Raw genomic sequence first — 62,030 nt, 5'->3', positions numbered from 1 at the left:
ACACACACACACACACACACACACACACACACACACACACACGTGCAGGGTGAGAAAAATGAGAGGTTCCCCACAGCTAGTGAAGAAGAGCGAATTCAGAGCAAGCGGATGCCCCGAAAGCAGGCTCTGTCCCTTTAAACTGGTTGTAGCGGTGGGGGAGGGGAACTGGCCGGAGCTGGCATTGTCCAGTTTGAACTGAGCACCGGAAGTGAAGGGGCAGGGCCAGGGCCGTGCACTGAGCCCCGGGCCATTGTCCATCTCCGACCAGGGCAGTAACCACCCCCCTGGCTGACCCTCTTTATTTCCTAGGAGGGCAGGCTGCCCCTTCAAATTAGGAGACTTCTTACTCCAGTTCCCCCACTAACCCCTCTATGGGGAAGGGAGTGCAGTTTAGGATGGTGACTCAGGAACCTAAGAGTGTCAAGAGTACTGGAGGAAGCGCTTCCACCCACCTCCCCACCCAGTCCCTCTCCCAGCAATGGGTGGGGTGGGGGTGGGGGTGGGGGCAGAATGAGAAGGCAGATGGAGGAGAGGGGAACACATTTTAAGCCTCTTTGGGGTCCTCCTACTCTCCCGGGGAACTCTACCTGGGGCCAACTTTAGACAGATTTGTAATGAAGGATTCTTTACATGGAATCAATTAGGAGCACTTCTGTCTTCTAATCGAGAGAGATCCAGAAAATATCTGAGTCGGAAACTCAGAGGCAGAGACATTCAATATAGTCGGAGGCTGCACACAGAGTTTTCAGAGATAGTGCCTCAGTCAGTACTGGAGGTTGGCTCTGCCCAGTCTCTAGCCTCTCCCTGCTCCCCTATCCAGGTTTCCTAGTGTCCCGAACTCCAGGTCTATCTAAGCACACGGGGGTGGGGGGTGAGAGCAGGTCAGCGCGAAGCAGCCGGGTCAGCTCAAAGGCCTGAGGGGGAAGGGAGGGGGAGGAGCGCTCAGGGGCTGAGGGAGGGGGAGGGCTCATCCATTTCTCCCTTGACAGGTGGTTTGTGTCTCTGATTGGCCAGCACCGCCAGGCTCACACCTCCCTCCCCCAACTCTCTGGAATGTATAATTATCTGCGAGGGGGGTGGGGGTGGTGTGTGAGTGTATGTGGGAGCAGTCACGTGGTTTTAAAACTACCCCCCCAGGCCCCCCACCTGTATGCTGCTTTGGGGACCCCCACTGTGTCTAAAGTGCAGGATCCCAAATTCCAGGGTACCCAAGACTTCTAGGGCAGAAGGTCCCCATCTCCAGATGAGCGTGCGGGGAGGGGGTGTCAAACCTCAAGGTTCTGAGAAGGGACACCCCAGAGGTGTCAGAGATCGGAGTTGTGGGGGGAGGGCCGGAGCTGGAGCCGGAGGGAAAGGGAGGGGAAAGGAGAGAGGGGAGGGGAGGGGGCTGCCCGCGGGGGGTTGGGTCATTGTCTTTTAGAATTTGGGAGCCTTTGAAAAGCCGTGGGCCCTCCCACCGCTATTGTGCCGGGGAAGATGTAGCTGCCTCTTCTCCGAGCCACCCCTTTGCCTCCGGACTTCTCTGGGGCCAGCAGCCGCCCGACCAGGGGCCCGGCCCGCGGGCTCAGCCGACGAACATGGGCTCCGTGTCCAACCAGCAGTTTGCAGGTTCGAGCTCGGAACTTAGGGGGAACACGTTAGGCTGCGAGGGCGCCCAGGAGCCACATAGGAGAGAAGTGGGGAAGTGTCCTCCCAGGCTGCCCAGAGGACCCCAAGTCGGTGCGGCCTCACGCTTCAGGGGACTGTTTCTGGAGCAAGGAACCCTGGTGTCCCAGCGGCGTGTGCGCCGAGGCTACCGGGGAAGGGGGAAAGAGGAGGAGGGACCTGTCTCGCTGTCTGTCCCTGGGCAACGTGTAGTGGGAAGAGGAGAAAAACTTTCGGGGCACCACCGGTCTCCGTGTAGGCTTAGGGAGTGCGGGAGGCGGCCGGGACAGGTCTCTTCTCGCGGGCTGCTTGTTGGGTGCAGGCTCCTGGGGTCCACCCGCGAGACGCTCGAATCTCCCTGTCCCGTCTCTGCGAGGGCCCTCTGATTCCGTGGCCCTCAACTGAGCGCCAGGTTCCCTCTCCATCACCAGGTGGCTGCGCCAAGGCGGCGGAGGAGGCGCCGGAGGACGCGGCCCGAGCAGTAGAGGAGCCGCAGCTGCTGCACGGTGCCGGCATCTGTAAGTGGTTCAACGTGCGCATGGGGTTCGGCTTCCTGTCCATGACCGCCCGCGCCGGGGTCGCGCTCGACCCCCCGGTGGACGTCTTTGTGCACCAGGTGAGACTCATTCGGTAACTTTGCCGGGGGTGGGAGGAGGTGTAGGCGCGCATATCCCTGGGTGGGCGGAGGGACTCGGCTGTTGGATTGAGATCGGAGCCCCTCATTGTGTGTACCCATCTTTGCCGTGGCACCCCGATTCTGCGTCCCCGTTTACTCCAATGGGGCAGGAGTGGGGGGCAGGGCCGATTATCAACATCTCCCCACCCCCTTCCGGGAACCCCTCTGGCTCACCACGTGTCTGTTACCTCTTTCCCCTGGGAAGGGGGCAGAGGGCAGGGAGGTGACCCCATGTGGCAGAAACTAAGGTTGTATTGTGCTTGCCGGTGGGGGGAGGGCGAGCGGCCGGCCAGGAAAGCACATGCCGGGGCCCGGCAGGCGCTGAGCGCCCAGCGCCTTTCACTAACCTCTGAAAGGAGCTGGGAGGGCGGGAGAGAGGGAGGGAAACCGGCTCCCAGACCCAGCCGGCGTGTTTAATACAGACCTCAGCCAGGTGGTCACTCAAACTCAGGCCTTGGGGCCGGATGGGTTTGGCAGATCCCTGAAGGATCCATTTGGGGCCTTGAAAGCTCCTCTACAGGAACCATCTCAGACATGGTTCAGGGATGAGGGCCTTTGCTGTCCAGTTAACACCCGGAAGAAAAACCTAAGGCATCTAGCCTTAGATTCCTGGGCCGGGCTGGGAGGGAGTTAGGTCGCAACCCAAGTTCTCAGTTAAAGTAAGGCAGCATAGTAGGAGTGAAATTCAGTGTCGCAGAGCAGGGGCTGGAGTGAGGCTGGCCTCCGGACCTATTCTCCTAGGCCTGGCATTTATGGCCCCAGACAGCCGTTGATTGCTGTCCTAACATTCCTGGCCTCAAACAAGGAGCCAAGGACTTCAGGTCCCCCTCCTCCTCCCTGGCCGCTTCCTCTCACCCCTTCCTGAATATTCTAGAGGTGTTTCCGTGGTCCTGGGATACCAGCCACCCATAACACCCATGTAAAGAAAGTTGGCTGCATGGATACCTTCCACCTTAGCAGGTTTGGAGCTGGACCTGGGGAGAAGAGATTTCTAATCCCAGGCTCTGGAGGTTGACACCCAGGCCGGGCAGGGAGGGGTTACTACAGGGAGGTTGGCCCTAGGAGCTATGGGGGAGGGGAAAGGAGGATGTAGGGATTAAGGGTTGGAGCCTGAGGGATGGTATTCTGGAGGGGGAGGGGCAGGCAAGGGAGATGCTGCGTGGACTGGTTGGAGGCAGTGGGGAGGTCTTCAAGCAGGGCCCTCACCATGGAGGTTGAGGGTGAGATGAAGGGGGAGATCCAGGGAGATGAGGACCTGCCAGTTAAAGTTGGGTCCCTGGGTCACAGAGCTACTTGAACACCTGCCAGGAGGCCTGCAGTAGGATGCTTAACTACATCTTTGCAGCAACACCCCCCACCCCATCAGACAATTATTTTCAAGCTAGTGGATTTGTCCCCCTCTTGTCTCATTTACATATGTGAATGATAACCCACAGGAAGTAATTGTGGGAGAAAGAAGGGAATTGGCCTCTTTAGATCTATTAAATCACTTTATTGCAGGAACCTGCTTTGAATGGCCCTCCTCAGCAGGGTGGCAAGCCTCCCCCACTCTCCCCTTTATCTGATCACAAAGAGATTAAAATCTCTTCTGGTCTGGAGACAGACTGGACAGCTTCCCCAATTTGGGGAGGCTGGAATAAAAGAGTCAGACCCAATATTTTCTTGTCTCCCCTCCAAAGGCTGCTATTTAGGGAGGGGCTGAGGGCCATGTATCCCCTCATCTTATGGGGTTCTGTAGTGATATCCAAATTTCAAGGAAGGTTCGGATCTATGCTTCAGCCGACCTAACCTTTGGGATCAAATGCAATTGGAAAATTATTGGATGGCATCACTTGTGATGGAAAGGAAGGATGGCCATCAGGCTTTTGGAGTGGAGTCCACTCCATGCTGTTTCAGAGGGGTTAGCAGGGAGATACTCTGGACTTAGGTCCTGGGATGTCCAGTGCCCACTTCTGTCTCTGGAAAAGGAGCTGAATAAGTTAGGAGGGAGAAGAGCTTGGAATAAAAAATCAAGAACTTATCTCCCCAACACCCACCCCTTCAATCAAAGAGGACAATAAACTGATAGAAATTCCTTGAGCCTTACCTGCTGGCTCTGTCTTTATCAATGCATGATCCTGGCTGGGCCCTGGTTAGGTCCTAAAACCCCACCCAGTAAGTATGCTAGACTAGTGGTTCCAATCCCTGCACTTGAGAAGTTTGAATATCTCTGGGAATTTAATGTAGAAGACAATGATGGAAGAATTTTTGTTTGTTAGTGGGAAAGTGTTCCCAAAGTGGAGAGAAGAGTGAAAGAAAATTCTCTTTAACAAATCTCCCCATTCTTTGACTGCTGCTGGTGATGGGGTGGTAAGAATTGCCCTAAAATAACATCTGCTCGGGAAGGGGAGCAGGGAGCCCCTTTCCAAGGAAAGGGGAAAACAAGCAATTTAACAACATTTTCTTTTCCCTTCCAAGGTTGGCCCTATTAGGTTCCTGACACTCTGTTAACTACTGTTCTTAAGCTCCTTCCCAAACATCCCAAACATTTTATGCCTCCCAAGAGTGGGTGGATGGGAGAGAAAACCCATCTTCAGCCTCAAAAAACACAAAACCTTCAAACTATATCCTCATCCAGAAGCCTATAAAGCAGAGATTTCTATAACAACTCATTTGCTTAGCCACATGTCTTCAAATCTAGAACTCTCTGCCTGTTCTTGGGTGGGGCCAGGGGAATGTAAGAATCATAATAATGGCACATGGCAAGCCCTTAAATCGGGGTTTCTTAATCTCTGCACTGTGGACATATTTTGGAAGGATAATTCATTGTGGGGTCTGTCCTGTGCACTGTAGGATGTTTAGCAGTATCCCTGGCCTCTACCCTCTATTGCTCTTTGTACTTCCCAGTTGTGACGACCAAAAGTGTCTCCAAACATTACCAAATGTCCCTGGGAGACAAAATCACGCTTCCCACTGTTGAGAACCACTTGTTATATGGGCAGAACTGGAGCAAGAAAGAGCTAGGCTATCTCCTGTTTTCCTGAGATTCACCAAGAATTTTTAAATTACCATGACTGTTTTAAGAGTTCTGGCATAACTCCCTAACCCCTAAGATTTGTAGAATTTTAGAAAGCAACCACTGGCTTTGCTTTCTTCAACAGCCCCTCAGAACCCAAATATGTTTAAATTGGCTTTTCAGGCTAAAATTCTGTTAGAAGGCTTGGAAGCAAAAGACAAGCCCAAATTTAAACAAGGACTGAGTTGGGTTAGGAGAAAAAAATTCCAGTGCCAAGGAAGAACGAGTTGAAACTACTGAAGCCACGTGGCCTGCTTTTTCTGAAAAGGGTAAAAGAGGAGGGGTGGCTAGAGAGGCCTCAGACAGGGTCTAGATTAGGATTGTAAGTTGGGGTGGGGGACTGGAATGTAAATGGGTCTTTCCATTGTAGTTTATAACTCCCAGTGCCTCTGATTAGCCATTTCATGTCTCGTTATTGATGTACTTATCTAATCCCCTCCCCTAGCTAACCTGTAAATGTTTTGAAGAGAGGAACTGTCTGGTTAATTTTCTAGTAGGCACTCAGTGGGTCAAGTAAATTAAATTACTATGAGGGAGTTAGGGGCTATAGGGTCACTAAGTTGGCAACAGGTTTGGTTTTGGTTTAGGGGCTCCTGAGAGCCCTGGTGAACCAGGAGTCCACTATCAGTTTGTGATCCGTATCTGCAGAGGCCATTCTCCCAAGAATGGAGACTAGAGAGAGCGAGGGGTGTTATCTGGACTGGCACCTAGAATAGGAGCGCACCACACAGTAGATGTGCTGTATATGTTTGTGGAATGAATGTCAAAGGACCACAAAGCTGAGCCTCTTGTTTTGGCTAATGGACTGGAAGCCATGGTTTGGTGGCCATTCATTAGTTATTTTCTGTTTTAACAGGAAGAGGCAGATTTAAAAAAAAAAAAAAAAAAAAAGGCAAGTGAATCACTTTGCAATTTTCAGAGAAAGTTGACGGACAACTACCTGAGTAAGTTGGGGTATCGTGGAATCTTGTGTCTTTTCTGAAGAGATATGCCCTAGAAATCCTGGATGCTTACTGCAAGCCAGCAAAATTTCAAATATGGGAACTTCCTACCTTGTAGTTGGTAGCATTGCTGCCCTATGATTGGTTTTCATGGCACTCTCACCTTACTGGAATTTGTTTTTGGAGAAACTGCCCTGAGCAAACTTCCATTCTTCCCTTGCTCCTGCGGGCATGATTAACAATTACTCTCTGTTAAGTCTGTCTGGGAGCTTCAGAGCAGTGGCAGGGAAGGGGAAAACCCACAAATAGGGTATAGCTAATAGACTTATTTAAAACGATTTCAGCTTGGGAGTTTTTAAATTCAGGCAGAAAATCAAAGTCCAAGGAGAGTAAATGGAATTTCTTAACAGCAGAGCACGAGAACAACCGGGTTTCTGGTCTAAAACTCCAGGATCTTAAATCCTCTTCTTGGGTGAGTGGGTGGGTGCGGGGAGGGGCGGGACGGGAAGAAAGCACGCCGTACCACCTTGATCAGAGTTCAGTCCCCTTGAAATTTAGGGGAGTAGATTACCGCCCTAAAGATCTGTGGAGATAAATTATGAGAGCACTTCGGTTCACGGTTCGGAACCAGGAAGTTACAAACTTCTCTACCGCTCCCTTCGGCTTGTCTTTGTGCGGCCGGGCCGATTAGCAGCGCCATCTGGTGGACAACTCCAGGCAGGAGCCGGTGGGTCTGGCGGTATCTGCGCAGAGGTAATGGGGGTGGGCTGCCCGCAATCTTCTAGGCTGGCGGGTTTGTTCTGGCCATACCTCTTTCCCCACCCTAACACGCACCATCAAATAAACTGCTTCTGGGAGAACCGGTGGGTTTTCTAGCCCCTACCAAACCCTGCCTCCAAAAATGAAGGTCCGGTAAGGCTATGGCACCTAAAAACTGAGTCATTAAAATTAAATTTATCAACTGCTTATTTACCTTTTCAATGTAGTTACTAGAAATTTTTCAGTTGTACATATGACTTGCATTATATTTCTATTGGATGGAGCTGGCACAGAGTTTGAAAGCATGGGCTATGGCATCGGGCTAGCTGTAATCAGCACAGCTCTGCCTCTCACTGTGACCTTGGGCAAGGTGCCTAAGCTCTCTACTTATTTATTTCCTCAGCTGTAACATGGGGGTCATAATAACACCTACCTCTCAGGTTTGGTTTGAGGGTTGAATGAGTTAGAACATACAAAGGGGCTTAGAGCACTACTTAGCATATGTTGTTTGCCTACAAGTCGATTCTGACTCATAGCAACCTTATATGACAAGAGTAGAACAGCCCCATAGGGTTTCCTAAGCTGTAATCTTTACAGGAGTAGATCCAGAGCCATGGCCTTTCAGTTAGCCCAGTGCTGAACCATTGCCCCATCTGGGCTCCTCACTTAGTATATAGTCAGCACCCGTAAACATTATTTTGGACAGTAGAAACTTTGTGTGTATTCCACAAATGTTTGAGCACTGCTAGGCACCTAGAACTGAAGGTATAAACATGAACGAGGTACACTCCTGAGCTGGAATGGCCCTGGGTGTTGCAAAAGAGTTGAGGACAAGAGCTTTGATCCCTGTGACCAGAGCAAGTAAGAGCAATGTGACTAAAACAAGGCTCTGGGGCGGGGTATTTGATGTAGGGGGAGGGGTAGAGTAGGCAATAGTGAGGTATCCAAAAGGGAGCAGGGCTGCAAACTTGAACTGCCATCCAAAAAAGAAAGAAAAATGCTTTCTGCAGTTGTTTTTTGGGTGCCATCCCATGCAGTGGGCACCTGTAGGCTGCTCACCCTCCTACTTTGGACAAATAAGGAACGTTTGGAGTCCTGCCTCCTTGCCTCCCCTTTGAAATAATTTATTCTAAAAAAAAAAAAATACCATAATTCAGACTCCTGCCCACAGGATTTCACTGAAGACACCAAGAGAAGGGGGTCCTGTTTAGTTACATCCCAGGGAGGCTAGGATGGGCAGGTCAGAGGGAAAGAAAAATGGCTGCTGGCAGTGACGTTTGCAAACCCAACAAGCTTGACTGAAGAAGAAAGTGTGTCTCTATCCATTTCTTCCGCCGTGACCATAACTCCAACACGGAGAGGAAGGAAGGAACTGATGGTGGTGAATGCTTGGGGCCCCGGGGATGCCAGGGGATCTGCTGCCTCTGGAACTCCAGGAATCTGACCACCGGAACCAACCAGTGTCAACTCTTTGTTTCCTGGGGCTAGGCTCTGTTGGGGGAGCACAGGCTATGCCCCTCCCCCCAGGCCTTTTCTTTTTGGATGGGATGGGGAGAGGGGCGGGGCCCTGCTTTGTGTGTGGCTGGGGATGGGGGTGGGGGTGGCAGTGGCAGCAAGAATTTCAGGCTCCTTTCACATGCTGGCCCTGGGAGGCTGGCTCGGTGGGGCTGCAGGCTGATTACCTATCCGATAAGAGAGGAATTCAAACTATGTGTTTTAGAAAGGGGCAAGGTGGGGGCAGGGAGCCACCCCTGGAGACCACCAGTCTAAATCCTGTCCGGTTATGGTGAGGTGACTGCAGCAGATTTTTTTTTTTTTAAGTCCTAAACATACCTCAAATTCTCTAGTAATGGAGTGGGTGACCTGGATAGGACTAGTCAATTTCATATTATGGGTCCCCATTTATAGATTTGGGGTTCTCAAGCCTACAAGGTGTAGATGGAGAAAGGTGGTGTTGTTGTGTGCCATCGAGTTGATTCTGACTCATAGTGACTCTATAGGGCAAAGTAGAACTGCCCCATAGGGTTTCCTAGGCTGAAACCTTTACAGGAACAGATCCTAGGACTTTTTCCCCTGAGGGGCCGCTGGTAGGTTCAAACCGCTGACCTTTCTGTTAGCAGTCAACGCGCTTAACCACCAGGCCTCCTTAGGAGGAAGGTATTCCTGGAGCTCAGGGAAGGAATTTTTTTTTTTTGAGTTTCCACGGCTTAGTGATAAAACCAGAGCTATAATTTCAAGTCTCTTGACACTTTTTTTTCTCGCTGTTACTCTGCCTTGATCCAAGAGGTAGCTGATAATTGCTCCCCACTGGGGGTTTATGTGTACCAGGTGATGTGTTGACTGCTTTTCATGCATAAAACCTCACAACACACCATAAAATTAGTATTTACTCCATTTTATAGATTAGGAAGCCGAGCACCGAAAGAAGGGGACAGACTCTGAGACTCTTGCTCTTAACCACTTATCTGCTGAATCACAGCTAGTGGCTCAAATCGAAGCAGCTGTAATGGGCTGGGTCAAGAAGCTCTCTGTCTAGCTCCTCTTGCACCTGCTCAGCTCCATAAGAGACAAGTCAAACCTGACTGCAAATTCAGGGAGGTTATTGTGCAACAATGGGAGGGAAAGGTCTGTTTACCCTTTTGCTGTGCTTTTAGTTTCTGCTTTAATGCTTTACTGTGTTTCTTGGCTTAATAATGTGGGAAGATGGTGAAGGGAGGGTGGTCATCACATCCCTGGCTGTCCTGTGGGGCATAAAAAGGTATCTCGTGAAAGGACCCCCCACCTTCGAAATATTCTATTGTGAGGACAGGCAGACAAAACTATCAACAGTAATAATACAGGAAATATTTACTGAACACTTATTCTGCACCTTTACATGTCTGTATAACCTTTATTAGACACTTAGGTTGTTCGTTGCCATCAGTTTTGATTCTGACTCCTGGCAACCCCATGTGTGCAGAGTAGACCTGCTCCATGGGGTTTTCAAGGCTGTGACCTTTCAGAAGCAGATGACCAGGCCTGTTTGTCAGGTGCTTCTGGGTGGGTTCGAACTGCCAGCCTTTCTGTTAGTGGCTGAGCACAAACCCTTTGAGCCACCCAGGTACTTCAGTAATCTGGTATAACCAACATTTATGAGCCAGGATTTGTCTGGCACTGGAGCCTGTGCTCTTAACGACTTTACCTCAAAGGATGTTTGTCTTTCACAGTACCATCTAAGTTAAAATGATTGAGTATCCCATCTGGTTAAAGAGGGGCTGTATCTTCACCTAAACATCCAGGTTAAAACAGTGCCCCTCCTCACCAAGTATAAAACACTAGTGCTAATTACTCATGTTCCCTCGTGCCCATGTGTCTCCCTGGGACAGGACTAGGTGCATAGTGATCAGTTTTGCTTCTCAGAACTTCATTTTCTATGATGACTACTCCTTGTTGACAGATTTGACACACAATTTGGAAGTTTCATTATAAAGGATGAAGCTATAATAAAGTCTGCTCTGGGTAGGGTCACACCTCTGCTAATGTGTTGTTGATTCAGTAAATGGCATAGTGGAATGACTTGTGAGCTTTTAAATCAGGAAACATGGATTCTTCTGACCCTGGTTTTGCCACTCTCTAACTGGAGCTGTGGTGGTGCAGTGGATAAGCGCTCTCCTGCTAACCAAAAGATCTGCAGTTCAAACCTACCAGCTGCTCCTTGGAAACCCTATGGGGCAGTTCTATTCTGTCCTATAGGGTCACTTTGAGTCAGAATCTACTCGACGGCAACGGGGTTTTGTGTTTGCTTTTTAACTGTGAATAACTCCCTTTTTTTTTTTTTTAAGGCACTTTGCTAAATGCTTGCCAAGTGTCAGTGTTTTTTAATTTTGCTATAAACATAATAGCGTTTTAATGGGATTATTCCACACACACTGCCCTAAACAGTAAACAAAACCAGGATTTTACCTTCTTTTAAATGGCTGCGTCCTATTCAGTATTATAGATTGAACATTTTATTCAACCATTCTCCTACTAAGGTATTTCGGATTTTTGTTTTTTTACCAGTGATGAGATATTGAACATGGGTCATATGCTAAGTCATCCTGCAAATTACTTATATTCTGTTGTGTGATTCTTTTAATCATTTATTGTAGCTTTTTGTAGTTTTAGCAGTCTGATACCTGTCTTTTGACAGTTTTTTCTTTTCCTTAACATTTAAGTACTGAACTCCTAAAATGTGTTTTGCATACATATGATATAAAGTGTAAGAATCTGGCCTTAACTTCCAAATGGATGATGAATTTTCTCAACAGCACTCAATAAATTATTTCCTCACCTATTCATCTCTCCATATGCTTGGATCTCTTAGTGGACTTTGTATTTGTACTCTAATCCACTGATCTCTCTGTGCCTGGTCTTACTATCCCCCTACTCCCCACTTTTAAGTAACTTAATTTTTATATAATTTCAAACTTAGAAAAAGTTTGCAAGAGTATTAACAAAAGACATCTGTGTAAACTTTAACCAGATTCATTATTTGTAACATTATGCTTCATTTGCTTTCTCTTTCTTTCTGTATGTATAAATTTACTCATTTTTAATAAACTCTGTTTATAAGGCATAAGCACCTTTATCCCTAAATATTTCAGTGTGCATTTCCAAAGAATAAGGGCGTTATCTTACATAATCTCAGTACTATGATCAAAATCAGGAAATTTAATATCTATGCACTTTTTGGCATTACATATTCAAATTAATTTTTTTTTTCCTGGTTCAGGATCCAGTTCAGGATCTTGCATTACATTTGTTATAGTTTCTTTAGTTCTTCAGACTTTGTCGTTCATGACCTTGCTATTTTGAAGTGTATAAAAAAAAAGCAATTCAAACCAAACCTGTTGCCATCAAGTCAATTCCAACTCAGCGACCCTATAGGACAGAGCAGAACTGCCCCCACAGGGTTTCCAAGGCCATAAATCTTTGTGGAAGCAGACTGCCACATGTTTCTTCCCTGGAGTGGCTGGTGGGTTCAAACCACTGACCTTTCAGTTAGCACCCAAGCACTTAACCACTGCACCACCAAGGCTCGTCTTGAACTATATAGGTCAGTTATTTTGTAGAATGTCCCTCACTTTGGGTTTGTCTGGTCCCTTGGATTTAAATCTGTCTATGGCATGCAGTAATAATGCTTATACCTTTTTTTTTTCTTTCTAGTATTCTACTTGTTTGGTCTTTTGATGTTAGTATGAAAGCAGATGTGGCACTTTATTTGAAAGCATAATGTTTAATACTTAATAGTGTTGCCTTTTATATTTACCATTTACTATTTGTTGGTGTCTTAAATGCTGTGTCTAGAAATTTTCCTCCTTTCCTATTCTACTTAGAAGTGTAAACATAGCTACAAAAAAATATTAATGACATTTCATAATTGTTCTTTGTTAATGTAATGTAGATTCCTTGTTCTGTGGTGACTCTGTAGTCACACTTTCCTTACTGAAAAAATAGAAATGATACCACACCAGCTCTTCCTACCTCACAGGGGTATGTGTGTGTGTTTGATGTAATAACGAAACTAATAAATGTTAAAATCTACCATGTTTCCCTCCCCCAGAGTAAGCTGCATATGGAGGGCTTTCGCAGCCTGAAGGAGGGAGAGGCAGTGGAGTTCACCTTTAAGAAGTCCGCTAAGGGCCTGGAATCAATCCGCGTCACAGGACCTGGCGGGGTGTTCTGTATTGGGAGTGAGAGACGGCCAAAGGGGAAGAACATGCAGAAGCGCAGGTCAAAAGGAGACAGGTATGGCTTAGAGGGCAGCTTGTGCAGTGGGTTGGGATATCCGTGGATGAGAAGAACTCTCCCAGTCCTGCCCCCCTCTATTGGATCAGGTTGTCAAAGGTAAAATGAAGTCCGGAGTCTCTGGGAACATCTGGATAGTTGGAGTACCTGCCATAGATGTGGAAGACAAGGCGGACAGTATGGGGGGCAGGCGCTTGAGAAGACCTAGCTCTTCTACTTGGGAGAAGTAATTTTGCTCTGTGAGCTCTATCCTCAATTGTTAAGCGGGCATAGTGATACTAATATGACATGATTATCTTAGAATACTAAAGGAGATCATGTATGTGAAACATAAAGGGTGAGTGATAGGGGAACATGATGGTGCATCTACTGCTTCTTCACCAGGTTTCCAAATGGCTGGTTTCCTTGATCTTGCCCCTGGGCTGTAATATAGTTTGTAATAAAAGGGTATGGTAGAATCTTGCCTATTTCCCACAATCAAGTCCCCAGTTAGGGTCAGTGGCTTTTATTGTTGGTATCTCAGTATTTTTAAGTCGACTTGACTCTGAAGAGATCATTTAGACAATTATAGAGTTGGAAAGGATTTTAGGTTTTAGTCATATTCCTCCTTTTATATGCGGAGCTCCAGGAAGGGAAGTGTATTAGGCAGGGTTTTCCAGAGAAACAGAACCAGTAGATCTATTTTAAAGAATTGGCTCATGCTGTTGGACGTCCTGGCAAATCTAAAGAGTTGATGTTACAGTCTTGAGTCTGGAATTTGTAGGGCAGGATGGCAGGCTGGAAACACAGAGAGGATACCAAACATCTAGGCTCCATAGCCTAGCTAAGTTGACACATAAAATTACATCATAGGAAGTGAGTGTAATGACAGAACCTGGACCAGGCTCAGGGGAAGCCTTTGACCTCTTCTCACTCCTTTTCTCTCATCTTTACTTTCTTGTTTTCCACTAGGTGCTACAACTGTGGAGGTCTAGACCATCATGCCAAGGAATGCAAGCTGCCACCCCAGCCCAAGAAGTGCCACTTCTGCCAGAGCATCAGCCATATGGTAGCCTCATGTCCACTGAAGGCCCAGCAGGCCCCTGGCTCACAGGCAAAGCCAGCCTACTTTCGGGAGGAAGAAGAAGAGATCCATAGCCCTGCCCTGCTCCCCGAGGCCCAGAATTGAGCCACAGTGGGTGGGATCAATCCTTTTGCTATCAGGAAGTTTTAAGGAGCAGGCGTCAATCGGCAGAGAGTGGAGAAAGTGGGATAGGGTGGGTAGGGGGCAGCTGGCACTGCCATGTATCTCAGGCCGGGGTCCACAGCATCACCCCCTCTTCCCTCTTGGTGGGGGGAAGGAGTGAAGCAAAGGAACTCCAACCATCTTTATCGAAATGCAAGTGAGGGCTTTCAGGAGAAATCCCCCTAGAGCCTGCCAGCTTTATCTGAGGCTCCATTCCCAGAATCTCGGACTTTTGAAAGTGGCGTGGATAGGGAAGTTTTCCGTTTTAGAGAAGGATATATAATTTCCCATGCCATAGCACAAAAAGATTAAGCATGAGACCAGTCTGATGGACCCAACCCAGAAGCCACTACCGTCTGTGGGAGGGAATCTTTTAGGGGTGGGGCAGAGTTTTTCCATGTCTTGTCTCCTCATAACCCACTCTTGGGACAGGGTGCTGGAACTGTCCCAAGCAATGGGTTGTGGTGAGAGGCAAAAGGGGTGGTTGTGGAACAGCTGCAGACCTGCTGCTCTTAAGCTTACACCCACCCCCATTCTGGGCCAACACAATTTTATTTATTTGCTCCCTTGGGTAACTGCACCTTGGGTCCCACTTTCTCCAGAATGCCAACTGCACTAGCTGTGTGCGAATGACGTATCTTGTGCATTTTAGCTTTTTTTTTTCCTTAATATAAATATCCTGGTTTTGTATTTTTGTATATTTTAATCTAAGGCCCTCATTCCTGCACTGTGTTCTCAGGTACATGAGCAATCTCAGGGATAAGTTGGCGGCAGCTCCAGGTCTGCACAGCAGGAATACTTTTTGTTGTTGCTTTATCACCTCAAAGAACAACTATGTGGAGTGTATAGTCTATTGAACTACCTCATTTTTGCCAATTAGAGCTGGCTTTTCTGCCATAGTGTCCTCTTGAAACCCCTCCACCTTGAAAATGTGCCATGGGAGACTAAGTTTTTATTGGGTTGCCCCATGACTTGATCTCCTTCTACTGGAAGATTGGGAAATCGTGTGAATGGGAAGGTGGTGCAGAGAGGTTAGGAGAGAGGCTAGGCCAGGTGAAAGGCTCAGAGAGGAAGCCAAGGTTAGGTGACGGTTGTCTGTTAATGTAATAAGGGACTCCTGTTCCAAATCTTTAATCCTAGGGCGTGGGACTTACTTCACCAGATCCATCCTTCACTGGATTAGGCTAGGCCTACCAGGCACAATGGGGGGGGTGTGTGTGTGTGTGTGAAAATCTGAGTTGGTAGCATAGGTTTTAATACATCTATACCCATCCTGTGCTGCCCAGGGATGGATATATGAAACAAAGACTAAAACCCTTAACCTTTTCATGAAATTCTGAACTTTTCCTGCTTGGCTTCCAGAGAGACCCATAAGCAAGGGCTTTTTAGTGGTGCCCAGAGCTAGTGTCCTGACCTGCTGACTTAGTGTTATGGTAGCTAAAGGAGAAAGGGGGTTTCGTTTACATGCTGTGAGATCACTGCAAACCTACCTCACTGTGTTAAAACGGGGCAAATGCAATAGAACGCATTGGGTGATGTGTGTCTGATTCTGGGTTCTTGTCTCCCCCAAATGCTGCCCCCTCTAGTTATTGTATTTGTCTGGGTTTTGTAGAACTTCACAAAGTCGCTGATTTGGTGATTGCTAGGTGGCCTAGTTTGTGTAAATATAATGTGTTGGTCTTTCTCCATGTTCTTTTGGGGTTTTTATTGTTTACAAACTTCTTTTGTATTGAAAGAAAAATAGCCAAAGCATCTTTGACAGAAGGTTCTGCACCAGGCAAAAGGATCTGAAACATAAGCTTGGGGACCCTTCTTGAAGTGGGGGCCTTGAACCATCCTTTCTTTTGTGTTCCCCTTCCCGTTTCCTCTTTTGAACTAGATCTTCTGTCCTAAAAATTTGACTCCTACCCTACCTCCTCCCCAGCACTCCCCCGAAACCCACACATATACACATTTAATTTTGGGGATATCTCCACAACATTTAACCCTTTTGTTCAGAAAACCCGAAGAAGCTAGGAATAGTCCATCCCTTGTTTCCAGCCTTCTGAGTTAAGACTGTAGTCCTTGATATGATTCATGCCAAAACTTAGTAGTATTTGGATGGACCAAAGCTACTTAATTTCTAGTCATAGGGTAGAGAGAAGCAGTGAGGGGCTTCCACATAGAAAGTGGGGGTGGGAGACCAAGAAAGGGAAGATGAATGTATTTCTAAGTCACTCAGGAACTTTTATGCAGGTGCAAGAAACTTATGTCAAAGTGGCCACAAGATTGTTTAATAGGAGACGGACGAATGTAACTCCCATGTTTACTGCTAGAAACCAAAGCTTTGTGAGAAATCTTGAATTTATGGGGAGGGAGGGAGGGTAGGAAAGTGTATACCTGTCTGTTCTTTCCCTGGTCCCTTCACCTCATTCCTAACTAGGGGAGGCTGAGCCCCAGTGGGCTTTGGTGACCCTCATCACTGGGGTATGTTTATTTGTTGGTTGATTTTGCTGTACTGGGTACTTCCTTTCTCTTCTATCATTTTGTAACACATGCCGATCCTTTTGCCTTCCCGTCTCTTTTCCCTGGGAAAATACAATGAATAAAGACTTATTGGTACTGAACCTGTGTCTCCTTGTCAGATATTTAGGGTGCTTTTCCTCTTCCATAAAATTCCCACCACGGATTTGGACTCAGGTCACAGAAGAGTCATTAAGTTTTCTGTTCAGCCACTCTGTTAGAGGAAAGAATCTTGAAAGTTCAGTCCTCTTAGCACCTCATTACAGTGGATTTTTGTTTCTATTTAAGGTCTCTTGTACTTTCCTTGGAAGCTGCCACATTCAAGAGGGGATTAGGGGTTTGGCATGCATAAGAATGGGGTTGCTGTGCCACTAGCTGGGATGAAAAGATGGGGCCATGACTTAGGGCATGAGACTCTAATAATACTTTGTCCCTTACTCCTCAGAGCCTTTACAAATCTTAACTCCCTGTACCATCCCTGGGAGGAAAATAAGATGTAGAACTGGGGAGACTGAGGCCAAATGAGATAACACTGGCTATGGTCAGACATTTTCTCTGAGCCAAAGTTTGCTAGTCTGCTAATACACATGTATTTTTAAACCTTTAGCTCCCCCTAAAGGAAGGAGGATTTTAAAAGGAAAAAGCTTTTGACTGGAGGCATACCAAGTATTACACAAAAGGGCAAGGAAAGTGGATTAAATCCTCAAATGATGGCAACATTACCAGAGCAAGGGTAAGAAGTTTCATATATCCACTCAGGTGCTTTCTGGTCTCTTCACTAATTGTACAAAAAGCCAAAGGTGACATGGATGCTCATACAGCAGCAAGCTACTACTGGGCTTCACTAAATGGTCTTTGCAAAATTGCAGTAAACCTGTTAACCTCCAGGCTGCAAAGCACTAAGGATGGAAAAGTTTAAGACTATTCCTGGGTGGGTTACTCATCTCTAGGTCTTTCTTTGATTATGTTTTGTCAAAGTAACCCTTTCATCAGAAAGAGAAGACAAACATAATGGATTAGGCATCACCAGTGCCATATCTCTTCCTTGCCTTGTTTCCTTGATGGGACTTTGCAATCTAAACAAGAAGATTGTTTTAAATTGTGAAATTCTATTCTACTCTCAAAACATTCAGATGGAAGTTTCATGCTTTGAACAAAAGACTGGTGGCATCAGATTCTGTATTTAAAGTTTGTTGTTTTTTTTTCCGCTGCTTTAATTTTAATTTTGAGAAAATTGAGTTCCAATATGTGAGTCAGAGCCTCAAATTCCTACAACAGCTTTTCCATAAAAATTTAGTACAAAACTAGTGGTCTTGTTTTTTCTACTGGGGGTTAAGTGAGTGCCTTTCTGTTAGAAGTCATTTGTATAGCAGAGCTCTTTCTGGCTTTAACCCTTTTTGATTTCCTAGGAGTGGGTCCTGGGAATCTGCAAATCCTAAAATCTGGGTTCCTGGGGTCAGCACAAAATGGGTTGATATTAAATGCGTTGTAAGACTGCATTGGGCTAGGAACTTCATTCCAAACGATTAAATCCAAGAACTAAAAACAGTAAAAATAAGATTTTTAAGACTGCAGTATACCAGGCCTCTAAAGAAACCCAGTTCTTGGCTTTCTCAGCAGTCCTAAACTGCCATCAGTCACTGAGAAGCCCCTAATTCTGGGGCACATTTCACTCAACCTAGCCCGCCTGCAGCCTCTCTGCCTGTGGGTCTACTGCTCCCCCTGGTGGTCTCGAACTCGCCTTCGCCAGCCCTGTCCTCTGCACGTGGCCTAGAGCAACGTCGCCCGCCACACTCAGCGCTTACTCAGCTTTCACCCTTGCCCGAAGTTCCTCTGCGGGCCCCCCACCCCGCCCGGGTGTGCGAATTGCACGCCCCGAGCGTTCGCGCCACGCCTTCTTCTTATTCGGCATGCGCAGAGCAGGGCTCCACCCATTAGCTAATGAAGGGACGTGTCCCCGCGCCCAGCGATGACGTGATTTTCCTGCGCCACGTCGTGAGATAGTGTCGGTTCACTGAAGTGGTAGCGGGGCTCCGTGGGGAGCCGATCAGGTGCTGAGCTGTACGGATGGTCGAGAGGAGAGGGAGGTGACTGGTTGGGAAGGCAGCTATGGGAGTAAGAAAGGGGCCAGTGGAAGAGACAACTGAGGGAATAGAAAATGGGAGAGAACGCTGAGGTAGAAGGTAACGGTGCGACAACTGAAGGGGTTAGTAACCGGGAGCGCAGAGTGAGAAACGGCTTGGGGAAAGGTGGAGATGGAATCGGCAGGGAGTGATCAGCATGTAGGCAGTAGGTTGTGGCGGGAAGCCGACTTAGATGTTCAGAAGAAGTCAGTGCAAATCCTCGGTAAAAGGCGATGGGAGCAAGGGCCAAGAAACCAGGAGAACCAAGGGAAGACCTCTGCCCCCAAATTCCCATTGGCTTCTTCAACTCTGGGCGATGAAAGAGTAGAGGCTTCGAGCAGTGTCTTTGGATTCTAACGCTGGCTGCTCTCCACAGTCCAGGTGAATCCCCGGGGATTGCAAGGAAATAGCTGCTTATAAGCCTTGGTGACTTCTTATTCTCTATCTTGTTTATCCAAGGTTACTGGCTGGTGTCTTGTTCTGGGGAGATCTCCTGACAGGGCAAGAACCATGTCATGGATCAAGGAGGGAGAGCTGTCACTTTGGGAGCGGTTCTGTGCCAACATCATAAAGGTGAGCAACGGCCCAGGGCACCAGCTGGCCTTCTGGTCATTGGGTAATTTTGTATCAAAACCTATTATTAAAATTGAACAATCCATGGCATTGAGTGAAATTCAGCAAGGGAGCTGTAAAGTCTTAGAATTGCAAAGTAACTTCCAGGTTTACATTTCCAGCAGATTATTGTCCTAGCTGACATTTTCAGGGCAAGAAGCCCAGGGCCTCCTAGTATCATATGATGGTTCTCCTGTCTTTGTTGAGCAGCAGACTATTAAGCCTTTCTTATAGAGAACTGAAATTTGTTTCCCTGGAATTTTGATCTGTTGTTCCTAGTACTGTGCTCTGGACTTATTTAGAATAATCTTTGATGTGACGGTAGAGCATACTGGTTAAGAGTTTGGGCTCAGGAGGCAGACAAACATGGGTGAAGGTCTTGTTCTGTCACTAACCATGTGACTTTAACAACTGTAGGGTTGTTATGAGGATTAAATGAAACTTACATATAAAGCACTTAGCACAATGTCTAGCAGTTCTTAATTACTTTTTTCCCCCTTAATTACTATTATTATTGGGGCTGTCTTTCAGCCATTTGAAAACTACGATCACTCTATTTCCTGCACACTCCTTGGTTCCCCAAATCTTGCTTCAGCTTTTTCTCCAGGAATCACAACACTGTTTTACCTTCTGCCTAAGACAGAGATTTAGTTTGAGATCAGGGCCAGTCACCTTGGTTTTGTTTGTCAGTCCCAGGCTGTCAGGCAACTGGTAGGAGTGAATTTATGAGTCAGTATGCCTTATACCCACACACACTCACACACAAACGCCAAGCGATCTCTAGCAGGCAGAAACGAAAGTATCTCCTCAAGGAACCACTGCAGTCATATGTTGGGAATAACAACAAACTGCATGACTTGACTGGAATTTTTTTTTTTTTAAATGCTGCTTGTGGAGGACAAAAGTAGAAAATGTTGGAGAGGTGCCTAGGGAAGCAGTCAGTGAAGATCCCTTCCTGGTGAGGGAAAATAGACTGAGGAGTCCATTTTTGCTGTGGTTGACAATCCTAGACTGCTGTTACCCAGATAAGAAGCTTTGTTTGGCTTTCAGGCCTTCAGAATGTCTTTTTTGTTTGTTTTGAAATGCTTCCTGACACTTAAGTTATAACATAAAAATCATGATTTTTGACTTCTCCTGAAAAATTAGAAGATTCAGCAACATTGCCCCCCTATCCCCACAACGTCCTGTGTGGCAGCAGTTGGCTAGAGCTGAGGAGTGGGTGCCTCTTTCACGTGGGTGATGCCCTCCGTGTTTGACCATACCCATCAGGATCCTTCTTGGGACTCTCAGTTGGACTAATGAAACCAAGGTGGTAGTTAATAGTACATGGTTAAAAGGTGAACTCTGGAAGCGGACAGACCTAGTTTGAATTCCCACTTTGCCTTTTCTTAGCTTTGTGACTTGTGCAAGTTACTTGACCTCTCTGAGCCTCGGTTTTTTCACATGTAAAATGAAGATAATATTATTTGCTTTATAAGGTATAATAAAATGAGATAAAAGTATAAAAAGCCTAACATAGTAGTTGGTGTGTAGGAGGTGTTTAATACACACATAAATAAATGAAAGTGTTTAGTACCTGTTTATTGAGCTAAAAGCTTGAAATACCCAATTATCTTCCTCAGGGTTTTGATAAATACCCTAGGTCCTATCTGCTTGGGGAATAGTGTCCCCCTTTAGCCCTGAAGAGTATGTGATATGTTCATCATTTGTCTTCTTACTCCACAGGCAGGTCCAATGCCCAAGCACATTGCATTTATCATGGATGGGAACCGTCGCTACGCCAAGAAGTGCCAGGTAGAGCGGCAAGAGGGCCACTCACAGGGCTTCAACAAGCTGGCTGAGGTGAGTGTGGGAGACAGAACCCAAGGTGAACAGTCTGTGGAGGGAACTGAATTATATCTAGAAAACCAGCCCCCGAGTTTGCTGTGGTTTTGAGAGTGTTTTTATAGCTGTTTATTTTCTTGCTTGCTTGCTGTAGGTCTCATATTGACGTTAACAAAAAAATTAATTACCCAGTGAGTCATCAGAAAATATTAGGAGTACAAAGTTGGCTCCTCTAACCACCTTAATAAATCAATAGTTTATATTTTTCTGTATGCCTCATCCTAGTCCTTGTAGTATGTTCATCTATATAACTGATCATTTATAAAATTGCATTTATAGCTTTGATAATCTTACTTTCACTTAACATTTTGGCAGATATTTTTCTAGGTTGATATGTGTAGTCTTTTTTTATTTTTAATTTAAAAAATTTTTTTTTTAAATTGTACTTTAGATGAAGGTTTATAGAACAAACTAGCTTCTCATTAAACAGTTAGTACACATATTGTTTTAACAACCCCATGACATGTCAACCCTCTCCCTTCTCGACCGTGGGTTCCCTATTACCAGCTTTTCTGTCCCCTCCTGCCTTCTAGTCCTTGTCCCTGGGCTGGTGTGCGCCTTTAGTCTCGTTTTGTCTTGTGGGCCTGTCTAATCTTTGGGTAAAAGGTAAGTCTCAGGAGTGACTTGATTACTGAGCTAAAACAGTGTCCGGGAGGCCATACTCTCAGAGTTTCTCCAGTCTCTGTCAGTCCAGTAAGTCTGGCCTTTTTTTGAGTTAGAATCTTGTTCTACCTTTTTTTCCAGCTCTGTCTGGGACCCTCTATTGTGATTCCTGTCAGAGCAGTCAGTGGTGGTAGCCAGGCACTGTCTAGTTGTACTGGACTCAGTCTAGTGGAGGCTTTGGTAGCTGTGGTCTGTTAGTCCTTTGGACTAATCTTTCCCTTGTGTTTTTAGTTTTCTTCATTTTCCCTTGCTCCTGAAGGGGTTAGACCAGTGGAGTATCTTAGATGGCTACTCACAGACTTTTAAAAAGATCCCAGATGCTAATCACCAAAGTAGAATGTAGAACATTTTCTTTATAAACTATATTTTGCCAATTGAGCTAGATGTTCCCTGAGACCATGGTCCCCATAGCCCTCAGCCCAGTAATTTGGTTCCTCAAAGAGCTTGGGTTTGTCCGTGGAGCTTTCATGACCTTACCCTGAACAAGTTGTTCTGGCTTCCCCAGTATTGTGTAATGTCTTACCTTTCACCAAAGTTACCACTTACCTACTGTCTATTTAGTGTTTTACCACTCCCAGCCCTCCTCTCCCTCGTAACCATCAAAGATTGTTTTTTTGTATGTGTAAACCTATTCGTGAGTTTTTATAGTAGTGGTCACATGCAATATTTGGTCTTTTCTGATTGACTTATTTCATTCAGCATAATGCCCTCCAGACTCATCCATATTGTGAGATGCTTCGCAGATACATCATTGTTCTTTAGCGTCACGTAGTAGTCCATTGTGTGTATGTACCATAGTTTGTTTATCCATTCATCTGTTGATGGGCATCTGGGTTGTTTCCATCTTTTTGCTATTGTGAACAATGCTGTAATGAACGTGGGTGTGCATATGTCTATTCGTGTGATGGCTCTTATTTCTCTAGGATAGATTCCTAGGAGTGGGATTGCTGGATCATATGGTATTTCTATTTCTAGGTTTCTAACGAAGCACCATATTGTTTTCCAAAATGGTTGTACCATTTTGCAATCCCACCAGCAGTGCATAAGAGTTCCAGTCTCCCCACCATTTGTTATTTTCTGTTTTTTTGATGACGCCGGGGTGAGATGGTATCTCATTGTGGTTTTGATATGCATTTCTCTAATGGCTAGTGATCGCGAGCATTTCCTCATGTGTCTGTTAGCCGCTGATATGTAGTTTTCTATATATCATGTGTTTTAATGACTAGACCATTTCATCACATGGATCTGACATAATTTGTTAAACTGTTTTACTCTTACTGCACATTATAAATAGAACTGCTTTAGAATAAATTCCTAGAAGTGAGATTTCTGGAGCATTGGCTGGGTGACTGCCTATCCTGCTTTGCTCAAAGCTGAGGGGTTTCTTAGGAAGCAGATTTCTCAGTGTTAAAACTGGGAAAATGTCAGACAAACTGGGACAAGTTGGTCACCCTAAGGAAAAGACATGAATATTTTATGGCTTTAATGCATATTGCAAATTAGGAAACATTAAATTTAACAATAAGAATGAAATATGCCAATCTTTGTGAAACTAAATTTAGGAAGAATGGAAATATGGTCTGTAGTCCACGGATCCCGGCTTCCTGGCACAAGAATATGACCTGATGCCAGGGCAGTGGGGTTTTTTTGCTTTGAATGAGTGGGTGCGGGGTTATCTCCAACCCTCTGTAGAGGTTTTTAGGTTTGTCGATTCCAGCCTCTCTCTCATAACTGAGTAAGAGGTAGGTAGTTTTGCCTAATGCTTAGGAGCTCTGCCGCTTCCTGGCTCTGATCTGTAGCGAGTTAGCTAGGTTCCCTCTGCCTCAGTTTCTTCATCTGTAAAATGAGGACTGTGATAATTACCTCCAGAGATTATTTGAGGATTAAACAAGATGGCACATGAAAAGCATGTGGCACAGGGCCTGTTATAAAAGACGTGCTCAAAAAATTGAAGCTGTCATTATTGGCAGCAGTGGTTGGCTAAGGTCAGTGGTGGATTCTGATCAGATGTGCCATCCAAAATGGCTGCCTTGCAAGGTCTGTAGGGCCTGCGCCTATTCACGTGTCAGGTTCTCATTGGTAATTTTCCTAAAGTGGTGATGGATTTGTTTGTATGTTTGTTATGGGATTAGAAAGGGAATCTTCAGATTTGTTTCTTCATTTCTATGCTTGAATGTCTTCTACCCCCTACCTTTTACCTCCAGATTCCCCATCTCAACATTGTTATTCTCAGCTCCAGCTTTGTTCTCCACCTTAGGGAGTGGTACTGGCTTAGAGCAGCCTCAAGGGAATTGAGTTTAAGTATGAGTTTTCCTTTTTTAACTGAAGAATAATTTCATACAGTGAAATCTGCAGATCTTGGGTTTTGACAGTTTTATTAGTCTGTCTGACCCACACCCCTGTCAAGATATAGAACATTTCCATCCCTCCCTAAAGTTCCTTGCACCCCTTCCTACTCAGCCCTTGTCCCACTGCCTCCCCCTTCTCCCCAGCAACCACTGCTTTGATTTCTGTCACTATAGTTTAGTTTTTCCTGTTCTAGAACTTCATACAATGGAATCATGCAGTAGAGTTGTAAACTTTTGGTAAGTTTCCTCAAGTCTCTGAGCCTCAGTTTTATCATCTATAAAATAGGCATTATGAAATAATGCCTGTGGTTGCTTCAAGAATCAAATGGAATCATATTCTTATCAAGGGAATAATGTATACATAACCCTTTGCAGACTTAAATGTTGCACAGCTGTTCAGTTGTTGCTTTTATTCTTATACATCATCAGTCCCTCAGTCTACCAGTAAAATGAAGTTATGCTGTGAGTAACACCTTGTGTTTTATAATAATACTTTGTGTTTTTATATTGATCCTTAGCCACCTTGGAAGGGATGGATTGTGATCCTGTTTTACAGATAAGGAGACCAAGGCCCACTTAGGTTAAATGATTTGCCTCCAGTTTCATACCAGGTGCATGATGGAGTCAAGGACTAGAACCTCAATCTTTACTCTCAGTGAAGAGTTCTTTCCAGTAAACTACAGTGGCATCAGCATAGTAGTACTCATTAAGGTCATGTTATTCAGTTTCTTAAGTAACGGCTTTCTGTTTATTTGGTTCATTATTCTGACATAAGCACTAATGTTATCCTAGGTTTTCACAGTTTGAGGAAGGAAAAAAAGTATGTCTCCTACCTCCAACACTGAGTCAGGGCCAGAGCATCTCTTAATGTCCCTTTGCACTGTTCCTTTCCTTGTACCGTAGCTCCTTGCCTTCTCTCCTCTCAGACTCTGCGCTGGTGTTTGAACCTGGGCATCCTAGAGGTGACAGTCTACGCGTTCAGCATTGAGAACTTCAAACGCTCCAAGAGTGAGGTAGACGGGCTAATGGATCTGGCCCGGCAGAAGTTCACCCGCTTGATGGAAGAACAGTAAGATGCTGCCAGAGGGGAGAGGTGGTCTTCCACCACCTCCGGCCTTCTCCTAACCCTCACAACTCTGTTTATTTCCCTATAAATCCTTTAAGTGTTTGTTAGAAGTCTTTAGTGGCAACTAGCAGAAACACAAGCCAGTTTTTCTTTTCTTTTCTTTTTTTTTTAAAGGGAGAGTTTATTTGAGGGTATAGAGGTATTTCACAGAATGCAAGGAAAAGTACATCTAGCCTCAAGCAAAACCAAAACCAGGAATTGAAATCCATTAGATAGAGCCTCTATATACATTTACTTCCATCTCTCTCTACAGACTAGCTTTCTCTGCTTCAAGAGAGCGGCCCAGAGTAAACTAAATCCTTTAATTGGCCTACCTTAGCTCAGATTTCTACCCTCAGACCAGTAAACTGTGGCCTGGGGAGTGGGGTGAGAGAAACGTTGAAAAGGTCATCATCTGCTGGGCAACCAAAATCAAACCAAACCCATTTCCATCGAGTCAATTCTGACTCATAACAACCCTATAGGACAGAGTAGAACCGCCCCGTTGAGTTTGCAAGGCAGTAATCCTTATGGAAACAGGCTGCCACATCTTTCTCCCACATAGTGGCTGATGGTTCAAATCGCCGACCTTTTGTTTAGCATCCAAGTGCTTAACCACTGTGCCACCAGGGCTTCTCTTCTGCTGGGCAGTCATCCCTATACTCGCCTGCATGTTCTTCTGGGAGGGATGGCATGTTGCATAAGAAGCCTTTATAGGGAAGTGTCAGTATTATTCTTAACTGTAGCTAAGTCAAGGCTAACTTAGGGAGCAAAACCAGAAAGGGCAAAGAGGTAGTTTGACTGAAATTGTGTGCTTCAAAGTGCAGAGCCCTCACCAGCCAGGACTGCTTAAAAGTCTTCATTACAACTGTTCTCTGCCTCACTCTTGCCTGTACCAGGCTAGGAAGATGAGAGCACAGAGAGCCTAGAGCTCTGGCGGGCCTGGGCCTGAAACACTTTTCTCAGAAGTCTGTTCTGTCGTTTCTGTCCCTGTGTGGATCCTTGAAGGTGAAAGGGGTGGGGCGCCAGGCTTCTGTCTATCCAGATTAGGATGGTGAGACCCTGAGGTGTGCCTCAGAGTTCACACCCAAGGGGCTGGGGGTAGGGCGTGAAGGCACATCCCAGGTGTTCAGATTCTTCTGTACTTCACACTAAAGCATGAGGAGGGAAGAATGCCTTTATGAATGATAGTGTCTTTCTATATCAATATACCTTCTTTCTTTTTTTATGTGATTACTATGTGCCAGACCCTGAGCCTAACGTGTATTTTCATTCAACTTTCATATTATCCCATGAGAAGGATATTATGAGCCCAGTTTTAGAGAAGAGGAAAGTAAAACCAGAAGGGTTAAGGCAGATATCTGGATCACACAGCTGTCAGATAGGCAAAGCCAAGATGCAAACCTGGATCTTTCTGACGCCAGAGCCTGAGCTCTTGTCTACTACTCTGTACTCTGAAAGAACAGAGGCAACGTCATGTTCCCTGAAAGGCCAAAATGCATGGCAGTATAAGTGCTAGTGAGATTGCGGGAATCAACCAGTAGTAGAGAAAATGGGTCTTAGGCTATCACGAAGTCTTAGACAGAGCAAGAAGAAACCTTAGAAGTAATTTGCTAACAATGTGTCACAGAACCCCAAAGTTCTGAGGAATAGGAGTGAAGAGACCAGAGGGAATAGGGGTACAGAGTTCTGCCTTTCATTGATCTATTTTATATATTGGACTTTTGCATAAGATTTTATTTGAAGAAAGAGATCTTAGGCTAAAAGAAAGTTTGTAAGGTCACACAGCTAGTAAGTGATGACACTAGGCCTTGAATCTAGTTATTCTTATTAAAATTTTGCCTTGATTTGTCTATACACTTGTTTACTATAGCTCCAGTGGGTTGTCAAAAATAGGTGTTTAGATCTTGCTTCATCCTTAAAAAAATGTGGTTGAGGATTATAGGGTGGATACAGTAATAGATGTGACCTTCAGGTCTGTATCAAGGTCCTCCAGGACCTACAGATATCCCCACCCCACAATATACTTCTTGTTATTAAGCTTCCTTTTTCCAAACATTCATTTTTCAATTTCTCCATAGCATTCCCAGGTAAGGGAGGCTAGTTGGGTAACAGTGAACTCATTCTCACTGTGTGCAGAGTTGGGAATTACTATATGGAAGCAATATAATATCGTAGTTAAGAGGACAGGCTCTGGAGCCAGACTCCCTAGGTTCAAATCCTGGCTTTCCACTCACTAGCTGTCTGATTTTGAGCAAACTTACCTAACCTCCCTGTGCCTCAGTTTCCTCATCTATAAAATGGGAATAATAATGGTACCTACCTCAAAGGTCGATGTAAGGATGAAATGTGTTGGTACATGTAAAGCACTTAGTCCAGTGTCTGGCACTGAGTAAACATACAATTAAGGTCCACTGTTACTGTTATTGGAACTCTGGTGGTGCAGTGGTTAAGAGCTTGGCTGCTAACCAAAGGGTTGGCAGTTCGAATCCACTAGTCGCTAACCTTAGAAACCCTATGGGGCAGTTCTGCTCTGTCCTGCAGGGTTGCTATGAGTCAGAATTGACTCAACAGCAATGGGTTTGGGTTTGGTTTTGGTCACTACTATTAAAAGAAGCCCTAATAGTGCAGTGGTTAAAGTGCCTAGCTGCTAACCGAAGGTTGGCGGTTCAAACCCACCAGCCGCTCTGCAGCAGAAGGATGTGGCAGTCTGCTTCCATAAAGATTTACAGCCTTGGAAACCCTATGGGAGCAGTTCTACTCTGTCCTATAGGGTCACTATGAATGGGAATCGACTCCATGGCAGTGGGTTTGGTTTTTTTGGTGGGCCACTATTATTATCATATTTCACCAGGAGATACAAAAGTAACGAATAATATAGTTCTGCCCTTAAGGAGTTTACTTGCTTGTCAAGAGGGGACAAACATACCACAGAATACATAAAATATAACTTGCCAATGACACATGAACCGGTGTAATGTGTGATAAAGAGTTTGGGTTCTCAAATCAGACAGACCTCGGTTTCAATCCTGACAGCATGTGCTGGCTATATGACCTTGGGCAAGTTCCTTCTCCTATCTGAGCCTCAGTTACTGCTCTCAGATGGAATGTCATATACTCTTTTCAGAGTTGTTGAGGAAATACAGTGAAATAGTATGTGTAGAACAGTGCCTGACACAAAGGAAAGCACCCAATCTTGGAGTTGATTATTATCAAGCTCCCTCCACTTGAGCGGGTGCCCTATGTAACCCTGCCTCCTTCCCCCTTCCCTTCCCATCAGGGAGAAACTGCAGAAGCATGGGGTGTGTATCCGGGTCCTGGGCGATCTGCATTTGTTGCCCTTGGATCTCCAGGAGCTGATTGCACAAGCTGTACAAGCCACCAGAAACTACAACAAGTAAGTTCTCAGATTTCCCCTTAGGGGCCTGTATCGATCTTTTAACTGCTTGCTAGCATTTGGGAACATCCTGGGCCTTTCTGCATTTGGTGCTAGAGGCAATGAGGGAGTAGTTTGGGATGCTTAAAGACTTTCTTCTTCTATCTACAGGGCAGACCAGAGACTGTTCTGCAGCATTGTGTTATATGTGTAAACTCCCACACGCACACAGTTTCTCATCTACTTCCCCCTTCATGTGGCCCCCTAAAATACATGTATGTTTTACTTGGGAGGGGATGGGGTAGTTACGCAGCAGCCCTCATCCCTGTCTCTCTGAAGACTGATCGGTCAATAAATTCTTTTTCTATCCCAGTCCTTTAACTCATGGATAGGATGACCTTGGGAGGTCATGCAGATGCAGAGGGGAACGGAGTTGAATAATCCAACCTTCATTATGTGTGGCTTTGAAATATAATATGTTTGGCAGTAAATTTGTTTTGCATCAACTTTCCTTATTGTGCTTGTGCTAATATTACAGTGGATTCACATCCTCTGTAAGCTGGTTGGGGCCCTGGTGGCATAGTGGTTAAGAGCTCGGCTGCTAACCAAAAGATTGGCAGTTCGAATCCACCAGCTGCTCCTTGGAAACCCTATGGGGCAGTTCTCCTCTGTCCTATAGGGTCGCTATGAGTTGGAATCAACTCAACAGCAGTGGGTTTAGTTTTGGTAAGCTAGTTGGCAGTAGAAAGGGAGAGGGCTATGAGGGCAATAAGGGTCACTTAATATTTGTTTTATTGTAAAACTGGTAACGTGTTTATTTCAAGAAAACTTGGAAAACACAAAAAGCTCATAATCTTACCATTCAGAGGTATCCACAGTTAACACTTGGTGTGTGTTCTTCCAGGATGGGTGCTCTGTGTCAGTGATGCCAGCCATCAGCCCCTGTCCCCAACCTTGCAGGCTCTTTGGTAAATTACTTTGCTCTTCCCTTCTCAGGTGTTTCCTGAATGTCTGCTTTGCATACACATCCCGCCATGAGATCAGCAATGCTGTGAGAGAGATGGCCTGGGGAGTGGAGCAAGGCTTGCTGGATCCCAGGTATCCCTAGTTGTGCAGGGATTAAACCATAAAACTCTTTCAAAGCTGCGTACTTGGGCCAGAGGTCAAATCAGGGATATGCATGAAAAGATTTTAGGCAGGTCCCCCAAACTTAAAGGTTAGGATTGGCCAATTACAGCCTGCTCTAGAATTTCTCTGTTTACCACACACCAAGAACCCCAAAGAAATAGCAAAGCAGGCAGCAGGGGATGTGGCATTCAATAAAAAATAATGCCTCCTTGGACTCTTTGGCAGTGTTTTTCCACAGATGGTTTTTCAGGAATATAGCTTGTTTGGAGTAGAGTCCTTTAGGTCTTTCATGTTACAATTTTAAGCAAAATTGAAGTATTTTTCAAAAAACAAAAAGAAAGCTGTCAATCAGTAGCAACATAGTAGAATCCTGAGTGTTAGAGCTGGGAGGGACTTTAGAAGCCATCCATCTACCCAGTCTCTCTCATATTATTGTTAATTTAACATTTAGTAATGACATTAGTAAACTAGTGATAGCGGTAGTAAAATAATAATCTGAAAAATATTCTAGGCAATAGGTTATGTTCTGTATTTAGTAAGTCATTAACTTTATATGATCATGTATGAGAGATTCAAATATTTTTTCCATTTTATAGATGAGAAAACTGAGCTCAGCATTGAAGTGACTTTGAAGTAAATCCAGAGCTAGGACTCACGTTTAAAGCTGTCTGATTCCAAGAGTTCTTGTTCTCTGCCTCTATTAAGTGGAATCTTGGGACCCAGGAATTTTTCTGATTCCTTTCTCAGGCATAATTTGACCTGGGAAACTAATTTAAAAACTGAGAAGTTGCTTGGTGAGAGTGGAATTAGATAAGGCTATTATGGAATTAGATAAGGCTTTTTATTTTGAATAACGAAACCCTGGTAGCACAGTGGTTAAGAGCTTGGCTGCTAACCAAAAGGTTGGCAGTCCAAATCCACCAGCCGCTCCTTGGAAACCCTATAGAGCAGTTCTCTGTCCTGTGGGTTTGCTATGAGTCGGAATTGACTTGACGGCAATAGTTTATTATGAACAACAACTGTCTGGTCTTTCTATGCCACATCAGCTATTCTACAAATCTGAGTACCAGTTATAGGCCAGGCATATTGCTGTGCATAGAGGATACACTGATGAGCACAAAAATACATATTTCCTGCCTTCCTGGAGCTCAAATTCTGGTAAGGGAAACAAATATTAATCAAGATTATACATGTGAGCATAAAATTATAATGGTGATAAGTGTTATAAAGGCATTAGTGGGTGGTACAACAAGAATTTCTAGTAAGAGGTATGGACCTGGTAAGGAAGGCTTCCCCCAAGGAAATGAGTGAGCTAAAGTAAGTGAGCTAAGAAGGAAGAATAAGCAGTAACTAGGGAAAGAGGGGAATCCCTGAGTGGTGCAAACGGTTAATGCCCTTGGCTGCTAACCAAAAGGTTGGAGGTTCAAGACTACCCAAAAAGGCCCGGTGATCTACTTTCAAAAAATCAGTCACTGAAAACCCTATGAACACAGTCCTACTCTGACACACATAGGATTGCCATGAGCCGGAATCAACTCCACAGCAACTGTTTTTTTAGAGAAAGAGGCAGTAGTGTGAGGAGCATATTGTTTATGGAAAGACTGAATAATCCAAGTAGAGAGTGCCTGGAAGAAAGGGAGCTTGGGTTATAGTGGTAGTAATGGGATGGATAGCCTGTGTCAAGAGCTACATAGTAGGTAAAATCAAGGGGATTTGATGATGTTTTGACTCTGGGAAAAGGATGTGCTATGGGTAACTCCAGGGTTTTTGACTTACAAAACGATGGATAGTGGCAACCTTCAGTATGCTAGGGAATCCTGAAAGAGGATTCGGTTAGAAGAAGATCAGGAATTTGGTTTTGAATTTACTGTAGTTGTTGTGCAAACCCTAGTGGCGTAGTGGTTAAGAGCCACAGCTGCTAACCAAAAGGTCAGCAGTTCGAATCCACCACGTGCTTCTTGGAAACTCTATGGGGCAGTTCTAGTCTGTCCTTTAGGGTCGCTATAAGTTGGAATCAACTTGACAGCAATGGGTTTAGGTTTTTTTGGGTAGTTGTTGAATAGAGATAGTGGGTTGACAGTTGAGAAGTAGGGACTGGAGACATCAGTGTGGAGATCACCTGTTTAGGTGGTAAGTGAAGCAAACAGAAGGCATGTGGAAGCTAAGGAGAGTCTAGAGTAAAAAGAAGAGAGGGCCTAGAATGGAGTTTTGAGAAACTAACTTTTATTGGCTGGGTAGAGGAGAATGAACCTGAAAGGAAAAGAAGAGAATGAATAACCAGAAAGGTAGCAAGAAAGTCAGGGCAGTCAGTATTACAAAAGCCAAGAAAAGGATTTGGTTGGGATAGGTGGAGGAAGGGGCATGGGGCACTAATGGGAGCAGAAGTGTAGAGAGGTCAGTTAAGACGTGGATTGAAATTTAGCTGTTGGGAAAAAAATTATGGCAGTAGGGGACAGGCACGAGGTTGGGATAGAAGAGGGATATATAAGTAGACGCAAATTATTGGTAATTTTCTGATTCTTGGCTTGGGCAGTGGTTTCATAGTTCATTATAGCTGTGCTTTATAATTAATGTATTTCATATAATCTTTTGTGTGTATCAAATAATATATTAAAAATAATAAAGGCAAAAAAGAAAAGAAAAAACAAAACAAAACAGTAACAAGGGCAAATGCTCATACTAGAAAGAAAGAAAGGCAGCTACCTGGCAGATTTAATGTGTGTTTGTGTCTAGGACTAGAATTCTGATCTTGACTTCTAGTCCAGGGCACTTTACACTCAGATCACATTGCAGTAACCACTGTGATTTAGCTTCTGCTGCTTCTTGTCCAACGAGCTTTCCCATATTCATCTTCTCTTCCCTGCGTGGTTTAGTAACTTGCCTGTGTAAGGTTGGTTATATGGGGTTAGTCTGATGTGGCTGGGCAAGGTCAGGAGGCTGCTGTACATGTTTAACATTTTGAAGAACCACCAAACTGCTTTCCATAATGACTGTATGTACCATTTTACATTCCCAACAGCAATGCACAAGTGTTCTAGTTTCGCCACATCCTCTCCAAGACTTGCTTTTTTCCCTTTTTTTAAAATAATAGCCGTCCCAGTAGGTGTGAGGTGGTTTCTCATTGTGGTTTTGATTTGCATTTCTCTAAAGACTAATGATGTTGAGCATCTTTTCATGTGCTTTTTGGCTATTTGTATATCTTGTATGGAGAAATGTCTATTCAAGTCCTTTGCCAATTTTTTAATTGGCTTGCTTTTTTTTCTTTAGTTGTAAGAGTTCTTTATGTATTCTGGATATTAATTCCTTATCAGATATATGATTTGCAGATATTTTCTCCCATTCTGTGGATTGTCTTTTCACTCTCTTGATAGTGTCTTTGATGTACAAAAGCTTTTAATTTTGACAAATTCCAAGTTAACCATTTTTTCTGTTATTTTTTGTGCTTTTGGTGTCGTATCTAAGACTCTATTGCCACATCCAAGGTCATGAAGCTTTTCCCCTACATTTTCTTCTAAGAGTTTTATAGTTTTAGCTGTTAGATTTAGGTCTTTGATACATTTTGAGTTAATTTTTGTGCATGGTGTAAGATAAGGGTCCAACTCATTCTTTTGCGTGTGAGATCCAGTTTGTGGAGATCCACTTTTCCCAGCATCATCTTCATGTAGGACATGTAAACAGTGCTCTTGGAGCCAACAGACAGAGCCTTCCAAATTCCCTCTTCTCATGGACAAAAAGGTTTTACTTAAGGTAAATGCCTCCAGTTGCCAGTTTTCTTAGTGCTGCTTGGGAGCTCTTATCAAACACAGGAGGGCTGATCATATTGATATTTATTTCAAATTCCAAATAATGTGGAGTCTTGCAGCATTTCTGGTTCCATATGACCTAAGTAAAGTCTTAAAAATGTTTATAATAAATTCAGACAATGCAGAAGTATATAAAGTAAAAAGAGATAATCTTTCCTCCCTCTCTTCTTGTCCTACCTTCCAGAGGTAATCACTATTAATAATATGGTATGTGTCTTTCTAGACTTTGTTTATATATGTTGACACAGTGGCTGCAACAGTGGGCTCAAGTATAAAAACAATTGTGAGGATGGCACAGGACCAGGCAGTGTTTCATTCTGTTGTACATAGGGTCGCTATGAGTCGGAACCAACTCGACACCACCTAACAACAACAACAAATATATATATATATGCTCTTGTGTATTAGAGAGAGAGAGAGAGTGTGTGTGTGTTTTCCCCCAAAAAATCACAATGCATTTTCTGAAACTTGCTTTATTCATTTGTCATTAGATCTGAGACATCTTTCCAAATCAGTGCATTTAGATTTACCTTTATTAGAAAAAAAAAAAAGTTGCATAGTATTTCATCAAATTGCTGGTTCATAGGGTGTATGCATTTTAAAAAACAAGGTGTTTTAAGTGAAGGACAATGCGATATTATAACAGATGCTTCCGGTTTTAGGCCTGCAGCTAAATGACTTGTAGGCAAATTATTTATCCTCTCTGAGCCCAGTTCCCTTTTCTGTAAAATGAAGATTAAAAATACCCTATGTAGTTGTGAGGGTTAAAATCATTCATTAATTTATCAAACATGCGTTGAGAGCCTTCTGTATACCAGGTGGTATTGGCTAATGTATTTGATGGTGTTCTATAAACTGAAAGTTCACCATGAGAATAATACAAAAAGAGATGTGTGCTTGTCTTTGTCTCCTCCACACGCACCTTAGTGATATCTCTGAGTCTCTGCTTGATAAGTGCCTCTATACCAACCACTCTCCGCATCCAGACATCTTGATACGGACTTCTGGGGAAGTGAGGCTGAGCGACTTCTTGCTCTGGCAGGTAGGTAGTTCCTAACCACCGTTCTGTCCGTGACAACCTGAAAACTGACTGTGCCTACAGAATGGATTAGAGTGGCTCATGCTGCCCCATTCCCAGCCATACTGGGACCAGAGAACTTAGGGGAAAAGCTAACATCTGGAGAGGTGTCTCCAGGTTGTGCCTGGTAACCTTTGCCATCCCTTCCTCTTCTATCCCTGGCTTTGTGACCCTGTGTGGTTCTTGTCCAAAGGCAAGGCATCCAGCCTAGAGAAGTCGGGGCTCTCCACCTGTATTGGAAATTTCAGTTGTGCTGCTGTTCAGGGAACTGCCCTTCTGCCTTAGTAACCTGCCAGGTAGCTCCAGCACCTCTGGGCAGGAACCTTACCTGCAGTTACTAGTCTCTCCCCTTTCATTGACAGGGCTGTGTCAATGAAAGCACAGTCCTTGAGGGATATAAACTGTACGCACACCCATTCTTAGGGGCTTGCTCTTCCCTCCCAGCTCAGTTACTCCAGGGTAGTTATTCCTCCAAAATCACATATCCCCAAATGTGTTTGGTTTTGTTTAAAAATCTCCATCTCCTGCTAACTTGGCCCCTGATTAGAACATGAATGGGGGAAGTCCTTGTTCAAGGAGCATTTAATACACAAAAGGAGAGGTTGGAGGGAGAGATCCAGCTTGGAAGCAGCTCATGTGATAAAACACCAGGAATTTTAATGGTCAGTCTTAAAAGTGAATTAACAAGATTTAGCTACTGAAGATACTTTCATTCTTTGGCTTTACTGAAAGGAGTATAATGTTCAGCTAATGGTTCTGTGGCCCACTCTGCTCCTCAGATCACATCTGCAAAGTTTATCTCTGGACAATGAGTTTTTAAGAGACTACATTGTAAGCTAGAGGACTTACCAGAAGAAGCCAACCTGGATAGCAAGGAATCTGGAATTCTTGTCCTACAAGGAATGAATGAAGGCTACCAAAACCAAAAACCAAACTAGTTGCCCTCGAGTCAATTCTGACTCATAGTGACCCTGCAGAAGAGAGTAGAACTGCCCCATAGGATTTCAAAGGAGCGGCTAGTAGATTTGAACTGCTGACCTTTTGGTTAGCAGCTGAGCTCTTAACCACTGTGCCACCAGGGCTCCTGACTGAAGGATAGTAGTCTTGAAAACGAAGCGTGATGACAGTTCCTCTTTTGTGCTGGCAATACAGCAGTGATCAACTCAGGAGTGATCCCTACTGTCTTGAAACTTAGTTTGTTGGCAAAGACAAACTCTGAACAAGTCACCACAGTCTGGGGAACAGGTAACAATTCTAATCTAGCCTTCAAATATTTGAAAGAATATCACTTTAAAGAAGATACAAACTTGTTCCAGAGAAGACACATGGGGCCCTGGTAGAAGTTCCAGGTAAGGTAACGTTGGTTTAGTATAACAAGCTATCCAATAGCTAGTTATCACCTGTCCTGTGAGGCATTGAATTCTCCACCACCGAAGGTATCAGGATGAGCCCTGGTAGCACAGTGGTTAAAGCACTCGGCTGCTAACCGAAAGGTCAGTGGTTCAAACCCACCAGCTGCTCTGAGGGAGAAAGATGCAACAGTCTGCTTCCATAAAGATTTACAGCCTTGGAAACCCTACAAGGCAGTTCTGCTCTGTCCTGTAGGGTCACTGTGAGTTGGAATAGACTCAAAGGCAGTGGGTTTGGTTGATTTTGGAAGTTATCAGGCAGTGACTGTCAAGAATGCTCCCAAAGGGATTCTTAAATCAGTGATTGTTATTAAAGTTCACCTGGCTCTGTGGTCTGACTGCTTTATGTACATTATCTCATTTACTCTTCATAATACTCTAAAAGCTAGGTATTCTTATTACCTAGTTTTACAGTTGAAGAAACTGAGCCCAAGAGAGGTTAAGTAACTTGCCCAAGGTCACATAGATGGTAAATGGTGGAGCCAGAATTCAAGGCCAGGCAGTCTGGCTTCAGAGCCCATGCTCATAACCACTGTGTCATACTGCTACTACTTAAAAATAACAATGGCAGCTACCATTTGTTCGTTGCTGACTTTTATCAGTGTGTCTCCCAGATGACCTGTAAGGGCCAAGAGCCAATAATATAATCCAGATGTTATCTCATAGTCCTAAAATTGGCTCTTAGAAAAATCCTGGTAGAAATGTTGATCTAGTCTCGTTTTATTTCTGCTTTGCTGGAGGCAGCTGGTCTAAGTGCCTCAGATGACCTCTCCCCCATTAGTGAATGAATCAGGGCTGGCAGCAGCAGCTCAGGATGCCTATGCCCTTTTGTCTCTTGGCTTCTCGGTCCTGCTCAGCCTGTGCTCCTTCTTTGGAGGCCTGGCCAGGGATGTTTCCCAGGGACATGAAACTAAACCATACTCTCTCTTCCTTCCCCACCTTTCCTAGACCTCCCACTCCTGCCTGGTGTTCCAGCCAGTTCTATGGCCAGAATACACATTTTGGAACCTCTGTGAGGCCATCCTGCAGTTCCAGATGAATCACAGTGTGCTTCAGGTAAGAGTTCAGGACTGGCTAGTCTGGGTCGGGATGGAAGAGAAGGTTAGCAATGATTGACCACCTACTATATACCAGGCATTTGGTAAGCACGCTAATTATGCTGATAGTGATGAGAGTTATCTACCACTTACTGTTTACTCTGTGTCAAACACTGTTAATGTTAACGTTTTAATGTGCATTAGCTCATTTAATCCTCCCCATAACCCAATCTGGTAGGTAGTATTAGCTCCTCCCCGCCTTTGCAAATGAGTAAATAAAAGAGAAATGATTTAGTCAAGGGCACATAACCAATAAGAGACAGAATTGGGGTTCAGGCTACAAGTCTTTAATCTCCTTACTATGGAGACTCAGGAAAGGCTTCCCAGAGAGATTGGCCATTATTCCCTGAAGGTGTTAGCCTAATAAAAGATTATAGCAGTGGAAGTATACAAAAGCAGGCCTTTTCCAGAAGGGATTAGGAACTGTACAACTATGCTGTGTTAAGACTTGAAGTTCTACTTTCAGTTTTGATCACCAAATCTTAGGTTTCATTAGGAGACAGTCAGCCACGTCTGATTAGCTCTCTTAATAAAGGTGGTACAGGTGGTGGTAGCTAACTTTGCAGGTCAGCTAAGGCACTTAGGTGCGTTCATGTAAGTTTTCTTTTAAGCCTTTCAGCAACCCAGCAGGTTTGGTGTCCTCATTCTTCAGATAAGGAAATGAGGAGCAGAGAGACTAAGTCACTATCCCAAGGCCACAGAACTAGGAACCTGAATTTTAAACCCCAAGCTTATACTTATTCTTGAGTCTGGAGAGAGAATGGCCATGCGAGAGAATGATGTAAGTCAGGGCTTCTCAGTCTCCTCGGCATCAGGGATCCCTTGGATAATCTAATGAAAACTATACACTCTCTTCCTAGAAAAATGGCGTAGACCACTCAAACACAAGGGATTTTGCACTTATCACTCAAACACATAGAGTATTTTCAGGGAGTTCACATAACCCCTGAAATGTGTCCCTGAATTCCAAGTTCAGAACTCCTGGTATAAATCAATCAGGTCATGAAGGTTTGATCATTGCTTGATCATTTAGTTTCAGAATATGAGGAAATTGAAAGAGTTAAGTTAAAAACAAGTGAAAGGACCCACAGCAAAATCTCAATTATCCATTGTCAGTGAGGAATAAATACCATAAATTTCTCCACCTGACCAAAGCTTCAAGAACTAAAACTTTTTTTAATCCTTTTTTGTCGGGAAACTTTCTGAAATGTGCCTTGTACATAATTCATGAACACCTACTCTGTACCAGGCATTTGCTAATCATTTTAATGATGACGATAATGATAACGGTAAATAGCATCTTAAGCACTTCACTGTACAGTGATGTCCTTGAAGGATGAGGGTGTTGACTTTAAGATACATAGTCCCAAAATACTTAGCTTTGGGATTTCTTATACCATTATTTTTCTGTATATTTCTCGCTGTCATTTCCTACTGCTGTCAATGGCTCATTTTGACGGCATACCCCTTCCCTTCCCTTCCAATTTACTCCTTTAAATCAGCTATAGGCAAGGAAACCAGCTAATCCAGCTTGTTAGAATTATGTCTATAAAGTGAGAATAAATTGGCTGTGCATGAAGCTCATGGGAGCATGGTGCATGAGCTTTCGTGCAGGGATAGTCTTCTAATTTGGCTGCTTAGCAGCCTTTATAGTAATTTCAGGTTTCCCAGATACTTTCCCAGTTGGTTGTCAGAGGAGTTACCTCAAATTTCATTCATTCCATAAATCCTTATTGAGTATCTGGTATGAGTCAGGCACTGTATTAAGCACAGGAGATTCAGCAGTTAGCCAGCCGGACAAGATCCCCATCTTCATGGAGCTTACATTCTTGATTGGGTAGACATAATAAACAAATATATAAGATAATTTCAGACTGTGATAGAGTAATGAAGAAAATACACAGGGTGATGTGCTAGAAAGTAGTGAAGAGAGTAGGTGGTACTGAACAGAGCAGTCAAGGAAAGCTATAAGCCAGGAAATGAAAGATGAGAAATAGCCAGACATGCTAAAATCTGAGAGAAAAGAATTATTCTCTGCAAAGGGAGCAGCAAATGCAAGGATACTGAGGTTATAAAGTTTGTGTCTTGGAAGAACAAAAAAGGGCCAGTGTGCAAGAAGAGGAAAGGTCCCTGGGTGGCTTCAACAGTTTGTGCTGGATTACTAACCTAAAGGTTGGTGGTTCAAACCCACCCAGTGGCATTGTGGAAGAAAGGCCTGGTGATCTGCTTCGGTAAAGATTACAGCCAAGAAGACCCTTGGGGCAGTTCTACCCTGTAACGCATTGGGTTGGTTGCCATGAGTTGGGATCACCTTGACGGCAGCAGTTTTTTTCTTTTGGTGTCTGAAAGCAAGAGGGGTACGGAATGAGGTTGGAGAAGTAGTCTCTGATCATATAGGGCCTCGTAGGCCATGGTCACTAATCTGAAGGATTTTAATCAAAGGAATGATGGGATCTGATTCACATTTTGCAAAAATCCCTCAGGATTTCAGAGAGCAGGATCAAAGAGACCAAACTCCTGCTGTCCAGGTGAGAGGATGTGCGTCGAGGTAGGGTGGTGGCAGTAGGGAAGGGGAGGACTGACGACTGAGGGTGGGGCAAACATTAAACAGAAACAAATGAAATTAACTATATGAAATTGATAGTATACTCCCAGAAAAAGGAATTAACTCAAGTAACTTGAATACAGTGCTTTGACAATACAACTTTAGTGGGATACAATCTAAGGATAATGTAGGCTGCAAGGGAAACTTAAACATTTCTTAGGAGGTTTATTGTTGGTGGTACTGCTGGTGATCTAATTCTGAAACTCTTTTATGTATCTTGTAGGATAAGGCAAATAAGTCCAAATACTAATGTTATTAGGAACCAATACATATCGGTTTTGCCCTGGCCAGTTGGGTGAATGGTTCTGCTGTTTGTTAGGACGGGGTGGAATGTGTTTAAGAAAACTAGTAAGCAGTCTATTTTGAACTTATTAATCATACTTGCAGACGTTTATTAGGCTCTTACTGTGTGTCAGGGATCCTTTCCATTAATCTGTGTAGTCCTATAGGGTGGATATTACTACAGCCCTCATATTTAGAGTGAGTAAACCAAGGCTGTAACAGATGTTGACTGTCCTGAACCCTTTTCCAGCAGGACCTGTTGGTGGTCCTGGCCAGGCTTTCTCTACCCAGGAGCCCTCAGACCTCTGTTCCTAGCACTTTGGCAGAAGCACTAATGGAAGAATCCAGACTAACAGCGTCCTCAGACGAGAGAGCTGATCTTTCCAAACTTTTCTCACCTTCTTCCCTTCAAATACCCTATATCATGGCCAAACTGGATTCTTCCCAGCTCCTTGTTCTCATACCCTTCAGTTTCCTACCTCCATGTCTGTGTTCTTACCCCATATCCCAAATTCCCACTTTCAAAATCTGAGTTGCTCTGTCTTCATGCCCAGCCCAGTGTGCCCCAGTACTCTGCAGAAAGCCAGGGCAGGGGGAGGGAGCTGGACTCTGGACCTAGAGTAGTTTACTGGGATGAGGGCAGCTGGTAGAGGCTAAGGGAAGCTGGGACTCAGTCAAAAGTTGTCAGGGGCCGGACCTTAGTATCTGGAGGGACCATGAGTCTCCAAGTGGTCATCCAATCAGTCTTGTGGTTAGAGTAGGGTACGGAACGGAGGGTGGCAAAGGGAGAAGATCTTGACCATGATGCAGTAGGACTTGTCAGCAGGGAGGCCGAGGACCGATAGGGGAGGGTTGGGGTGGGTGGCAGTGTAGTGACAAGTTGCATGGATGGTAGATCCATGAGGAGTCATTGACAGAGATGAATGAAAAGTGTCTGGGTCACCTAATCTGTATGAGTTTATAGAGGGAGAAGACACATGTTCCCACCAGACTTCCTTTGGTGCATTAGCAGAGATTAAATACCAGGCTGGATCAACCATTTTATTTCTAGTGTTCTTCAAGTAGTCACTGTCTGCTCCTCAGAAGTTAAAAGCTTGAGCTGTTGGCTCAGACATTCCTGACTTTGAATCATGACAGTGCCTACTAGCTGTGTGACTGGATAGTTACTTAACTCCTCAGAGTATCATTTTCTTCATCTATAAAACGAGAGTAATAATAGTAATAATACCTACCTCACAGGTTTGGGATGAAGCTTCAGTAAGCTAATACATGAAAAGCGCTGAGTGTAGTGCCTAGAACAAAGTACATGTTCAGAGAATGGTGGTCAGTATTGACGTGTGTGTCTCCGGGCCCTTCACCAAGCTTCTCCCATCTCTAGAAAAGCCACATATATGTAGCACCCTGCTCATCCCATCCACAGTACAGTTCCCCTTCAGGGAGACTCTGGGGATGCTTCAGAACATCATGTTTCTGGCAGAAGGTGCTCTCTGTGTCTCAGGGCAGCCTTCAGAAATATGTCCCCCATAGTACTGAAGAAAAAATTCAAGCTTTGATTTACAGTTTTGAAGGATGTATGGGCAAAATACTGAACGATACAGAAAGCATCAAAAGAAGATAGAAGGAATACCCAGAGTCACTGTACCAAAAAGAATTGGTTGACGTTCACCCATTTCAGGAAGTAGCATATGATCAGGAACCAATGGTAGTAAAGGAAGAAGTCCAAGCTGCACTGAAGGCATTGGCAAAAAACAAGGCTCCAGGAATTGATGGAATACCAATTGAGATGTTTCAACAAACCAATGCAGCGCTGGAGGTGCTCACTGGTCTATGCCAAGAAATTTGGAAGACAGCTCCTTGGCCAGCCTACTGGAAGAGATCCATGTCTGTGCTCATTCCAAAGAAAGGTGATCCAACAGAATGTGGAAATTATTGAACAATATCATTAATATCACACGCAAGTAAAATTTTGCTGAAGATAATTCAAAAATGGTTGCAGCAGTACATTGACAGGGAACTGCCAGAAAATGACGTGGAATGAGGGATATCATTGCTGATGTCAGATGTATCTTGGCTAAAAGCAGAGAATACTAGAAAGATGTTTACCTGTGTTTTATTGACTATGCAAAGGCATTCGACTGTGTGGATCATAACAAATTATGGATAACATTACGAAGAATGGGAATTCCACAACACTTAATTGTGCTCATGAGGAACCTGTGCATAGATCAAGAGGTGGTTGTTCGAACAGAACAAGGGGATACTGCATGATTTAAAGTCAGGAAAGGTGTGTGTCAGGGTTGTATCCTTTCACCATAACTATTCAGTCTGTATGTTGAGCAAGTCCGAGAAGTTGGACTATATGAAGAAGAACGGGGCATCAGGATTGGAGGAAGACTCATTAACAACCTGCGTTATGCAGACACACAACCTTTTTTGCTGAAAGTGAAAAGGACTTGAAGCACTTACTGATGAAGATCAAAGACCACAGCCTTCAGTATGGATTACACCTCAAGATAAAGAAAACAAAAATCCTCACAACTGGACCAATAACCAACATCATGATAAACGGAGAAAAGATTGAAGTTGTCAAGGATTTCATTTTACTTGGATCCACAATCAATGCCCATAGGAGCAGCAGTCAAGAAATCAAACAATGTATTGCATTGGGTAAATCTGCTGCAAAAGACCTCTTTCAAGTGTTGAAAAGCAAAGATGTTACTTTGAGGACTAAAGTGTGCCTAGCCCAACCCATGGTATTTTCAGTTGCCTTATATGCATGCAAAAGCTGGACAATAAATAAGACCGAAGAAGAATTGATGCCTTTGAATTACGGTGTTGGTAAAGAATATTGAATATACCATGGACTGCCAGAAGAACAAGTCTATCTTGGGGGAAGTACAGCCAGAGTGCTCCTTGGAAGTGAGATGGCAAGACTTCGTCTCACATACTTTGGACATGTTATCAGGAGGAACCAGTCCCTGGGAAACGGCATTATGCTTAGTAAGGTAGAGGGTCAGCAAAAAAAAAGGAAGACTCTGAAGGAGATGGATTGACACAATGGCTGCAACAGTGGGCTCAAACATAGCAGCGATTGTGAGGATGGTACAGGACCAGGCAATGTTTTATTCTGTTGCTGCACGTAGGGTCACAATGAGTCAGAACTGACTCAACAGCACCTAACAACAATAGGGTACTGACCTGGGCATGCTGATTGTGGGAAATGGGGACTTAGGGGAAGGCTTTTCATTGGCTCATGAATATTTCAAAACCAAAGACCTGAAGCTTCTCTCCAGGCCCCAGCAAGGTGGTGAACTTGAGAATTTAGGTACTAGAGGGGCTGTTACATGTTGTTCCCTGATTCTATCAAGGAGAGAACAAGAGTAGAGAGGCTTAATGTCCGGGAAGGATTTAGATTAATAGGTTAGAGCCACATTTCTCAAAAGGAGCTCTATGGAGTCCTTTCAGCAAGACGATATAAGGTCTGTGCAAAAAGTCTTCAAGGAAATAAATAACACCCTCACTTACTCCTGATTGGTTGTTATACTGATAATATAGACAGTATGATCAGGGAGAGAGAAAGCGTCCATTAGGACTTGTGTTACTCAGGATTTTCTAAGGGTGTGTACCTGAGAAGAACTTAGAAAACTCCCAAGATTGGGAGGGTATATCCAGACCATGTGGAGGCCAGATGGACAGGTGTCCAGATGCAGGCCTCCAGCTTCCCCACACCACCCCTAGAAAGCATGGTTTATCCATAGGTAGAAGATACATTTCTTGTAGCCCTCTCAAGCCACCTTACTGGAGAAACCAAGGGAATTTCAGACAGCTGTGTGACATAGGCCAAGTCCCTTCCTGTCTCAGCCTCAGTGGCCTTGTCTGTAAAATGAGACTGGGGTAGATGGTCTTTAGGAGCTCTCCCACTGATTCCTGGCAAGTAGGGGTCAGACTCTGCCTTGACTATAGCTCCCCTGCCCGCACTCAGATGAAGTGCTTGTGCAAATGTAAGATACTCTTTAAAGGATGTAGAGGTATAGGATGCTGAGTGGGAAGCAGAACCTAGTTTCTCACCCATGGGATAGGTTTGGCAGGAGGAGCTCTGGTGTAGAGGCTCTGTGGGCTGGTTAGACTGGCAGGAGCAGAGAGCCTCAGTAAAGCAGGGCAAGGCCTTGGTTCTGTTCCAAAGGGATTTTCCCTTCTCCAGTGCCATGAGCATCCTCCCTGCCCTCCTGGGATCACATGGTCAGTCAGTTGAGTAATTCACATGTATAGGGCATCCCAAGTGCCAGAGAGGAAGAGCACTGTCTCTGTCCTCTAGGAGTTCATGGTTTGCCTGGAGACACACACAAGGTATGAGAAGTGCTGTCAGGGAGTATGTTCACCTACCTGGTGTCAGAGCTGGTTCCAGGAGCCCTGGGGCTCTACCAAGCCCTCAAGGGCTTATTTTTTTAACAGAAAAAGTGAACTATGGACACTAACACCTATTCTCCTTGTCAGAATGCAGTAAGTAGCTTAAGCGATCTGAATTTGCATCTCAGAATGTTTATAGGAGGGTCATTTGCTGTAAGAGTCAAGTGGGTCTCCATGTAAGAGGCAAGTTGGAGCCAAACTCTGAAGAACAGCTTAGGGAGTAGGAGGATGACACCCTTAGAGTAACCTAGGAGACCAAGGAAAGTGACCCCAACGGCGTGTCCCAGACAGGAATAGGACCTTCCTTGCAGCAGAGTAGTAACTTATAAAATTGCTGTTTCTGTTTGAGGGCCTGCTAATATGCTAGAGAGGATTTTGCATCTATTATTTCTAATCCTTAAAACCACTCTTCAAGATAGGCACAACCCCCACTTTACAGATGCAGAAACGACGTTAGGAGAGGATTTGCCCAACGCCATACAGCTACTGGTAGAGGAACCAGAAGACAGACCCGTGTTTATCTGGTTCCCTTCTAATTGAAAACCTGAGAACAATTTCAATATAGATGCTTCCTACCCAAAACAAACCAAGATGGACCCAGAACTGCCACTGCTCTGCCTTTGCTACATGGTCACCAGACACCACAACATACTCCCAAGCCTTTCCAAATCTGGTACAAACTCTCCACTGTTCCACGTAGCCTGCCCTGTGCCCCGCCCACACCTCCTCCATCCCAGTTCCACCCACACCTAAAAATTATTTCCCCACCTCAATCCCCACTTTTCTCTAGCAGAAGGCCCGAGACATGTACGCAGAGGAGCGGAAGAGGCAGCAGCTGGAGAGGGACCAGGCTGCAGTGACCGAGCAGCTGCTGCGAGAGGGGCTCCAGGCCAGTGGGGACACCCAGCTTCGACGGACATGCTTGCACAAACTCTCAGCCAGACGGGAAGAGCGGATCCAAGGCTTCCTGCAGGCCTTGGAACTCAAGCGGGCTGACTGGTTGGCACGTCTGGGCACTGCATCAGCCTGAGTGAGGCTGGCCATCTGCCACCCTGCCCTGCCCTCTGCCTCCAGGGCCCTACACCCCTTTCTTTTCTTGGTGAAAGGCACCTCTCTCCTGATGATGAATTGGGTTCCCTCTGCTTAGCAGGGGAGCCCCCAAGGCCAGGTCTGCTGGCCAGAGATACCTTTGGGCTGCTTGGGACGGTGGCCCCTTGGGAGGGTTGAGAGTGAGAGTCCCCCACAAGTACACTAAACCTAGCTTTGGTCACCAATAGGTTTGGTGAGCAGGCCCCCAGCTTTTCAGCTGCTGCTCCTTCCTCCATTGCCACTGCTGTCTGTGCTCCTAGAAGCACTTTCTTTTTCCAACAGCCCATCCTTCAACACAGAACTGTGGAGAGAGGTCTCCCCAAACTCTTGCCACTTGCTTATCCATCTTAGCCTTCCACCTGACTTTCACAAAAGATTTGGCTCCACCTTGGATCTGCTGGTAAATAGCCAATAGGCAGCCAGTGTTATTTGGGCAAGGAAGAAAGGGGCGGGAGAGACTGAAAGAAAATTTGCCCATCTGCTGTTCCTTCCCCTTGGCTCTCCACCTGGGATTCGCTATTGAATCCCTACCCCTCCCACCACGCAGCACTGATTGCTCACTGAAAGGCTCAGCGCCCCCAATGGCGCGGAAGCCAGGCTGGTGATTACAATCCAATTACCTAGTGTCGACTCAGCCCACACAAGCTTTTCTCCGCCTTGCAGGGCATGGGGCCAGCCTCCACTCCTCCGTGAGGCCGGCCCCCTCCATAGCTACAGGGTAACAGAAAGGTTGTAGGCCCTAGTGAGCCTAATCTAGCACCGGCCTCCTGTCCTGTAACACATCAGGACCAGGAGCACAGAAAGAAGCACTTTTCCCACCTCACTCTGCCTCCCCCTTCACCATCTCAAACTCTGATTCCCACTTCCTCAGCTCACTCTATCTCAGAGACTTCTTGGCGTTTTGACCTGGCCCCCTAAGCAGGCTCTGAGATGATTTATTCTCAGCATGGCAGAGACCCAGCTTATTCCAGGCCCTCCTCTGCTTGTGAGGACCAGGGCTGCCCAGCAGGAGGGAGAGGGCAGAGTCAAGGGCTGAGTCCTTTCCCTTACTGCTCCTTGCCAGGCCTTGCTGCAGAGGTGCTGAGAGGATTAGTGGCTTTGAAGAGCTGTCTTCCTGAGCAACTCTGCTTCAGGTCCCCCCAGAGCAGCAAGCACCGCCAATAATACCAACCAAATGCTGCTCCATTTAGTCTTCCCATTTTACTTTGTGCAAGCTGTTTCCCCAGCACCTCCCTCTAGGGTAGAAGCGGGATCTTGCAGTGTTAAGAGCATACTCTTCAGACCTTTAACCTTCCTATACTTCGGTCCCCTCCTCCCCTTTCTGTGCCTGGATACCTGGCATAAGAGACCTCTTGGCCATCATCCCTGCTCTCAGAATCAAGTATAAATGCCAGGTGCTACGATTGAGAAGCCAGTCAATGCACCCTTTGGCAAGCCCCCCCAACACCTGGCATTCCCAACTACCAATCCCTGGCACAGGGTTCCTGGAGAGCAGGTGCTGTACATTTTCCAGCTTTACAATGGGGCTGTTGACAGCTTTAGGGAGGCATGAATTATGCGGCTATAATGCAGAGCCCTACAATTAAGGCGGGAATGAGGGGCTGGAGGCAGCAAACAGAATCTGCCTTGTGAGCATGGCTGTTGAGTTCTGGCTCCTTTTCTGTGCCTGACTTTACCTAATGTGATTGCGGTTCGGCAGAGGTGATTAATAGGGCTGGTATCTCTCTTTGGCCTGAAGTCTTATACTCTGGGAAAGGTACATAGGGTGCGGTAGGGAGGAGCTGTCCCAGGAGGCACTGAGGCCCGGGAGCAGGGCCTGCAAAATACTTGATTTGAACTCACTGTGGTTGCTCTCTAACAGTATGATTTATTCAAACCAGCTTCAATGCTTGTCTCAAGAAACCAGGTGGGACCTATTTGAATGTCCTCCACCTGTGAGCCAAGTCCCCATTTGCGAATATTTATCATGTTCTTGTGTTCTGGGTCTCAAATGGAATTTTAAAAATTTTTCTTAGCTGTAAAAAGTTGTTTGCCAACAGTGCAACAGAAGAACGTCTTGTTTTGCTGCTGCAATTGTCTATTCTTCCTCAGGTAACCTTGGCAAGCTCCAGGACCCCTAGCTTTGGACTTAAGGGCACTGGAAGAGACCTTTTGCCATCGCAACACCTGTTCCTCTACATGTTTTCTAATCCCCGGGGCGCTTTCCTCCACCCTTCTTTTCCTTGCGCAAGTGAAGCCAGCCTGACAGTGTGGAAGGAGGGATTTCGCCAGCTGCGTTTGCAGCGCCCAGGCTTGGTGGCCGCGTCGGGTGGGGGCAGCTGGACTGGATGGCTCCGAAACGGATGCAGCCTAGGGCTAGGGAAGAGCTGGTAGGCCTTCCTGGTGGCCACTCTCCATCATTCTGTGGTGAGGTCCTGAGGTCCGGCAATACAGGGACCTAAAGAAACCAACAGGCGTTGCGGGGTGGGGGGACTTCCTTAGCATTGAGGGGGTGGGGGTGGGGGTGGCTGAACAACCGGTGCTGAAAGAACAGCTCCTACCTGCCCCACTGTACCCGAAAGGCTCCTTTGCGTGTTAGGTGTCCCCTCGACCCCCCACCCCCACCCCCCCGGGTGCACCGCCTTCCAGGTGAGAGCCACGAAAGGCTCCCTCGGAGTGGCAGCTCGGAAAGATGCACGTCCGGCTGCGCCAAGCTGGCTTCCTCGCTCTTTCTCCACTTCAGCTTCAGCCTTGGCCCTGGCAACTGCAGCCGGTTCCTCCAAGCCGCTCGCTCACTCCCGCCTCCAGTGGAGTAGGGCGGGCGGCCAGGCCTCGCAAACCCTCTCCTGGGGCCCCCAGCGGGAGGAGGAAGGAAAGCGGCTGAGATGCGCTGAGTGTTGCACGGTTTGGAGAAGTGGGTTGCTTGGTTGCATAAGGTGGAAGGAACTTGGTAGTTTGCAAAACCCAGCTCTTGGTGGGAGCCGAACCCCAGACCCCGCCGAGTCACGCACCCCGGTCATTTATTGCCTTAGACGCACCTCCCCCGCTGCGCCCCCACCCCCTCGGCGCGCCGCCGTTTCGCGCGCCTTCCCCCCAGGCCCCCCTCCTCACTCCCTCCAGAGGAGGTGAGTTTAAACCCCGCCCACGTGACCCCAGCTGGGCCAATGAGCAGCGGCGGGAGGTGAAATCCGGTTCTAACCGGTCCGGGGCTCCTAGCGCTATAAAAACTTTATAAACCCCCCGGAGCCTGAGCAGTGTGAAGAAGAGGCAAGAACGACCCCCGGATCGACCAAAGCTCGCGCGCCGCTGCATCCTCGCGTCCAGCGCCTGCGTCCCGCCGCCGTCGCCACCATGCCCAAGAGAAAGGTACGTGGCGCGAGCGCCCCAGGCGCTAGGCCGCCCCGCTGCTGCCGCCGCCAACACCGCTGCTTCCTTAGCTTTGGGGCGCGAGGATCGGCGCTAGGCTGGAGCAGGGTTAGCCGCCGAGCGCCAGGGCTCGAGCGGATGGCAGGCGGCCTCGGGCTAACCCCGCGCGGCTCGGCTGCCCGCGGGCGTCAGAGGCCATATTGGAGGAACGGCGGACGCGGCGGGAGGAGCCATGTTGGCGGCTGTTTATCCCGCTCCCCTCGGGTTCAGTGCACCCGCCCCGCGCCCCCTCCCCCACCGCGAGGCCCCCCTCCTCTCCCCGCGGGCGGGCAATTCAAACCCGAAAGGGCGGGAAGACGGCGCTCGGGGTTGGCGGGCGGGGGAACGCGCTGCCGCCAAAAAACCGCCGCCGTGAGGGGGCGGGACCGACCTCCCGGGGGCGGGGTTCATGCTGCGTGGCCCCGCCTCCGCCTGCGCGCGGCGTCTCCGGGAGGGGATCGCGGTGCGCAAGGACCCAGTGCTGCCCACGGACCCCGCGCCTAAACCAGCGCCGGTGCGCGCCGCCGTCGCCCACGAGTCTCTCGGCTGCGCGCGCCTCCCCGCTCCCGCCCTCGACGGCTGCCATGGCAACGGCGCTCGGGCTCCGCCTCCGGAGGGGTTTGTTTGCACCATCTGCAGCTGTTGCTTCTGCCTGGCGCGGTGGCGCAGGCGGCGCTGGTTTCTCCTTGCGCGTCGCGCTTGTTTGTCCCGCGCTTCCCCGGGCAGATCGATTCAGACTCCGTCCCACAGATCTCTCTGGTGCGCGCTTTGGGTTCACTTTGAGCCCGATTGGGCATGAAGCTTAAACAAATCAGCAAGCATACAGCTTTTAAGCGCTTTAATTGTTTGCTTAGGCGATGGGGTACTAAAAACTGACGATTTGTATATGTCTTTAAAAAGTTATGTGTAAAAGTTTCTCTGGTTTTTCTGTTGAGGGCGTTATTCAGCTTAGAAGAATCAAAATATTTCCTCAGGGGCTGCAATTTACCTGTTTTTTTTGTTTTGTTTTTTTATAGGCTGAAGGGGATGCTAAAGGAGATAAAGCCAAGGTGAAGGACGAAGTAAGTCTTATTTTCTTTTCTTTTGGGGTCTTAATAAAGCTCTGGACTGGTAAAGACCATAGGACTCCTTAGGTGGCAATTAGCAATCTCTTGACCTGTCTTTGCCCAAGTATTTTTCATTTCTTACAGTCTAGAACAGATTGGCACCAAAACTTTGTTTGTTCTTTTTATTTAATTTGGGTTGGGGTTTTTTTTTTTAGTTTTTTAAGACAAGTGGTTTTGCTGTCCTTTTTCTAACTTTCTCAATTTTTTTTTTTTAAATAGCCACAGAGGAGATCCGCAAGGTTATCTGCTGTAAGTGTGTTTGACATTTTTTTCTTTATTCTCGAATCTAAAAGCGTTTAAAGACAACCTCTTACTTCCCAAGGAGTATGACTAGTGGCTGGTTTTGAATATTCTGCTCTACTTTGGATTCTTGTGCATTTTGGGTTTGCTGGTTCTGAAACTCTGGTAACAGTGGCTAAAGTAGAATGTGTGGAACGCTTCAAACTTTAGTGGGATTCTGGAGATAGGACATTTTAATGGGAAAAAAGCCACAAAAACTCTTTGAGAAGTGGGAGAAACTTCTATGCTGTTGGTACTGTGGTTTTGTTGTGAGTTTTCTTTGGTCCACTGTATTAATGTTCTCTTTTTTCCCCCCTTTCTCTCAAAAGAAACCTGCTCCTCCAAAGCCAGAACCTAAGCCTAAAAAGGCCCCTGCAAAGGTGAGTGGGTTTGTGAGACGAGTGTGCATTTAGAAAATTACAGAATCCTGAAGCAGTTTCCATGTGTTGACAGGGAAGCCATCTATATTGCGACTTCATCCAGTGGACACCATTTTTAAGATACGGTAGAAATTAATGGGATTAAAGCCTTAAACTAATATTGGAATTGATGTTTTTCACAGAACAAAGACTGTCCTGTACCTTAACATTACAGCACAATGGTGACTCATTAAAGAACTTTATAATTTTTTAATATATAAATTGCTTTATTTTTGGCATTGTAATGTTAGTTTCCTAGTCAATGATTCTATCACCAATTTACAGAAAACTGAACTTTGGTTATTAAATATCTAAGTGTTTAAGCTGATTTGTCCTATTATTTATACTTGCTAATTTTATGTATATTAAAGATCAAAGCAAATAGTAGACAACTTGGCCTCATTTTTGACTGGTTGTTTGCATCAGTGGGTAAGGGTTGTTTTGTGGTTGTTGTGTTGGTTTTTTTGTTTTGTGGGTTTTTTGGAGGGCTTTGAACCAGTTCTTTCTGGTTCTAGCTCCTTCTGAGAATTTGCCTTTCCCTGCCCCTAGATTTACTGAATCAGAATCTACATTTTAACAAGATCCCCAGGAGATTCTTAATGTATAACTTCCTGGGAGCTTGTTAGAAATGCAAATTCTCAGCAGGGGTTTAAATCAGGTCAAGCTCTGTTTTTTGTGTTTTTTAATTTTAATAAATAATCTTACTTTGTATAGAACTTCTCAGAACATACTGGGGTTAATAGGAAACAGGGAGAAATAGCTTTTTTTTTTTTTTAAACCCCTCTGTTTTAGAAGGGAGAGAAGGTACCCAAAGGGAAAAAGGGGAAAGCTGATGCTGGCAAGGATGGGAATAACCCTGCAGAAAATGGAGATGCCAAAACAGACCAGGTACAATTACAGTTTGACTTTTCATTCGGTCTACTCATTCAATCAGTTACTGATCCCAAACACTGTTCAGTTGCCCTTTTTCTATGTCCACGTCACTTCAGTTGTACTCTTAATCTTCTTAACGTGTGAAGCAGAAATATGTTTCAGTCTAGAGTTCACTTGTAGTCTTTTTGTTAGCTTAGATCTTGGATGAAGTCTGCCGTCCAGTAAAGGACAGTCCATTGTGAGATGTTTTTTGTTCATCGTAAGTGTCATGCTTTTACTACAGCTGAGGTTTCCCGACTTCTTCCCCGAGAATAGCACTCATAAAAGCATAGAATTTTCAAGCTGAGAGTAACCTTAGATCTTCTAACCTTGGTGTGTCTCTTCACCCAATTTTAAAACGCCCAGGGGGAGAGTGACTTCACAAGGTGACCTAGCCAAGTCTCAAAAGAAGTGACGAAGTTTAGCGTCTTAAGTATCTGAAACCTCAACTTTGGTCTGGGAGTAGAATAATGCTATTGAAGGAATATGAAATGAAGATCGTTTCAAAATCTGTCTGCTTTTCTTTTAGGCACAGAAAGCTGAAGGTGCTGGAGATGCCAAGTGAAGTGTGTGCATTTTTGATAACTGTGTACTTCTGGTGACTGTACAGTTTGAGATACTATTTTTTATCAAGTTTTATAAAAATGCAGAATTTTGTTTTACTTTTTTTTTTAAGCTATGTTGTTAGCACACAGAACACTTCATTGTTGTTTTTGGGGGAAGGGGCAAATGTCACTAATAGAATTTCTCCGAAGCTGGATTGATATGGAAGAAAACACCTTTCCCTTCTAGTTTTGAGAGACTTTCTCTTGCTTCCCAGGAGGAGGGATTCCCTGATGTTGACACACGTTAGCCACCTTGGCACAGACGCCTTGTGGTGTGGAAAAAGTAAAATTTGTTTTTATGTCCTCATATCCTCTCTTTCCTCTCTGCCTTCAGCGTAGACTTGACTCCCATAAACCCAGAGACCCGTTGGGATCTGACCCCAGAAAATTGGTTACTAGTATGTCAGGCAATCTGGACTTTCCAGGGATGTCATCTCAGCAGCATCCCTTGAGCAGCTGTTCCCTTTTTTAGATTGTGGATCTTCGGATTGATAATTCTGCCGTTTTCACTTCATTTTCTGAAAGTCAGGGTCGGCTCGTGAAAAGTTGTTAAACAACATGCTAAATGTGAAATGTCAACCCTCACTCTAAACTTTCCCTGTTCAGAGCATCAAATGAAGACTTCATTGGGTTTTATAGTGGCTTTCTGATTTTGGTAGTCCATTGAAGAAGGGAGTTTGAAAGTTGTTGTATACTGTTAATGATCGTCTGCCCATGTCCTGCCTGAAATACCATGATTGTTTATGAAAAGTATCTTTAATAAAGCTGGATACAGTTTGGCTTGGAATGCTGCCTCTGATCTTTTCCCACAAGTAGGGGGAGTCTGGGTTCTCCAAGTCTCTACCAACAGGATGCATTTTGCTCCTAACCAGGGTGTTGCAATATGCAGTTTCCGTGTACAGTCAAACAGTCTTGTTGATTTATAGTCATTCTCCAAAACACCGGTGCTGGGTGGGGTTAGGAAGGGTCCCAAGAATAGGTTGGCTGGTGGTGAGGGAGTGGGAGCAGAGAAGTGGTTCCTGAACTTAGTTACCTAACATTCCCTGAGGTGTTTTCTTAAATGCAGAGTTTTTGGTAGATCTAAGATTTAGGCCTGGTAGTTGACAGCTGAGGGCCTCCACTTGATCCACCTTTATAACCTTTGTAGAGAGAGCAAATTAATAATAGCCCGTGTCAGGAGAAAGTATCTTGTCTATACACAACTGACCACAAGGTCTGTTGGGCAGATGATTTGCTGCTAAGCAGACTTGCAAATCTTACAAGTTGATTAAATTGTCCTTACCATGCCAGCTCCAAAGCAAGCAAGTTAATGGGGACTTTCTGATATAGTTTGGGACCCTTCAGAGAACCTCTCTTTAGTAAAATAGCAAGTTTTTATCTCTTGGAATGTAGAACTTTGTAATAAATTGGTGGTGCTTGCAATTTGAGTTTGCTTTATAGGCCGCTTCACTGTATTGTTGGAGGGAAATGGACGCTTCCATTGCCTTGTCTATGTCAAAAAGTTACAGTTGAGTTCTTTTTGTGTATTACCGTTGATCCTCAGTCATGGAACAATCATATGCAAGTGTAATACCCATTTTGTAGAGGAAACAGGCTTAGAAATGAAGACACTTGAGGTTGCATATATATCTAATTAGTAGCAAGGTCAGGATTCAAACTCCTAACTTAGTAAAAAAAAAATCATTTCTGATGTAGAATTATTTAAGGATGTCTTCTGGGAAGATGTTTTCCACTTTTCTAACCATTTGTGTTCATTATTGCTGAAATACTTCTAGGTTGTAGATTTTTACTTTTTATCCAGGTAGAAGTGTCATCTTCCAAAATGGAAACGACTACAGCTGTTTTAGATTGTTTAGGGGTATAGGTAGCTTTTTTGGTATTTGAGCAGAAATTGCAGAATTTGAAAAAAAAAAGCCACAGTTGGAGTTACTTTATCACTGTTTGTATGAATCCACATTCAACATACTTGAGCCATGGACTGTGCTAGGAGGCGTGTCACACGGTCTAATTTATCCTTCAGTCCATCCTGTGAAGGGTAGGTGTTAAAGAGATTTTACAGATGAGCAATGGACTCAGATGTGAAATGACTGAGCGAGAGATTAAACTCGGAACCTGGTTTGTTGTGTGTGTTTCCTTCTGTTACCAAACATTAAGATGAGTTTGGTGAGCTTGAACTTCTTTCCTTCATGGAAAATAGTCACTGATTTGACTGGCTCTGAGAATGCCTAGGCTTAAGAACCGAGAAACCAAGCATCAAAATGTGGTGAGGACCTTGCTTAAGACAGCCATAATAGCGCATTGCTCAGCCAGTGCCGTCCTGAACTAAGGGCTGATCGTAGTGAGACACTAATGGAAAACGGTATTCTCTTCCTCTCAGCTGTGTCTCTAAGTGCATTCTTATACCCCATCTCAGCGGAAGAGTCATCAGTAACATGAACATGCTTCGGGTTATAATAAAATGGCTTAAACAGAACAATTCCTCTCCTAAGACAGGAAGTCGTGAGGTAAGCTGGCTTTAAAGACCCGACTGGATCTTTCTGGTGTTGCCCTCATCATGTTGTCCAACCATCTCACCTCCCAAGTCAGCTGCTCCAGATGTCAACTTGTCACACCAATGTCCAGAGGCAGAAGGACTGTTTCTTCATTTATTTAAAAATAATGAACTAGTTCCCAGAAGCCCCTCAGCAGCGTGAGTTTGTTGAGCAGAGCTGGTCTCCAAGCCTCATCTCGCCTCCTGACTTCTCTGCAGCATTTGACTACTGAGCACTCCCCCCTCTTTAAGATATAATTCACATACCATAAAATTCACCATTTTAAAGCATCCAGTGTAATAGTTTTTAGTATTTTCACAAGGTTGTGCAACCATCACCACTAATTCCAGAATATTTTCATCACTCCAAAAAGAAGCCCCATACCACTTAGCAGTCGCTCATTCATTCCACTCTCCTACCCCCTGGCAACCACTTTCTATCTGTAGATTGGCCTTTTCTGGATATTTTTTCTAAATAGAATCATACAATATGATTGTATGTGACTGGCATCTTTCAATTAGCACGTTTTCCAGAGTCATCCATGTTCTAGCCCGTATCAGTACTTCATTCCTTATTATTGCTGAATAATACTCGATTGTATGGGTATATTACATTTTGTTTTTTCATCAGTTGATAGACATGGGATTGTTTCCACTTTTTAGCTGTTTTGAACAATGCTATGAACATCATACACAAGTTTTTCTGTGGGTGCGTATATATAGATATATACGTATGTACGTGTTTTCCAATTGTCTTGGGTATATACCTAGCAGTGGAATTGCTGGGTCACATGGTAACTGTTTTAATTTTGAGGAACTACTAGATGGTTTTTCACAGCAGCTGTACCATTTTACATTCCTACCAGCAGTGTATGAGGGTTCCAACTTCTCCACGTCCTCATCAACCCTGGTTATTTTCCTGTTTTGTTGTTTGCATTTCCCTAAAAACTAATAATGTTGAGCATCTTTTCATATGCTTATTGGCCACTTGTATATCTTCTTTGAAGGAATGTCTTTTCAAATTCTTTGCCCATTTTTTAATTGAGTTATTTGTCTTTTTGTTGTTGAATTATAAGAGTTCTTTATATTTTCTGGATCTAGAGCCTTATCAGATAAATGATTTGCAAGTATTTTCTCCCATTCTTTTGATTGTTTTCACTTTGATGGTGCCCTTTGATGCACAAAAGTTTTTAATTTTGAAGTCTAATTTATTTTTTCTTTGGTTGCTTGTGCTTTTGGTATCATATCTAAGAAGGCATTGCCTAATCCAAAGTCATGAAGCTTTTTGCCTAGGTTTTGTTCTGAGAGTTTTATAATTTTAGCTCTTATATTTAGGTCTTTGATCCAGTTTGAGTTAACTTTTGTATATAGCGTGAGATAGAGGTTCAAGTGCTCCTTCCATTTTAAAACTGCTATGGATTTCTTCCTGGGTCTTCCAGCTTCCAAGACACTATTCATCTAGTTCTTCACTCTGTGACTACTCAAATCTTCTTAGGATCCCCTTCTCTACAGTTTATCCCTGTGACATCTCATCTAGTACCGTCCATATGCCAGTGACTCCTACATCTCCATCTCCTGCCCACTGAAGTCAGTGTTTCCACCAACCTCCTGGACAGTCCCACCCAGATGTATCAAAAATTCAGCTTGACCAAAATGGAACTCATCTTGCTCTTCACAAACCCACCTCCCCTGCTTTCCCTGTGTCTGGTAAGTCCACCACTACACACTCCATCCTTCAAGCCAGAAACCTGAAAGTCACCCCAGATGGCTCCTTCATTCCCACCATTGCATACATCCAATGGGTCCCTAAATCACAGTGACTTTACTTTAAAAAAAAATTGTTTTTCAATTTTTATCATGGAAAATTTACAATGTGGAAAAAGTAGGATAATACAATGAATTATGCACCCATCACACAGCTTCAGCAATTATGAACTGTGGCCAGTCTTGTTTAACATCTATACCACTGTCCACTTCCCTACTTACCACAACCTGGCATCATATCGTTATATCCATAAATACTTCAGTATGTATCTCTGAAGAATATGGATTCTCTTTTTAACATTACCACAGTACCACTAGCATACCCAAAAATTAATTCCTTAATATGAAATATCCAAGTTTTCAAATTTCTAATTGTCTCATAAGTTCTTTTTTTTTTTTTTTTTTAAGAATTTGTTTGAATTAGAATCCAAACACAGTCTATCTACATTGCAATTGATTGGCGTATCTCTTAATTTCTTTGAGCCTATAGTTTCCCCATTCCATCTCTGTTTCCCACAGTCTTGCTGATTGCATCCCTATGGTGTCATTTAAGAGCTTTCTCTATTTGTATCTCCTGTTAATTAGTAAATAGATCCAGAGGTGTGATTAGATTCAGATTTTGTGGCAAGAAAACCTCACAGATAGTATGTGCTTTCATCAGGAGGCACATCATGTCTGGTTGTCTCTTTTATGATGTTAAAGCCTTTGAAGCTCAATGCTTGGATCCATTCACCAAAGGTTATAAAATGGTGACATTCTAATTCTGCCATTCCTTCTTCATATAATGTTTGAAATACTTCCGTAAAGAGAAACTTTTCACTCATCTGGTGTCATGGATTGAATTGTGTCCCCCCAGAATGTGTGTCAGTTTGGCTAGGCCATGATTCCCATTATTGTGATTGTCTACCATTTAATCATCTGATATGATTTTCCTATGTGTTGTAAATCCTATCTCTATGATGTTAATGAGATGGGATTAGTGGCAGTTATGTTAATGAGTCAAGATTCAATCTACAAGATTAGGTTGTGTTTTAAGCCAATCTCTTTTGAGACGTGGGGACCTCATACCACCAAGAAAGCAGATCCAGGAGCACACGTCCTTTGAACCCAGGGTCCCTGTGCTGAGAAGCTCCTAGACCAGGGGATGATTGATAACAAGGACTCTCCCCCAGAGCTGACAGAGAGAGAAAGCCTTTCCCTGGAGCTGGCACCCTGAATTTGGACTTCTAGCCCCCTAGACTGTGAGAGAATAAATTTCTCTTTGTTAAAGCCATCCACTTGTGGTATTTCTGTTATAGCAGCACTAGATAACTAAGACATCTGGTATTTGGTTATCCAGAGTTACAGTTCATAACAGAAAAGAGGACAGATGTTCAAATCTCCTTTGTTTGCCAATTTTCAAAATAATGAATTGGTTTACTAGCATTCCCCAAAGGTAACCAGTGAGTTTTTTAGTGTTTTTGGTGTGTCATTTTGATCACTGAATTAAACATATTTGATGTGTTACAGTTCATTGCAGTTGCTAAACTTGTTGATGCTGAAATTGTTCTAATTTGGGCCAGTGGGAGCCTCTTCAAGTCGGTTCCTGAGTATTTTTGATACAACCTCACTAGTATCTAATAACTTCCCTGCTACCTGTTATGACAGGGTGTTCCAGGCTTTTCTTGTACATTTCCTGCTCCAAACCTGGAATCAGCTATTTCTAGGAGAAACTAACGAAAAACCTTGGTTTCTTTTAGTGGTGAATGGTATTTTAAGAGTGTCTTAGGCTGGGTTCTCTAGAGAAGCAAAACCAGTGAAGCGTATAAATATATATAGATTTATATCAAGGAAATGGCTCACGAGGTTGTAGAGGCTGTAACATCCCAAGTCTGTGTGTCAGGAAAGAGGCTTCTCCTGATTAACATAGCCGCAGGGGCTGGTGAACCCAAGATTCGCAGGCTGGAGAGCAGGGCTGTTGGTCACAGGCTGTGAAGATCCACGAATCTGAAGATTGGCAGGCAAGACAGCAGATAAGCTGCAAGCTCAAGTCCCAGGAACTGGAGATCAGATGAACGGGAGCCAGCTGCACGATCCAGAACAAGCAAAAGCCCCAGGGCTCTGCCTCAACGTCTGCCCACACTCAGTGCGGGCCACACACCCAAGGAAACTCCCCTTCAGCTGACAGGCTACTCAAAGCAGATCCTATCATGGGGATGATCACATATCAAATCTCAACAGGGAAGTAATTGCAACATTATACAACTGCCAAAACACTGAGAATCATGGCCCAGCCAAGTTTACACACAATCTTAACCATCACAAAGACCAAAAGCTAGGCCCTTGAATGCCTATTGCTACTGTATTGGTCATTGTTTCTAGGTCTTTTTGGTGCCCTGGTATTTTCTTTTTCAGATAAAATACATCATAACCTCTACTGATGTTTCTGAAAAACTTCAGAGTTTTTTCTTAACTCATCTCCCTCGGCTCTGTATATCTTTTCTCAACTCTGAGAATCCCAGTTCTCAAAGACACCCTGAGTTATAAAATTCGAATATCACACAATTACTCAATAGCTTTAACCCATATTACATAAGTCACAGAATTGCAATACCAACTCTACTATCAAAAATATTATTGCAAAAAGCAGTTTAAGGTTTTATTTTCAGTTTTTCTTGGGTATTTCCTACTAGGCATGTACAGTCAATTCATTGTGTCTTCAGATCACTCAGAATAGCTCTTCTCTGTGTGGCCTTGCTGCAGACTGCATCACATGTAGGTTAACCTATTCCATTTAATTTTCAGTTTTTAGGGATTTCTTTTTTAGTTTACTTTTTAATTATGTAAAATATATAGTTCCAAGTCTAATCTACAAAACAAGATATATTCAAAGCAGTATTGGGTCTATTCAAGTGTCCTCTGCCTTCTTCCCTCCCTCCCCAGTTAGTGACAATTTTTATTTTATGATAATCTTTCCATCTCTCTTTAAGTATAAGCAGATAAATATATATGTTATATTCTTCTTTTCTTACGTAAAGATAGCATACTGTGCATTTCTCCACGTTGCTTTTTCCCTTAACAATATACTCTGGAGACTACTCCATGTCATATTAGTATTAGATCTTCCTCGGTCCTTTTTACAGCTGCGTAAGAGGATGGATACATCTGGCATTGATTCTGTCATGCTATTTTATGCTTTATTTATATGTATTCCAAGTTTTATATATATATATATATAGTCTATTTTATTTGTTTTATCTGTTGTGTTTGGTTTTGGTATTTAAGAAGGTTTGTGTTGTTGTTCAATAGTTACCTCGATATTAATGTCTTTATATAATAACCTTAGTCCCCCCGACCTTACTGAGACTTCCAATCCCTTGGCTTTCTTTTTCACTTCTCTTCCACCAGTCACCTCCTCTCTTATGTCTTTACTTCCCTTTTTACTCAGATTCCATGGTGTAGTAGTAAAACCAGTCCTTGCAAACATGTGCACCTCCTTTCTCCCTTCTCTCTCCATCACACTCACCTGGCACTTAGCCAGCACCTGCAGCCAAATAGCTGAACATTGCAAAAGAACATCACCCTACTATGCCGACTGGACTCACCACAGAGTGATGACCACAGATTTCAAATGGGCCCTCAACACTGCCAGATCCTCCTATTACTTTTCCCTAAAATATAACCTATTTTATACCTTCATCTCTCCTCCCATCTCCAACACTCCCTCCCCATCTTTGCTCCCATCAATGACTTCCTCTGGTACTTCATAGCGATAATAGATACAATGAGAAAGGAGCTACGTCATCCCTCCACCTACTCTGCTACTAACTACCCACAATGTGGTGCAAACACACTGCATACCCTCCTGTTAAAATGGGGAAGCCCTCTCTTCTCTAAGACCAAATCTTTGACTTGTGATCTGGATCCATCCCACTCAGTCCTCAGTGACTGACCTGGTACAAGTGTCCCCTTTCTCATCTGCTGTCTTAGTTAACTAGTGCTGCTATAACAGAAATACCACAAGTGGATGGTTTTAACAAAGAGAAATTCATTCTCTCACAGTCTAGGAGGCTAGAAGTCCAAATTCAGGGCACTAGCTCCAGGGGAAGGCTTTCTCTCTCTGCTCTGGGGGAAGATCCTTGTCATCAATCTTCACCTGGTCTAGGAGTGTCTCAGTGCAGGGACCCCAGGTCCAAAGGACATGCTCCACTCCCAGCTCTTCTTTCTTGGTGGTAGGAGGTCCCTCTCCTCTCTGCTCTATTCTTTTATATCTCAAAGAAGACTGACTCAAGATACAGCCTAATCCTGTAGATCGAGTCCTGCCTCATTAACGTAACTGCCTCTAATCCTGCCTCATTAACATCATAAAGGTTAGGATTTATAACTCATAGAATAATCACATCAGATCACAAAATAGTGAACAACCACACAATACTGGGATTCATGGCCTAGCCAAGTTGGCACACATTTTGGGGGGACACAATTCATACATTCCACCCTTTGGCCCCCCAAAATTCATGTCCTTGACACATGTAAAACACATTCACCACATCTTATCCCAAAACTCTTAAATCAACTCCAAGTCCAAAATCTCATCTTCTGCAAAATTTCTCTTCATCTGTGAAATCTAGAATACAAGTGATCTGTTTCCGAAGTACAGTGGTAGAACAGGCACAGGGTAAGACACTTCCATTACAGATGGGAGAAATTGGAGGGAAAAAAGGGATAACAGGCACCAAGCAAGTCAGCAGAACACACTACGTTAGCTCTCAAGGCTTGAAAATAATTCTCTGTACTCTGAGACTGTTTAAGCAATGGCCCTGCCCTCCATCTGGGTGTTGGCCACACTCTCCAGATTCTGGGTGGAGGCCCCTCAGCCCTGGGTTTCAGCTCTGCCTTCCAGTCCCTCTGGGACAGGAACTTTGCTCCCTTCATTTTAGGTGGCCCCATTCTGCTAGTCCATCTGAGTGGCGACTCTACCCCCTCGGACCCTGCAGGCCCTGTTCTTCTGCCCCTTGGGCATGGCAGCCCTGCCCCCTCAGCTTTGGGCACTGGATCCAGTCCTATCCCCCTGGCACTCTTGAATGGCAGCCCCACACTCTGGAACCAAGTTGGTGAAGATCTGACTCTTTGCAACCTAGGAGTCTGTGGCCCCACCCTTTGAGACCCAGCAGGCCTTGGTTCCACCCTTTGAGACTGAGGCAGCTCTGCTTCCCCATGTCCCTTGCTCTTCAGCTTTTGCTTCCTGGTTTCTTGGCTTCTTAGCCCCTACGGCCTCTTGGGCAAGTGTTATAAAGCTCTTTAGCTCTACCAATAAGCACCTGGAAGCCCCCCACTCCACCAGAAAACCACAGCTGGAAAGCACTGAGCTCTTTCACTCTGTGGGTTGGCAAGCTTAGCTCCACCAACAAATACCCAGAGGCACTCCACTCCCACTCCACCAGGAAACCTCCTGCCTGAAGGAACTCAGCT

The 62,030-nt window shown here is 44.8% G+C and overlaps 3 protein-coding genes across 8 annotated transcripts; all 3 read left to right on the top strand.

Annotated features, from left to right (window-relative positions):
- The first annotated feature begins 1,577 nt into the window (after positions 1 to 1,577).
- On the top strand, positions 1,578 to 14,034 carry LIN28A (lin-28 homolog A). The gene is made up of 4 exons (XM_004377082.2): positions 1,578 to 1,608; positions 2,076 to 2,260; positions 12,660 to 12,844; positions 13,796 to 14,034. The coding sequence occupies exons 1-4, from the start codon at positions 1,578 to 1,580 to the stop codon at positions 14,010 to 14,012; spliced, it is 618 nt and encodes a 205-aa protein (XP_004377139.1). The 3' UTR covers positions 14,013 to 14,034.
- Positions 14,035 to 18,553: 4,519 nt separating this feature from the next.
- On the top strand, positions 18,554 to 48,037 carry DHDDS (dehydrodolichyl diphosphate synthase subunit). Of its 6 annotated transcripts, none has more exons than XM_023732087.1 (9): positions 18,554 to 18,622; positions 19,154 to 19,267; positions 21,032 to 21,148; positions 25,128 to 25,270; positions 28,587 to 28,703; positions 29,679 to 29,780; positions 34,541 to 34,655; positions 37,049 to 37,156; positions 45,282 to 48,037. In XM_023732087.1, exons 2-9 carry the CDS (start codon positions 19,205 to 19,207, stop codon positions 45,519 to 45,521), a joined length of 1,005 nt encoding a protein of 334 aa, XP_023587855.1. In that variant the 5' UTR covers positions 18,554 to 18,622; positions 19,154 to 19,204; the 3' UTR covers positions 45,522 to 48,037. The 6 variants fall into 6 exon arrangements, with proteins under 6 accessions (XP_023587855.1, XP_004377136.1, XP_023587854.1 ...); XM_004377079.2 differs by having other exon boundaries at positions 18,575 to 19,075; positions 45,285 to 48,037; XM_023732086.1 differs by having other exon boundaries at positions 18,575 to 19,075.
- A 685-nt stretch (positions 48,038 to 48,722) lies between these two features.
- HMGN2 (high mobility group nucleosomal binding domain 2) lies at positions 48,723 to 53,072 on the top strand. The gene is made up of 6 exons (XM_004377078.2): positions 48,723 to 48,925; positions 49,981 to 50,025; positions 50,290 to 50,319; positions 50,679 to 50,729; positions 51,561 to 51,656; positions 52,210 to 53,072. The coding sequence occupies exons 1-6, from the start codon at positions 48,911 to 48,913 to the stop codon at positions 52,243 to 52,245; spliced, it is 273 nt and encodes a 90-aa protein (XP_004377135.1). The 5' UTR covers positions 48,723 to 48,910; the 3' UTR covers positions 52,246 to 53,072.
- The last annotated feature ends 8,958 nt before the right edge of the window (positions 53,073 to 62,030 follow it).

This window comes from Trichechus manatus, unplaced genomic scaffold (assembly GCF_000243295.1).
Source record: "Trichechus manatus latirostris isolate Lorelei unplaced genomic scaffold, TriManLat1.0 scaffold00048, whole genome shotgun sequence".
Classification (NCBI taxonomy): Eukaryota; Metazoa; Chordata; class Mammalia; order Sirenia; family Trichechidae; genus Trichechus; species Trichechus manatus.
Note: the sequence above shows the minus strand (reverse complement) of the source record. Positions and strands in the feature narration are given on the sequence as shown.

What these genes read in the sequence shown, in the direction of transcription:
- LIN28A (XM_004377082.2), top strand. Translation starts at nt 1,578, where the DNA reads ATGGGCTCCGTGTCCAACCAGCAGTTTGCAG. An exon ending in TGGACGTCTTTGTGCACCAG is followed by an intron (nt 2,261 to 12,659) that starts GTGAGACTCATT and finishes TCCCTCCCCCAG; the next exon opens with AGTAAGCTGCATATGGAGGG. An exon ending in CGCAGGTCAAAAGGAGACAG is followed by an intron (nt 12,845 to 13,795) that starts GTATGGCTTAGA and finishes GTTTTCCACTAG; the next exon opens with GTGCTACAACTGTGGAGGTC.
- DHDDS (XM_023732087.1), top strand. Translation starts at nt 19,205, where the DNA reads ATGTCATGGATCAAGGAGGGAGAGCTGTCACTTTGGGAGCGGTTCTGT. An exon ending in GCTTCAACAAGCTGGCTGAG is followed by an intron (nt 21,149 to 25,127) that starts GTGAGTGTGGGA and finishes CTCTCCTCTCAG; the next exon opens with ACTCTGCGCTGGTGTTTGAA. An exon ending in TGAATCACAGTGTGCTTCAG is followed by an intron (nt 37,157 to 45,281) that starts GTAAGAGTTCAG and finishes ACTTTTCTCTAG; the next exon opens with CAGAAGGCCCGAGACATGTA.
- HMGN2 (XM_004377078.2), top strand. An exon ending in GATCCGCAAGGTTATCTGCT is followed by an intron (nt 50,320 to 50,678) that starts GTAAGTGTGTTT and finishes TTCTCTCAAAAG; the next exon opens with AAACCTGCTCCTCCAAAGCC. An exon ending in GAGATGCCAAAACAGACCAG is followed by an intron (nt 51,657 to 52,209) that starts GTACAATTACAG and finishes CTTTTCTTTTAG; the next exon opens with GCACAGAAAGCTGAAGGTGC.